The sequence below is a fragment of the Pan troglodytes genome, chromosome 9 (assembly GCF_028858775.2).
Source record: "Pan troglodytes isolate AG18354 chromosome 9, NHGRI_mPanTro3-v2.0_pri, whole genome shotgun sequence".
In the NCBI taxonomy this organism is placed as follows: domain Eukaryota; kingdom Metazoa; phylum Chordata; class Mammalia; order Primates; family Hominidae; genus Pan; species Pan troglodytes.
In genome coordinates this window covers 118494060-118565570 of record NC_072407.2, presented here as the reverse complement: position 1 = coordinate 118565570, position 71511 = coordinate 118494060, and positions in this window count along the sequence as shown.

Below are 71511 nucleotides of genomic sequence, written 5' to 3'. Positions count from 1 at the left end.
TTATGACTTTCATTAATTAGAGTCTGTTTTCTTTTTCTGGTTTCAAGAATGTTCCATCCTCCCCGCAGGAGGATGACACGATCCTGCCTATTTTCCTGTGACTTGCAGCACTTCCCTGTGGGTTGATGATATTTCCTACCTCAGTAATGTCATGCATGGCTTAAGATTGGCTTGGCAGGCAGGGCATGGTGGCTCACGCCTGTAATCCCAGCACTTTGGGAGGCCGAGGCGGGCGGATCACGAGGTCAGGAGATCAAGACCATCCTGGCTAACACGGTGAAACCCAGTCTCTACCAAAAATACAAAAAAATTAGCTGGGCATGGTGGCAGGCGCCTGTAGTCCCAGCTGCCTGGGAGGCTGAGGCAGGAGAACGGCGTGAACCTGGGAGGCGAAGCTTGCAGTGAGCAGAGCGGAGATTGCACCACTGCACTCCAGCTTGGGCCACAGAGCGAGACTCCATCTCAAAAAAAAAAAAAAAAAAAAAAGAAAAAGAAAAAAAAAAGATTGGCTTGGCAAGTGGAATACGAATTAAAAAGATCTGTCCATGACGTCTGAGTAGCCTTAAGTACCATCATGTGGTTCCCACATTGCGCTTGTCCCTCTGCCATCAGACTGAGACGAGGCCTGTTCCTTTAATTGGGTCCTAGAATGAGAAGAAACATGGGACACATGTATCCTGCAGCCAACATCTCAATGAGAAACAGACCTTTGCCATTGCAAGCCACTGAGATGAGGCAGCTTGTTACTGTAGCATGACTTCACAAAAGCTGACTGGTCAAAAGTAATTCATTCTGTTTTTAATTTTTCTGGTGGCTGCCCTATGAAGACCTCTAATTATATTTATTTTTCTTGTTAAGTTCTGAAGTAACTTTCTCCCCCTGAATGAGGCAGGGACCTGTCACCTTCATGATGACTCTCACCTTGTCCCACCATGTTAGATTTGTTTAAAATCTTAGTTCTAGATTGTTGTGGATTCACTTTTGTTTTTGATGCTTACATTTTTCTGGTTTACCTGTATATTTCCCAGCACAATCCTTAATTTATTTATCTTCTTGCCAGAGTACTTCCTTCAAGACTTTTTCAAAGAGAATATTTTGAGATCTCATCTGCCTGATACTATCCATTATTTTTGGTCTTATTTTTAAAATGTAAGCTACTTGGATTAAAAAAATCCTAGGCTTAAAGTTTTTTGCCTTGCAACACTGAAAATGTTACTCTATTTCCTTTTATTTTTGTATTCAGGATCACTGTTGAAAAGTCTGATGTAGATTTGCCTCTCGTTCATATGTAGTTTATTTGCTTTTTTGGGGGCAGGACAGAGTCTCACTGTGTTGCCCAGGCTGATCTTGAACTCCTGGGCTCAAGTGATCCTCCTGCCTTAGCTTTCCAAAGTGCTGGGATTACAGGCATGAGCCACGGTGCCTGGTGAATCTGCTATTTCTTTTGGAAGTTTTAAAAATGTTACTTCTTGCTTTTGATCTTAAGTTATTTTATAATATAGTTTTAAAAAATTCATCCTGTTTGGTACATTTGAACATTTTCAATCTGAGGCCTTTCAACTTTCTTTCAAGGATGTACTGCCCATCACTGAGTCGTTGTCACTCATTGTTCCTTAAAATATTTCCTTCCCTCTGTTTATTTTTCTCTCCTTCTAGGACTCTTACTAAACACAGATTGATATTTTTACTTCTATGCATCATATCTCAACTTTTCTATTTTACAACTCTTTATCCTCTTAAAATACTGTTTAGCATCAACCTCATCTTCCACTTAACCTGTTTGTTCTTTAGCTGTGTCTATTCTGCTATTCAACCCATCTGCAGAATTCTTTATTCTAACAGTGATGTTTTCCATACTGGAATTTCCAATTGCTTCTGCTTTATAACTGCGTGTTCCCACTGTAGGCCACCAATATCCTCCCTTACCTCTGATAATAAGTATTATAAAGTTATTTTAAATTCTTCTTCTGTTTAGTTTTTTACTTCCTCTTTTTTGCTATAGTTTCTTAGGGTGTTTTTTTTTTTTAATAGAATTGCCCTTCTCAAATACTCAAATAGTTCATTAATTCCCCTGTGCATGCATGTTTCCCAGAGTTGTCTGCCACTTTGGCTGTTGTAGATACTAAAGGGCATTAAATGGACCCTGGGACCCTGCTTGTGCCTCTCCAGGTGACTTTAGGGTGTATGGGGTGGGGTGGAGTGGTTAAATACACCTCAGTGTGCAGAACTGTGTAGTGTCTAGTCATTGACCATGAACCACTGTCATCCCCTTCCCCCTGCTAGGTGACCCTAGCCCCCAGGGGCACTGCCTTCAGTTTTAATCCTAGTCTTTATGGGTGTGTGTGTGTGTGTTTTGGGTTGGAGGGGGCACTCAAGTTCTGACTTGTCTGCTGTACCGATTGTCAACTGCTTCCCCCTCTACCTGGGCTCCAGTACCACCTGCCTGTGACTCTACTGACTTGGCCTACCTGGGGCTTGAGCTGTTGTTTTCTGCCCTTTGGTGATGATAGCGTGAGTAGAAGTCTCCTTCCCAAGGTGATGTGGGTTTCTACTGCAGCCGTTTCTACCCGTTCTCATGTCCTTGCTTTCACATTCTTGCCTGCACTTCTTTCTCTTGCTTCTGCAGTGACCACAAGTCTGGGCATGGGGAGGGAGCTCCTGGCCCCTGACGTTCACTCCCTTTCTGCAGATGGGAAGTTGGCCTCTGACTTTGCACTCCATCCCTGCTCAGCTGTGATTTTCAAGGGCTTCTTTGCCTCAAGTGGGATCTCCTTTCACAGGTGTGAGCAAAATCTTGGTGTGGACACACTCTGAATCCAGAGTGCCCCAAGTGGAGGACTGGGGCACTTCCCACTGCAAGTGGAGCAGGAAGGGGGCTGTGTATTGTTGCCAGGCTAGGGCATCTCTGAGGACTAGAACAAACGCTGCGAGCATGAGCCATCTTCTTGTTTAAATGTCCAGTCACTCAGCCCTGAGGGAGCGGGACTCTGGACACCCCCTGCTTTTCTACACTGGTGGGTGAGGCATGGGAGAAAGTGGTTCTGAGGAGGGCGGGGGGCTGAGAAGACAGGTACAGCTTCAAGGCTAGACCCACTTGACCCCCACCCCCACTCCTGCTTTACACTCAGTTTGGACAGGGTCATGGAGGCAGCCTTAGTGATGCCGAGGTGGTAAGAGGGCAGGAAGGAGCCTCCAAGACCCCAAAGGCAGGTGACACACACAACGAGGTGGTTCTGGACATTCAATTCATTTATCTACTCACTGATAGGCTTGTTTGATCAATATTTATTGAGTGCCCACTAGGCAATGTTTTTGATTCAGGGATACTGCTATGAAGAGGTCACTGCAAGACCCTGCCCAGTGGAACCGGCAGTCTGTGAGTGGGGGTGGGGTCCTGCAGTGTTGGGGGACTGAGGAGCAGGATCCTATTCCTCAGGGAGAGGCTGGCAAGAATCCTGATGGGGTGCTGAAGTCCTGGGAAGGGTGATGCCTTGAACTGTTTGATAAGGGCAGGGTGTATGTCTGACCTGTTTGTCTGCACCTCACCGTATGACAGCTGTTCGGACAGGGAACCCTGACTGGCCGACGAAACCCTGAGGCAGAAGTACCTTAGTCTCGACTGAGAGAGCAGGAAGCCGTAGGCTTGGTGGGCACATGGAGGCGCCAGATGTCATCAGCACCTCCCCACCCTGGTCTGCCTCTGCTCAGGAACTAGACAGCACAGAGCCGTCAAAGAAAGGCATCACGGGTTCCAACCTGGAGAGGAGGGGGCCCCAAGAAGGCAGAGCCTGACCCCCAGCCCTACTCCTCATGAGACCAGAGGGTCTGCTTGGGTTGCAGCCCTACCCAGATACTTCTCAGGCAGAGAGCCTCTGTGTGTCCTTGGAAAGTCTTCTAACCTCTTTCACCCTCAGTTTTCTCCTTAAGTCTCAAACTGGATGATCCATGTGTGATGCCCCATCCCTGAGATTCCCAAGTACAGTGAGGGACCCCCATTCTCATTCCGTCTCCCTCCTCTCCCCATGTTGGAGCCCCAGATGAAGCTGTATCACACTTTGTGGTGACAAATGATGGGCAGTGCAGTGTGAAGCCTCAGCTTTCCCATGCATCCTTCCTGCTGTTGATTTGCAGCTTGGAGTCGGTTGGCTGCCAAGTCAAGTAATCAGAAGGTAATAGCCTAGTATCAGATGAATCCCCAGAGCTGGCAGCCAGGGCTGGAAAACCCCATTCCCGTGCCGCCTGCACCATTCACAACCAGCAAAATAATCGTGTAAAGCAGGCTCGGATCAAACCCAGCCTGACATGGTGCAGTGTAAGAATAGCCAGCACTCTAGTCTGACGTGGTTATTAGTGTCTTGCTTGGGGGCAAGGTTGCCCAGAGTGGCCGGCATACTGCGATTCACTTGCCTGTGCAGATCCATCGCCGTTCTTGAACCTGCGGGGACATCTCTATCCTGCTTCCTTGCCCAGCACCCCCTGGTTTCCCTCTGGTTCTACCTCATCGCCTGCTCCGCTGCCTCTTGCCTTCCCTGTCTGTCCATCGTTGCTGAAATTCTCGCAAAGTGCTGATTTTATTGAGTGCGACAAGTGGCAGTTCATTAAAAAGTGGGAGCAGATGGGGAACGGATTGTGGAAGAAGATTAATGATGCACACAGACCACTAAATAGGGCCAGGTTTGGGAGTAAACACAATCACTCCGGCTCCCTCCGAGTGGGTAATCCTGCTCTGTCAGATCCGTTCTCATTAGCTTGCTAACGTCGCACCGCCCAGGAGAGTTAAGGAGGAGCGCGCCAGCCTGCTCTGGTGGAGGGACTGTGCTCTGGGCCAGGACGGGGTAGGGAAGAGGTGCAGAGAAGCTCCGTGAAGTCAAGGAGCAGCGCCCTTTGGGCTGAGGGCCCTGTCTGCGTATCTGTTATGAGAGATGAGGGGGAAAACTGGCCATCTCTTTTAATGGCTCTGTCAGGCCTGTACCTGGGCATAGGTGTACCCCACAAGTCGGGATTTTCTTATGAATCCCCAAGATTTGCCTGACTCCATCTAGAGGTTCAGGGAACAGAGGCCTATCACTACCCTTGCTGTGAAAATCCCTCTTGTCCTCAGTTGTCCGCCAGCTTGGCATGGAAATCTGGCCCAAGGGATCAGAGCCTTGGTTGCAGGAAGGAAACCTCCCAGAGAAGCAAAGGTGAGCTGCCTACCAAGAATCCTGTACTTAGAGTCCAAAAATTCCTTCTAGAGATTATACTGTCTAGACACTTGCCTGTGTGGTTTGGGACAGAACAATATGTCACCATTCTATTCTAGGATGGGGAGAGATAGTTACAGAGAGAGGACAACACTTCCTTCGAATGGCCTCCTGGAGCTTGTGCGTTAATATAATAGACACTTTTTGAGTACATATTGTCTGCTAAACCAGGGATGGCAATTAGCTGATGTCTGTTTCACTGTCCTTCCACGCTTTCCCATGGCAGTCATCGCAAATTGATTATAACGTTCTTTTCCATACAGCCAAGAGGAGTCCTCAGAATCCTTCTCAACTCAGCATTTAATAAGAATGAGAATTGAAGAAGGGTGACCTTCATGACACTCATTAGTACACAAGGTAAACACACTTGCTAGAAGATGTTCAACCCCTGGACCCCTCAACCTTTGCTGGAGGTGAGGGTGGGGAGAGGAGATTGGGAACAGCTACTCAGGCCTTGCCTTCCCTGTCTCCAGCTCTCCCCACAGGGATGGCACTTGTAGTATGGCTAAGACCAGAAGCCGAGCTGGGAAGTCCTGCTTGATGTCCTGGGACAGGAGAATTTGTCCCATCTGCTCTCTTTTCAGCCAGGGAAGCCCCTGCAGTATCCTCCAGGGAAGGCTTCCTGGAGGTAGTGTGGGGATGTCTGACCTCAGCCTCCTATTCTCTGCACCCATCAGTGACTCTGGGCCCAGGGTCCCATTTGCCTGGTCTCTTCCTATTGCCGGGTGTCTCCTGATGTGCAGTGTCAGCCTGTGCCACCCTTCACTCCTCCACGCATGTGACAGGCAGAGCCTGTACTCTTCCCCTCTCAGCCCTGGCTAAGGGGTTCTGGTCTCCAAGTCCTCTTTCCCATTTCCTCATTCCACTCACCCTCCGGAGCTGGGGGTTATCTCCAAAGCTTGACTCCACTACAGCGGGAGGTGGGATTCCCTGGCTGTTGGAGGAGCAGGGTCCCCAGCAGCAGATGTCTGTCTCTAGTTTTAGAACCAGGCTTCATCTTTACCTCCAAACCTCCTCTTTCAATGGACTTCCTGAATTTTGCTCCTGGACTATTTATTGGCTCAGGCCCCTGCACTCAGTCTCAGAATTATCTCTGATTCCCTGTGCTAGAGACTACTAGCTCCTCTCCAATACCCATCCCTCCTTTCTCCTTAGTTACACATCTTGAATGTACTCAGGGCATGGCGGGTGCATCCAAAAGACTACGTTTCCTACCCTCCCTTGCAGCCAGTGCTGGCCATGTGCCTAAATTCTGGTCAGTGAGATGTAAGAGGGAATGTTCTAAGAGAAAGTATGAGGGTTCCTTAAATGGAGCTGACTCAGAGGGAGACTTTTTCCTCCTGCCCCCTTTCTTCTTCCTGCTGCCTAAGATGTAGAAATGATGGCAGGAGCTCCAGCAGCTTTTTTGGTCCATGAAGTGACCTTGGGAATGGAAGCCATACACTGGGGTGGTAGAACAGAAAGTAAAAGAACCAGGGTCCATGTTAAATCTGGACCCATCATATCAGTCCTGGCCTGGCTTCCTCCAGACTTCTTTTAGGCATGAGACACTATCTTGGGTTTCTGTTATGTTCAACCATACCTAAGTCCAGCTGATATGCTCCTCTTTCTGCTTCGTGCACCCCTGTCTAGAGAGTAGTAAAGCCCAGTGGTCTCTTTCTCCAGCACACCTCGTGCACTCTCCTGGCCATTCCCTCAGTTTTGATCATGTCATTACCCAAATCAAATACCTTTCCTAGAGCCCCATTATCTTCTAAATATCAAGTTACTTCCCCTGGCAACCAAGACCTTCCATCACTGGGTCTCAGCTTATCTTTCTAGTCGTATCTCCTACATCCTGTAGCTCAGCCAAGTGGATTTCCACCACCCCAGACACCCCCTGCTTTTCTACCTCTCCTCCTTTGCTCTGTTCCCCAGCTTGGGATGCCGACTTCCTCAGTCTTGCCTGTCAAAATTCTACCCATAGTTCAATGCTTATCTTAAAGTTTCTTTTTCCATGAAGCCTTCCCAGAGCCTCTGGGCCAGGAGTGATTATTCTCCCCTCTGAACTCCCATAGTAAATTATTTCTAGCCCTCAGGATCTACCTGACATTATTGTCTCTGTGGCTATTTTGATGTTTTACCAGACTGGAACCCCTGTAGGGCTGGGTTGAGTCTTGTTCATTTCCATATTACCCAGAGAGCCTGGCCCTGGGCCCACATGTGGTAGATCTTTGGTAAATTTTGGTCAACCGAAGTGATACTTACTTCCTACTCTGGCCTCCGTCATGGGCAACTGTGCAGAAGTCCCCTCCTGAGGTGGTGGGGCTGGCCCAACCCCAGCTGCTGCTCTCCTCTGCTCACCCTTCACTGTCACCAGGTGGCTGTTTGGCACTGGCTGCCAGGAAGGGGGTGGGGGGTAGGACCTGGGCCGGCAGACAGACAGGTACTGCTGCCAGGGAAAACAGAGATGTCAGGTTGACGTGGGGGAGCTGGGCTGCTCATGAGATCTGGTAAGCTTCTGTCACAGGCTTGTTCCCCTGCGGTGACAGGCCTCACCTCTCCCCACCTGGGCCCTATGTGCACATGCCGCCCCCGCCCCATCTCCTGACAGCACTGACTTATCTGGTTGCTTCTTTCACTCACTAACTCAAAGGCCACTGAGCATCAGGGCCATCTCCACGGATTACAAGGCCATTTGTCTTTTAGGAGGGACGGCTCCTCCCTGGTAGGACAGCCTGTGGCTTTTTGTCACTCTGTGGCTGCATTTGCGGTTGGAGGAGCCAGGAGAGAGATTACTGGCTTGTGCCAACCTTGGCCCTGGATTCCAGGGATTTGGACCCCCTCGTGTTTGCAGCAATGAGTTATACCTAAGTGAAGTCTCAATTAAAACAATAAATCATTACCAGGATAAAGTGTAGTGGGGCCACAGAGGGTTAAATCCAAGTTTGAATATGATAGACCTATAAATTACAGCGATGAACAAAGCTGCTCGTCAGGGCTGTGGGGACTAATGAGCATGCACACGGACAGGGGTTTGTGTGGCCACGTTTGGAGGCTGGAACTTTTCTACTCTAAGAGTACAGTAATATGGCAGTTAAAGCACAGCCTTTGAAGTCGAACTGTCAGGGTTCAAATACCTGCTGGGCTAAGCAATAACTGTACTTGGGCTTCCTTAACCTTTCTGGATCTCAGTTTTCTTTTCTTTTCTTTTTTTTTTTTTGAGATGGAGTCTCGCTCTGTTGCCCAGGATGGAGTGCAGTAGTGCTATCTCGGCTTGCTGCAAGCTCCGCCTCCCAGGTTCACGCCATTCTCCTGCCTCCGCCTCCCTAGTATCTGGGACTACAGGCACCCACCACAGCGCCCAGCTAATTTTTTGTATTTTTAGTAGAGATGGGGTTTCACCGTGTTAGCCAAGATGGTCTCGATCTCCTGATCTCGTGATCCGCCCGCCTTGGCCTCCCAAAGTGCTGGGATTACAGGTGTGAGCCACTGCGCCCGGCTGGATCTCAGTTTTCTTATCTGTAAAATGAGCATTCACAGATTTCTCGTGCAGATTGTATAATACAGGTAAAGACCTTAGCAGAGTTTCCAGTGCATGGCAAATGCTTAATAAGCTGTGATTATCCACTGGAATGTAAGTTCCCAGAAGACAGAGATCTCATCCATACTGATCATCTCAACATCCCCAGTACAACAAGCTGGGCCTACCACCTGGGAGAGTCAATTACTAGTTATGAGATGAATAAATGTGCATCTGGAGTGTCAGCTTTGCAAGGAATGGACAATGTTTTTTTCTTGTCTCCTATCTCCCTTAATATCTGCTATAGCACCTGCACACAATGGATGCTTCATAATTAGTGATACATTTAAGTACAAAGTATCCTTGCAATTTTGGAAGGTATCTTATCTATAATAAAGAGTAACAAAAGATATCAACCAAATGCTGCCCCATGAGGATTTCTCAATCTTCCCGAGTTTCTTCTAGGTCTAAGGCTTTCTTCTAGGTCTACGGCTAAGTCACCAGATGGTATCATGGGAAGGGTCCAGGACTGGATATTGGGAGATCCGGATCCTGTTCCCAGATCTTTAATTGTTTTACCATTTGACCCTGGGCAAGCTGCTCCCAACTCTGAGCCTCGGTTTCCACATCTGTAATGGGAGGGGGTTTGTCTGGATACTCTTCCAGGTTTCTTTCAGTTTCAGCCTTATGGGATTCTCATTTTAAGCTCCCAGGCTCCCGTCAGACCTAACCCTGGGCCATGTTTGTTTCTGTTCATGCTTTCTCTGGAACTGTGACCCAGGAGTGTCCTTTTACTCTGTGTCTCTCAGGGATAAACCAACTGTGCAGGTTGGACAGGTACTATGGAGGCGGGGCCTGGCTCCTCCTGAGTGGAATCTGAGGGAGAGAGCTGCCATGGCGGGGCTGAAGGGGCACTGTTGGTGGTGATGGTGGATTGTAGTGAGGGTCTTATGTTTCTGAACCACTTAGACCTGATCCCTGGGGCACCAGGGTAGGAAATCCACAGCCAGACCTGTTGCCCCCTCCTTACTCCCAGTGCTAGGGCACAGAGGGTGCATGTGTGTAGTGGAGGGCAGGGGGAAGAAATCAAGAGCCAGCATTGTCATCATGTTCGCCCCAGCCATCAGGACTGTTTTCTGTGCAGAAGTCTCATTGGAAAGTATCTAGGCTGGGTCCGTTGAAAATCCCTCCTCTGTACCAACACGGCTCAACACACTATTCATGTTGCGTGCTATCCTTTAGCCAGCTCTGACCTTACTCTGTCACTAGAGTCTGCAAACCCAAGGGCACTCTCTTTGTGGAGTCCAGGGTTTTGTGGCCTGTGAATTCTACAGAAAGGATGTCTTATTTTCTCAAGTCTCATGGAATCACCTGTCCAAACTCAGTTATGCATGCCAGAGGATGGGTGTGTGGCTGCCTCTCAACCCTCTCAGTTCCTGGAGATTTTGTGTGCCATGTGATGGAGCAGCTGCGAGCCTGGATGGGGCAGGGAGTGACAGAGAGCACCCTGAATGTCCAGGATCAAGCTGTGGCTCTGCTGTGTGACTTTGGGCAAGTCACCTGCTCCCTAAGCTTCTGTTTTACAATTGATAAAATAGGCATAGTGATAGATGCTTTGTAGTATCCTCTTAAGAGCAGACGAGATAACGAGGATGAAAAGGATGTTGCAAGCTGTAAAGTGCTGGGCATGCATTAGAGGTGGCATGGGGCTGACATAAACTAGGGTCCTGCCTCCTGGGGATGGGCAGCCCCCTTTGGAGCGATCAGCTCATTCCCACAGAGCTTGCTGTCCCCCAGGCAGATCATTCCCCTCCCCTAGAGCTCTCTGTTACATTTTAATCCACCTAATTGAAAGACTGCTGGATCAGGCAAGGAATTTATCAAAGGGAAGGAGAGAAGAGCCTGGTGCCATTTGGCTCCCTGCACGTTTGTCCTTTCAAATCCTTATAGATAATTCCATTTCTGTATTAGGATCAAGACTAGAAATTTGGATGAGAGGGAGAGGGAGGGACAGGAGAAGGAAAAGGGGGAGGAAGGGATGGAGGCCAGAGACTAGCAGAGGCCATCAAGGCTTATGAGTGTGCTGGTTTGGGGCTGTTGGGTAGAGGGGCACTGGCAATGCAGGAAGTAGTGGGGGTGTAAGCAGGAAGCCTGCAGGGCATTGCTCAGCCCACATGGGACCTTACTGAGAAGGCAAGTGGCGGTGACACCAGGCAACTGCAGCTCCTCTGCCTCCCAGAGATGAGGAGGCTCACACTGCCCTGGAGCCAGCTTTCAGACATGCTACTTCCTGCACAGAAGTCAGTGTAACACTAGGCACCTGCTAGGTTCTATGTATGTGCTCCCCTCAAATGTATGTGTCATATGTTGACACTTAAGCTCCAGTGTGATGGTATTAATAGGCAAGGTCTTTGAGAGGTGATTAGGACATGAGGGTCCCACCTTCATGAATGGATTGGTGCATTTATAAAAGAAGCCTGATGGAGCTTGTTCACCGATTTTCCCTTGCCACTTCTGCCACATAAAGACACAACAAGAAGGCACCATTTATGAGGACAGAATCTACTGGTGTCTTGATCTTGGACTTCTCAGCCTCCAGAACTATCAGCAATACATTTCTGTTGTGTATGAATGACCCAGCATAAGGCATTTTATTATAGCAGCAGGAAGGGACTAAGACTCTGCCACATTTGTGGGGGAAGAGAAGGGCATGGTGGCAGAGACCTAACAAGGAAATCCTCTAGAAGGACCCAGCCCAGCCTCACATAGTGAATGCAGAGTGTCTGCCTTCACTGGGAAAGGAGTGATGGGTATGGGCATTGGGAGAGGAACAGGATGGAGGGGAAATGGCAGGGAGGGAAAAGGTGGGGTCATACCACAATATGGTGGAGGCTATTCATAAAGTAGAAAATCCCATCCCCAAGCAACCCCAAGATAATGTTATTATTATATTTTGTGATGGAAGAAACTATGACTTGGAGAAATTTAGTACAAGCAAGTGGGGGTAGGCTGAGCCTTTGAGGGTGGGAGATGAGTGGGCCCAGCACAGACAGACTGGGGCAGCCAGGGGCAGGGTGGGTGGAGTAGGACAGAGAGACAGTGGGGCTGGATGGGAAATTCTTCCCCTAAATTCTGGGAGGCTGGACTCCTGTGTCTATGCATCCCTTATGCATCTGGAGGAACAGGCATGCAGGAAACAGGGCACAGAACTTTGCCTGGGGATCTTGCAGTCCAGGGAGAAAGGCAGATGTGCACTCTGATAAATAGAATGTAGTGTGTGAGTTAGTGCTGGAAGGGGATGCATGAGCACGCACTGGGGGAATCCCGGGGGAAGCTATTGATTAGTTTCCTGATGAGAGGTCAGGGCCAGGAAAGGTTTCACAGAGGAGGTGGCACTGCTTCTATTGAGAATGAAGAGATTGGTTCTTAGGGTGTTGATACAGGTCAGTGATTTTCTAGGAGGAAGGTGTGTCTGCCCTGTGATTCAATATTTTATCACATATGATTCTCACAACAGCCAAGTATTTATCCTTACCTCCACTTCACAGGGAAATATTGGGTTTGAAGTGATGTAATATGGTTTATGTCTTTCCCACCTTAATCCACTGACTGGGAGAGCTCCATGTGAATGGGCCCTCTTGCAGGGGCATTGGTGCCCTCTAGGGGACTGTGGCAAACAAGAAAAGCATCAGCACCTTGGACAGGGCCCAGGGGCTGGGGAAGGTCCAAGTCTCAGGTAAGACGTTGGAATCCAGGGCGATGGTCAGTGAAGCTCCTTTCCAAAACCCAGGGCCCCTGGAGTGGACACCATTATTTGTAAGATGATATAATTTGAGGTGCAAATGAACGTGAGCTGACAGACCACTGGGCTGATCTGTGACTGCTGTATTTGGAGACAGGTCTGTAGCACAGGGGATTAGTTAATGTGCTACTGTGTATGTGTGTGGGCGGTGGGGGGGGAGGGGAGGGTGGGTGGAGGTGCATTTTGTCCCCATGCTCCCAAAGTTGTATTACCTTTGAGGGGCTGGGACAAGCTTAAGAGCCCCTGTAACATGCAAATATGTTAACTGAGAGGAGATGTAGCACAGGTCAGTATGTTTTGATGGAGGGTTGATGAAAGGTCTGGATCAAGGGCCACTGTCCAGGGGAAGTGGGCTAGGGGGTGTACCAGAGTAAGGGGCCCCGTGGTATCCAAGGAACAGCAAGAAGGGGCCAAGAGTGGGTGAGGGTGGAGGATTCACTGAAGACAAACATGATAATGTTGCTTCCATGGTCAATGCTAGAGGTCAGGGTGGGATGGAAATCTTGGTCAATGAATTCTGCATTCCTGAAAAATTTATAAATGAGAAAGGTCACACAAAGACACATACATCTGAGGAGACCCCAGGAGAGAGGAATGAATGCACAGCTACATACATATCACTAACTACACAGGAATGAATGAGAGGCCTGCTTGCACTGTTATCTGCACATGTGCTCTTGACCGGACATCACAGGGTGGCATCCGAAGCTTGAGAATGACGATGATGAGGAGGATGATGAGGATGCTGGTTTTCAGCTTCCTTAGTCTTCTGTACTCTCATTTAATACCTCCAAAAATCATGTTAAGTAGAAAATATTCTTTCCATTTCTTAAGTGAGAAAACAGAAGCACAGTGTAGATTAAATAACTTGCCTCAGGTCATACGGTAAAGCAGGACCAGAGCTCCCACTTGAAGACCCCAGGTCTTCCAATTTCAGGTCAAGAGCTACTTTTACTGGACCTCAGAAAGAGCCAAGAATCTCAACAACTCCTGCTTCTATGGCCCAGAACCACTTATCCAGGGCACATGGAGAGTCTGCAAATGCATTTGGGAGGGTTCCTCTAAGGACACAGACGTTGGAGAAGGCTAAACCTGGGTTTGAATTTTGGTCCCTCCTCTCATCGCTGTGTATCTTGAGTGAACTAGTCAGTTTCTCTGAGCCTATATTTCATTAGCTGCAAAATGGGGGTAGCAAAATTGATACTGCAAATTGTATAGAATAAAAGAGGAGACGACATATGAATGACTGACAGTGCATAGAGTTACAGAGAATTCTATTTACTCTGAATGTCCAGAATCTGCCCCATTCCAGTAGGAAGCGGTTGACCTGGCAGTGGAGTGTCCTTCTTTGGAAGAATGCCACTAGAGGGGAGGTGGCAAGGGGAATCTGGCAGGGCTTTCCTGACCTCGGAGCCCGACCTCTTTCTGACCCAGGGGACCTCAACCCTGGAGATGCAAAGCAGGGCCTCATGGAGGCATCCCATCCGGGCTGAGGCCAACTCCCATGGGCAGCAGCCAGGGCCTTCAGGAGGCAGTCTGATGAGGTTTTGTGCCTAGAACCGCAGGGTGGGGGAACAGCCCCTCCCCGCCCTCCAGGTTCTGCCTGGGGCTCTGCCTGCAGTTCCCGGTTGTCAGCAGGCAAGACACGGGGCAGCCGTGTGGGCACCGGTGCATGCGAGGTGATTGCCCCTTTAATGTTTAATGTGCTGAAAAACCATTAGACCCCGAAATGGACAAGTTCTCGGTTGGTAACATTAATTATTGTTAAGACTCGGTCACGCCTGCTTATTAGCAATTATGCATGGCATCTCCCAGGGTGCTCTGGGCCTTCTTCCCCTTCTTCCTTCACCTGGGGACAGCAGGTTTATGGACCACTGCCTTCAGGAGGCTGGAAAGGCAGTGCCAAGCACACAGGTGGTTGCCATCACTCCCCTCTGTAGCTTGGGCTTACTTAGGGCCAAAGAGGACCATCAGCATCTTCTGAGAGGGGAGGAGAGACAAAGACCTTCCCATGCAAATTGGGAGGGTCAGAGGGATCATTGGATAGCATGATGCCCTTCACAAAGTATTTTGCTTCCATTATGTCATTCCTTCTATCATCCCATTTTTTTTTTTTAAAGACGGTCTTGCTCTGTTGTCCAGGCTGGAGTGCAGTGGTATGAACTCAGCTCACTGCAACCTCTGCCTCCCAGGTTCGAGCGATTTTCCTGCCTCAGCCTCATGAGTAGCTGGGATTACAGGTGCCCGCCACCACGCCTAGCACATTTTTATATTTTTAGTAGAGATAGGTTTTCACTATGTTGGCCAGGCTGGTCTCAAACTCTTGACCTCAAGTGATCCACCCACCTTGGCCTCCCAAAGTGCTGGGATTACAGGCGTGATCCACTGCACCCAGCCAACACCACCCCAATTTTATATATAAGGAAACCGAGCCTTAGACGCTTAAGTCATAGCAGTCACCTCTTAGAGTACCTGCCTTGCCTACCCCTTGTTCTTGGACAACTGGCCACTGAAGCCTTGGGTCTAACTACCATGAAAATCCTACTTGATTTCAAATCCTCGCCTCCCCTCACTCTATTTTCGTAGCTCCCTGGACCAGGGATGGAGCTGGCCAAAGCTGGCCACTCAGAGGCTCTTTCCTGGAAATAGGGAGTTGGGATGCTGTCTTTTGGAGTGTAGACCTGGGAGAGGATGTAGAAAAAGGAACACATCTGAGATCAATGCACAGAGGAAGAAAAAGAGAGGCTAGGGAATGGGGAGGGGTGGAGAGAAAGAGACAGAGAGAATGTGAAAGCCCAGAAGGACACAGAAAGCAGCCTTGGATCCCAACTCTCCACTCCTTTGTAAGCACTGGCTGTACTCCCTACTCTCGGGTTCCAAGAGATATTCCCTTATCCTTCTGATACCCCCCCCCTCCCCTCTTGCTTGAGATACTTTCCTATCCCAAGTCCCGTAGTAGGGCTCAGACCTAACGATGCTGAGGCCAGCCCTGGTGGTTAGCTGGAGATTAGTGGGCTTTGGTGTCCCCTTAGACTTCAGGGACCAGCTGGGTCCCAGGAGAACAGTGGGTGCAGATCTAGGATTGCAGTCTGAAAAAGGGGCAGGATGGAGGCAGCCCCTCACCACACACCACTGGCAATGTCTGCATTCTGCAGAATCTTCCCGAAGGACCACCTCTCTCCTACCACCCCTCGCCCAATCCCTGACACCCTAACACTGGGTTGTGTGCAGGTGAACTGCAGAGAAATGCCATGTGCTGGCAGCCTGTCTCTGGCCCTGATTTTTAAGGAGGGGAGGAGAAAGAAAAGCAGAAAGAAAAAAGTGAACATGAGTAATGGGCCTGGAATGAGGCATGCGAGATAACACTGAATAATAACGCGTCAAAAACTACAAGATGTATTTTTTTTATTTCCCAGTGGAGTTTCCATTGCGCTAATCCATCACTGTAGAGCAGGCAAGATTATGTGTCCCCAAAAAAAACTCTGGGAGATAAATGTGAGTAAATTAGGGTTTATTATATTATTTGGGGTGATATAATTTCCAAGCGAGCCCTTATTAAATTACTTCCTCTGGTGCTGACACCTCCTGCCTCACGGTCTCTGCACCTCCGCTCCACTTTTCCTGTCTGAAGCTGCTTTGTATTTTAATGTCTCTCATCGTTTTTTGGTGGGGGTGAGTTGCCAGGGGAGAGAGCTGGGAGGAAGTGCTGAGTCATTGCTGTCAGGCTGAGTTTCTTCCTTACCAGCTTCTCTATGGTCACAGAGCCACGGGCTCACACATCCATGCTGGTAAAACATGGAGCTACCCAGTCTACACCCTCATAGATGGGGAAACTGAGGCTGAAGGGAGAAATGTGGCTTGGGTCATGCAACCGGGTAGACTCAAAGAGTCGAGACTGGTACCCACGTGCTAACTTCCAGGCCAGTGCTCCATCTCTGTGTGGGATCTTGTTTTGTCTGTCAGCCTTGGCTTCAGAGCCACTTCAAGTCTAACAGCAGAGGCCCATGGAATTTTGGGGTCTTAGTCATCTATGAAATATGCCCAGTGACCCAAAGAGAGAGATGAGAGAAGACCTCATATAGTCTAGGTTTGGCTTGATCAAAAAAGGCTGTACAACTTTACGCAAAGGACTTGACCTCTCTGAGCCTTTATAGTAGGTACACCACATTACAGTAAAAGGTCTTGGAGCAGATGAGCAATTTGCAGACATGTTTTTAGCAGTGGAACCTCTTAAAAATGAAATTTTATGACATGAACTCTAACATATAAAATATTTAAATAAGGAGTTACCCTGATTGAAGAAGGGGACTGTGGGGCGGGGAGGGGGCCCTGATCCATCCCAACCGTCAGGATTCCTGCTTGCTTCTTACCCAGTTTGAAGTTACGGGGCCCAGTTTCAGCATCTGACCCTGATTTCACTGTGCAATGCCCTCCTTGCATCCTCACTGAGACTGTGCAGTTTCTAGAGATGAGCCACCAGCATCTCCTCCAGCCCTGTCTCAGCAAATGCCATGTGAGGCAAATGCCACGTGACACATCCACATAGCCCTGTTCTCTTGATTTCAGGAAGTGCAATCCAATTGAGCTGAACAATGGTTAAGGACATAGTTTTGCCATTTATTAGCCGAGTGACCTTGGGCCAGTTGTTGTTGTTATTATTTTAGATGGAATCTCACCCTGTTGCCCAGGCTGGCGTGCAGTCCCACAATCTTGGCTCACTGCAGCCTCTGTTGGGTTCAAGGGATTCTCCTGCCTCAGCCTCCTAGAAGCTGGGATTACAGGTGCCCGTTATCATGCCCAGCTAATTTTTGTGTTTTTAGTAGAGATGGAGTTTCACCATGTTGGCCAGGCTAATCTTGAACTACTGACCTCAAGTGATCCACCTGCCTCAGTCACTTAAAGTGCTGGGATTATAGGCATGAGCCACCATTCCTGGCCAAGTTATTATTAGTTTTAATCTCCCTGAGTGTCTTAGTTTTAAAATGGGATAATCACAACTTTGACTTCATAAAATAGGTTTAAATGAGAAAATACATATGAACAGGTAGCATGGTACCACACATACTGTAAGTTATAGTTATTATCTTCATGAATTCTACCACATAGGTATTTTTTCGTGAGGTTCGTATGAGATAAAGGCTTTTCAGTACACAATAGATGCTTAACAAATTACTTTTCTATTGCTGCACAACTTACTATAAACCTAGCAGTTTAAAACAATACGTACAAATTCATAGACACAGAAAGTCGAATGGTGGTTGCCAGGGACTGAGGAGAGGGAGACATGAAGAGTCATTTAAAGGGTTTCCATTTGTAAGATGAAAAGTGCTCTGGGGACAGATGGTGAGGGTTGCACAGCAGTGTGAAGACACTGAACACTGTTGAACAGCGTATTTAAAAATGGTAAAGATGGTAAATTTTAGTTAGGTATATTTTACCACAGTTAAAAAATTTTAAGGAGGACAAAGTGAAAACAGCAACAGCATCAACAAAAAGCTGCACACCAATGTATGATGTCCCAGTTCTGTAACTTAGAGGTGTGGTATGGCTGGGAGTGTCCATGAGGCTGAACTCAAGGTGTGGGGCTGAGTTTCCATTTGGAGGCCCTGGAAAATAATCCACTTCTAAGCTCATTTATGGTGTTAGAAGTCGTAGGACTGAAGTCCCCATTTCCTTGCTGACTGTTGGCTGGTTGTCACTTTCAAGTCCTAGAGGCCACTCCAGGTCCTCTCCATGCAACTCCCTCCACCTTCAGGCCAGCAAGGTGTGTTGAATCCTTCTCATGCCTCCCGTCTCTCTGGCTTCCCTTCTGTGGCCAGCAGAATAAGCTCTGCATCCATTGATTCATTGATTTATTGAGACAGTCTCACTCTGTCACCCAGGGTGGAGTGCAGTGGTACAATCTTGGTTCACTGCAACCTCCACCTCCCAGCTTCAAGCAATTCTTGTGCCTCAGCCTCCTGAGTAGCTGAGATTACAGGCACGTGCCACCACACCTGGTGAATTTTTGTATTTTTAGTAGAGACAGGGTTTCACCATATTGGCTAGGCTGGTCTCGAACTCCTGACCTTAAGTGATCCACCCACCTCAGCCTCCCAAAGTGCTGAGATTACAGGCATGAGCCACCGTGCTGGCCAAGCTCTGCTTTTAAGGGTCTCAGTGATTGGTCAGTCCCACCTGGACAATCCCTGTCTCTTAAGGTCAACTGATTTGGGAAGTTTTATCTGCAAAATTCCTTACTGCAGCTCTGAGGTTCGTGTTTGATGATATACCCAGGGGTGAGGAATCTTGGGGGCTGGCCTGGGTGTTTGTGGGGTGGGTGTGCTGTGTGAGCGGGAGCAGAGCTGGTGGACGTGGAAGATGCTGGAGCTCCCCACTGAGGGAGGGGCTGCTGAAGGTGTATAGGGACAGGAGTGGCCTCTTGGGGTAGTTTAGGAAGAGAGAGAATAGGAGCACTTTGGACCAGAATAGTCTGAGAAAAACAGAAATATACTTCTCCTTTTGCCTGGAAAAGAGGAGCATGGTTCCTTTCTCCCTTCACTCCATTACTCTTCATAGTAGACATTGTAGAGTGCCTACAATGAGCCAGGGCTTCACTGGATTCTGAGGACAGAGTGGTGAACAACATGGATGGGACCCGTCTCCTCTTCCTGCTGAGAGTTTTCCTGAGGGGAGAGGTGAAGCAGAGGAGCTTCCTACACAGAGGGGAATGCAGTGATAGGGGAGGCATTGGGTGCTATGGGAGCCCTGGGGAGGGTCCCGACCCCAGATCCTGGTTTCAAGTGGATGAAGCAGGAGCTCCTCATCCCCTTTCAGGTGGCTGGAAGGTGGAGGAGTGACAGAAGTCCTGTGAAGGGCTTCCAGGGGGCTCTCACCCAGGCCCCTTCTCCCTTTCGTGCAGGAGGAAGGCTGGGCTGGTGCTGGGAGGAACTCAAGATGGCCCAAAGATCACAATTCTGGGAGCATGGGAGCAGGGGCGGCAGAAGGAAGTACAAAACTGTGATCCTCAGAGTCTGACCCCTGGTGAAGAGCTAAGTGTCTTTTTGCTGACAGCTGCAGCAAAAGGTACAATCATTAGAAGGTGGCATTTTGCATTAAAATTGTCCCCATCAGCCAGTGACATTTTCTTGTTCCTTCTGGTCAGGAGACCTTTCAGTGCCACAGATTCAAATGACTCAGACGTCAGAATTTCTTCCCTTCTGGGAGAGAAACCCAGTGTAGTCACCCTGGGGTGGATGTACGCATTAGCCAAGGTTAAAAAAGCAGGTGAACTGGTGAGCACAGCAAGGACCACAGGCTGTGTGTGAGAGCGTGCAAGGATGCATCAGTACACATCTGTGTTTTGTGAAACTGAACCATTTGTGCCTATAAGGATGACAAGCCTGGGGTATCAGGCCCAGCAGGCATGTGCCCTGCCAGTGCATTCATTCTGTGGAAAGAAGGACACACACACAGAGGCTCACGTGTGAGTATGTGTGCCAAAGAGAGAAATGAGCAAGTGCGCACAAGAGCGTGCACACATGCGAGTACAAGTGGGCACCCACTAGTGTCTGGGCACATGTAAGCTGCCCAGCTCACAGCAGTTGTTAGGCGGTCCACCTGAAGGGCAGTGGCTGTCTACCCCTGTCCTTCCCTACTTCCATATCCTTCCCTGTCTCAGCAAGGGGCACCACACACACCCAGTTGTCAAGAGAAACCCAGGAATCCTCCTTCCTTTCTTTCATCTAAAGTTCAAATGTCTCCTCTCCAGATAGGCCTTCTCTGCCCACAGCAATGAAAATAGCTCCCCGTCCCCTCTGTATTTCCCATCACTGCACAAGCTTACTTTCCTGGACGCATTATCTCTATGGGGAATTATCTTGCTATGTGGGTGTGTGTGTGTTCATATCCTCCTGCCCCCTCCAGAATGCAACTCCCTGAGAGCAGGGCTGTCTTTCCTGTTCGCTTCTGTACACTCAGTACTAGCCTGACTCGTTGCCTTGTGTTGCCCCAGGGCTGACTTAGGGGGGTGGGCTAAGTATCCTTTGGTGCTACGGATGCCATGACACAGAACAAATTGGCCTATGAGAGAGTGAGCTCCTTGTCACAGAAAGCATTCAAATAGAGACAGAATAAACACCGTTACTTCTCACACCTACAGTGCCATATTGTGGGATACAATGATTGTCAAGACTGGTCCCATTTGGCCTCTCCAGCCTCACTGTTTTCTGATTGTGTCCTGTTCATTCATGCCTCCCTGTCTGCTTGTGCTGTTATTATGCCTGGAAGGCCCTCCCTTTATCCCTTGCTTGGAAACTCATTCTCACCTGTATTTGAAAAGTCATGCTCTATGAGGTCACCTTCTACCCATCAGACAGAACCAAGTCCTGCTTTGTCCTGCTCTTGGGTTTCTTTTGGTGTGCCTGGTTGTAGCTCTAACCACTGTGGATATGTTTCCTTGTGTGTTCCTGGCAATAGGCCCAAATCTTCTATGGCCAAGGCTGTTAGCTCAGTATCCCCAGGCCTGGCACAGGGCTGCCATGGTACCCAAGGGATGCTTGGCAGTTGTTTGCAGCAGACGCATGATGGGAGTTTTGGCAGGCCGGTAAGATATACAGCTCCCCTAGGAGACTCTTCTGCCCCTGGTGCATGCCTCTCAGCTCCTCTGATTTTGCAGTCATCTGTTAGTCCTTTCTGGTGACTCTGGGCTCATCTTGAGAGCCTCTCAACCGTCTCCCCAGAAAAGATGTTGAACATGTTACTGTCCAGATCCCAGATGAGCCCAAGTCCCAGCTCAGGCTATTGACTGAGAGCCAGTGCCTGGTGGGGAGCCCCAAGCCCGAGTGCCCCTTACAGGGCCCAGATGGATTGTTCTGCGGAGACCCCCACAAAGAGATAACATCTTTTGAGAGGCTGGGGCTGGCTAAGGATAAAAAAAGGTGAGCCCTAAAGATCCTCACTCTCAGTCTACACCAGAGATACAGAGGACAGAAGCAGGAGCAAGTCGGGGAGGATTAGGGAGGGGTGTTCTAGGGGTGAGTCAGCCTGGGCTCATCCATGCTGAGTGTTTAGGGGAGCTTGGGCCACCTGAGGCAGAGTGCCAGTGTTGGGGCAGGCTGGGTTCACAGGGTGCATGTCTGCAGTAGAGAACACTGGAGGAACACTATGAAACAGCACCCTGAACCTGCAGTCGGAGCCACGGGTTCCAGTCTGGCTCTGCCACTTCCTAAGCACATAGCCTTGGGCAAGAGTCTCAAATTCATCCCAGCCTCAGTTTTCTCATCTGCGAAAGAGGATCCTAGGAATTTAGCACTGTGTTGTGCACTAATGATTTAATCTTCATGACATCTCTGTGAGGTAAGTAGTAGTATATTTCCCAGATGAGGAAACGGAGGCTTAGGCCACCTAATCTGCACCGAGCCACACAGTTGCCCAGTGCTGGGATTTGAACCTGAACCCTGTCTAGCTGTGAAGCCCAGTTTTCAGCCACTGCTCCACATTGCCTTGCAATGCCTGTGGGGCCTTGCTCCCAGGGTTGCTGTGACCATCTGAAGAGATGATAGCTGATTACGGCTGAGGGGCCCAGCATAGTTCAGGTGCAGGACCCCTACAGTGTGGCCTCAGGCTCAGGACACCCACTTCTCCCTGACACTGCTCCCCTCCTCCTCCCAGCTCATGCTGGGCTGCCCCTGGGGGCAGGTGCAGGCTGGTGCCCTCTCTGTCTGCTTCTGCTGCTGCTAAACTTTACACTGGGCTCTGTCATTAGCCTAACAACAAGCTCCCTGTTTGACTAGCCCTGTCCAAATTTGCTCGGTGCGAGCAGGAGCCCATGGTAAGTAAACGGTTTTCTGTTGATATTTGAGCACTAATGAAGAGGCAGCGAACGGGGCCCATTAATAACTGAGGAGATGATTGTGTTTGCAGAAGGCCCGTATACAGGGTGTCAGCCTGCCAGGCAGGGCCCGCCTCCTTATTGATTTCCCAATAAGCCGAAATGGAGCTCTTGTTCTCATCCCAGGCGGGAGGTATCCTCTGTGCAGCCCCTGGGTTGGATCTCCTTTCCCTGGGTGCTGGAATCCTGGAGAGGCACTCAGCCTGGGTTTCAGGTAAGAGTAGGGTTTTCATTCATTCGTTCGTTCATTCATTCATTCATTCATTCAACATGCATGGATTGAGTATCTTTTATGTTTGGCCACTTTACCAATAGACAAGTCCCTATCCTTACCTAGAAACACAGCCTGCCTTTGACCTCAGTGGGGGGCTTCGTCCTTGATACCTCTGGGCAGACACGTAGGCAAAAACTGAGTCCTTGTCTGTTTGGACTTTGGATCATGCACCAGGTGGTACCTGTCATCATATGCTGCCCATCAGGGTCCCCTGCAATCATTTTGAACTGACCAACTCCTTTGTCTGTGACAGGAGATGGCCCTCTGAATGGCCCTGCAGGATGGCATCTTCTTCTCCATGTTGTCCTTTAACCTTGAGATCCAGCCGGCTCAGCTTGGGAATTTCTGGCTTTAGGTTGGGAGAAGGGCTGCTGGGCAAAGTGGAGGCCCATTTGTCCTCCTCCCCATTGGGAAACTTCCAGGTCCTGAGCTCTCCAGGGAGATGCCACAGCAGGTCCAGGTCCAGGGTTCCATGAGGGCTGCCAGGACCTCCAACCTGAGCCTGGTTGGGTGGGTAATTTCTGGTCTGTCTTGCAGAGGACACTAGGAAGATCAAGGCCAATATCCTAGCTGATGAGCTTGTAGTCTGATAGAGGAGGCTGACCTGTAAGCAAATGATTGGAGAAAAAAATATGTTGAGAGGCATGAATCCAGGGATGTGGGAGCAGAGAGGGTGGAAGAAGGCAGGAAAGACTTCCCAGAGGAGGGACATTTGAGCAGGTCCTTTAAGGCTGGCTGGAGGCTTATAGAAGCCACAGTGACTGATCCCATTGGTGGAGGAGGAACAGGATAGTCTGCCATTGGCTGCAGTCTTGCAGCAAAGAGACCTAGACTTGTGTCTCCTGGCCTGGGTAGGTTTGTTGGGTAGGTTTTTTAACCCTGAGATCCAACAGGCTCAGCTTGGGAATTTCTGGCTTTAGGTTGAGAGAAGGGCTGCTGGGCAGAGCAGAGGCCCACTTGTCCTCCCCATTGGGAAACTTCCAGGTCCTGAGCTCTCCAGGGAGATGCCACAGCAGGTCCAGGTCCAGGGCTCTTTCCTGTCTTCTACCACCCTCTCTGCTCCCACAGCCCTGGATTCATGCCTCTCAACATATGATTTTTTTTCTCCAATCATTTGCTTACAGGTCAGCCTCCTCTATCAGAATATGAGCTCATCAGCTAGGATATCGGCCTTGATCATCCTGGTGTCCTCTGCAAGGAGACTTGTGTCTCCCGGCCAGGGTAGGTTTTTTCCTAAGAAAGTCCTCTCAGAAGGTTCTTGAGTTGGGATTGGGGTCTCGGGGTTGAGGCTGGGATGAGATACTCCCAGAAACAAATCCTCCTGGACTGGGTGTTAGTGTTTACATCTCTTGCCCCATTAGAGTACACATGTGAAAAGATGAAGGAAGGTGTGGGGTAGAAGTCAGTAGACTCAGATGCGCATCCTAGTCCTGCCATTAGCTGGGAGAGTGACTCCCTTCTTGAAGACTCCATTTCCTTGTCTGTAGAATGGAGCTGATAATACCTACCTCAAGGCATTCTGGGGAGAACCGACTGGAGTAATAAGTGATAAAGAAAAGCCGTGCTGCTCTAAGAGGCTGTCAGTGCACTGAGAAACGCAACCCGAGCATCTGTATTTAACTTTGGTCCCTAAACAGAGACACATACATTCCACACACACTGTACCAATCCCCCCTTGCTACAGCCTTGGGCTCAGGGTGCATCGCTAGATAACAGAAGGGACTGTACTACTGGAGCCCAGGGCCAGAATATAATGCTGGGGTCCAAGGAAATGAGTGAGGAGGACTGAGGCAGATGCTGAGCTAGTCCTAAGGAAGCCCGGCTCGCATGGCATCCTCTCTCATGGGACACAGAGGCAAGGCTGCTGGCTGAAGTATCCTCTGCCAGAGGGACCCTAGTGCTTGGGACCAAGGGGGCAATCCAGAGCCTCCTTGGGGACCTGAAAGAATTTTGAGAATAAGTGTCTATACTGGGCCGGCTCCCTCAGCCTTTTCTTCTAGCCCGGAAACTACCTACTATTTTTCTTACCCATTTTCAAGTTCCAGGAAGTCCAGCCAAGGGCTGCGGGGAGGCAGGCCTTCTGCTGGGCTGAAATCTCCAGATCAATGGGTGTCTCTTTGGCCTATTTATTCTAAGGCAGAAGATGGGGTCCTGGCAGTAGAGACCTCCTTTCTACCATCCTCACGGCCACACTGCTTTGCATGCACTACTTACTGTTTGTCACTGAGAGATGAAAAGCACCAACCCCAGTGCCCCCATCAATTCCTATCCCCCAGGCCCAGGAGAGTAAGGAAGTTTGAAATGGAAGGCTGCTCAATTATGCATCTGGGCCCCTTTCCCAGGGTGGGGAACTGTCTCTCTCCTGGGGATCTGGTCTATACCCAGCAGAAGAACATCTTTGGTAAGACAGAAAAAGTGACATTCAGTTATACTTGTGGTTCCCAACCCTGATTGTACTTTAGAATCACCTGGAGATTGCAGGTGATGCCGGGACCCCACTCCAGACCAATTAAATCAGTGTCTGTGGGGTAGAGCCCAGGCATCTTTATCCTAAAAAGTGACCTGCAGCTGGGAATGATGGCTCATGCCTGTAATTCCAGCACTTTGGGAGGCCAAGGTGGGAGGATCACTTGAGCCTAGGAGTTCAGGACCAGCCTGGGCAACATAGTGGAACTCCATTTCTACAAAAAATCAAAAGTCAGTCAGGCGTGGTGGTGCGTGCCTATAATCCCAGCTACCCAGCAGGCTGAGTTGGGAGGATTGCTTGAGTCCGGGAGGTAGAGACTTCAGTGAGTTATGATTGTGCCACTGCGCTTCAGCCTGGGTGACAGTGAGACTCTGTCTCAAAAAAAAAAAAAAAAAAAAAAAAAAAAAAAAAAAAAAAAAATTCTGCCTAAATGGTTTTGATGCATAGTGAGGGCAGAGAACTTCTGACTTGGAGAAGGTTTATCTTCTAGGTATTGTCTCTCCCGTCCTGCACGTAGGACTTACAGTATCTGAAGTCTCCTTTGATTTCCATCAAGGGGAAAAAGGGATGAAACCTACTGCCTGAGTGCCTGAGACAGAGGTCAGGAGGAAGAAGCACCTGGACCCTGGGAGGGAAGAAGAGAGGACCCAAGATCTAAGAGGGGATGAGGGAGCAGAAGGATGAACCCCCAGATATCAGTCGAGGAGACTTGGTAGGGAGGGAGGTAGAGAGCTGCTTTGTACTCTCTTCTGGTCTGTGTGCATGCTTGACTGTCTGATGAGAAGATTTATTTCTGAGAATGGGCTGACCTTCTTGTGCTTCCAGCTGCTAAGAGCACAGTTAGGGGTACATTTGGGGAGTTACCCTTTGGAATTTTGGATCTAACATCCAGGGCCCTGCTGCACTGCAGATGAACACTGTTTGTGCTGAGATTCTGTTTTCACACTGTCTAATTGCTGGACTCAGGGTACAGAGATGGAGGGAGAGTCAGTATGAGCTGTGGAATGCCACCAGAAAGCCCTAGGGATATGGAGACAACCACACTGAGATGGGAATTGTAATTTGAGAAAGAATTTCCAGGTGAAGAGCCAGACTCCTGGGACACTCAGAGCACTGGAAAAAAAAAAAAAGACTAACAAATTCCTGTGTGAAATTTTCAGCTGGAAATTTTTTTTAAAAATGTAGCCTTAATGGACAAATGGACACCTAATTCCTGAAGACGTTCTTTTTTTTTTTTTTTTTTAAGGCTAGAGGAGGTCAGGGCAGAAATGCAGGAACTTATTCCTGGCTTTTGTCCTGCACCATCATCTGAGGCCGGACCCCCTGGGGTTCTGGCTGCTGATGAGGAACTGGATATTGAGGGTCAAGTCAGCTCTGGAATCACTGGTACTAACTGCCAGTTGGTGAGAACCAATAGTTCTTCCATAAACTGGAGGATGGTACTAGGAATATGCTGCTGAGAATGAAAGAAAAAAGGTTTGAGTCATAGTAGAATCTGTGTAGAAATGGCACAGGGTGGCCAAGCTTGTGTGTAGGGAGATGCCGCTGTTCAGGGCACACAAAGAGTAATTAATTTGCCCCCTCACAGGAGCTGTTCGTGGACCCAGGGGCATGCAGACTCACGTGTCTGCACAGTGCTGGCCCCCTGCCCTGGAATGAACACATGGCCATGTGGGAGGAATGGCTTTCTCCTCCCTCAGCATTTTACCTTGGCCTATATAGAGGAACTCCAGCCCTTTTGGAAACAGTGATCAGAGCTGCTTCTGTTTATCCCTCCATGCTCTCAATTGCTCTCTCTCTGTCTCTCCAAGTGGGTAATGTGATAAGAAGTGGGGCCTGCACAGGGGTGGCACAGGCACCCTTCCTTGCTCTGCTGTCAGGGCCGCCCTGCCTTCAGGGAGCCTGCATTCCACCCGTCCTCACTGGAGCAAGGTCTACCCCTGCACAGAAAAGACGTGCAGTTCTGAGTGCAGGTGAAAGTATCAAGAGCCCAGCTGTGGATGCAGACCCAAGCTATGCTTGCCAACCCAGCCTTCTGGGTAACAAAGCCGATGATGGCTCCTGTTCCCATGAAAGGGACAGATATTTCAGCCAAGCAGCAAAGAATTGCTCACTTGGGTTAGGGGAGAGAAAGCGCTGAAGGAAAGGAAGGTGGCATGAGTGAAGTGGTGGAGGTGCCCAGAGAAGGGAACTAGCGAACAAGGCGGAAGGAGAAGGCAGGAGGCTGGCCACCATGGGCCTTGAGTGCCACGCTGAGAAGTTCAAGCTTATTGGACAGACATATGAGAGCTACGGAAGTTTGTTTATGACAAAAATCAGAATCTAAGATTCTGATAACTTGGCCACTGACTAGAAGGAAGGAGTAAGAGAGGTCATGGGGGGGGGGGTGAGGGGTCATGGGGAAGTCTGGGGTTTCGAGTGTGGTGGTGTGAAAGCTGCAGATGACATCTGAGAAGCTAGGGGGTGAGGAGGAGGAGGGTGGGGAAAAGACAATGACCTTGGTGGCAGACATTTTGGGACTGAGCTGGTGTAGGACAGCCAGAGAGGAATGTCCAGCAGAAGCCTTGGGAGGGAGGCTGGAGCCCTCTCAGGGGGTGGGGAGGCCTGGAGTTTAGATAGGAGAGCCATCATTATGTAAGAATGGAGCTGTGGAGGGAGAGAGGGCATGGTGGGAGGGGGCATCTGGAGATACGGCGATGAGAACACACTCACATGGGGCTCAAAGACAGAAAGAGGTGGTGAAAGGGGCAGAAAGTGGTAAAGCAGCCATGGAGTACTGCCCAGATCAAGGCCTGGGAGGGCTCCAGACTCTGAGTTGAACTTAAGAAGAAGAATGCTGTCCAAAGTGAGAAATGCCACTCAGAAGTCTCAGATGGCTCTTAGAGGTGGTCACTGGGGGGTCATTAGTGTCCTCAGCTGTATCAATAGCCAGACTGCAGGGGCTTGAGGGACCAACAGGTGGGGAGGAAGTAGAGGGGCCAGGTCAGACCCCACTTGGAAGTTGGTAAGGGTAGGGGAGAGGGAACCAGAGCTCAGTAGTTCAAGGGAGAGGCAGGTTTATGTGTAGAAGAGTCTGGGAATGGAAGGATGTGTATGTCATGGTTTCCTCATGGACTCCCTCTTGGGAACTGGATGTTTCCCTTCCTCCTGGCAGGGGATGAGACAACAGCCACCTTAACAGGGCTGGATGGCTGGCCAGGCTGCTGATTGCACAGTGAGTGTGGGGACGACGAGATTCACCAGGAAGCGGTTGGGCCTGCTCCAGGCCTGCTTCTCTTTATGCCCATGGCTGGTGGCTTCATTCTGAGCTCCTGGGAGGGGACCAGGTTCATTCCCTCCTATCTACGTACCTCTGTCCTTGCTACCTGGCCCACAGGGAGGCAGCAGTCCCAGCTCCTTACCTGTTGCTGCTGCTGCAGACACCACCTATGGCTCTGAGAGTGCTCAGGAAACCTGGTGGGGCCATGAGTTAGTTTGAGAGGCACATAGCAGTGCTCCTAATTAGAAGTACTCCAACTGACTCCCACACTGTCCTCAAAATCATCCTTCAATAAACGAGACTCCCCTGTTTCTCACTGACTAAGGTTCAAGCTCCTTAGCACAGCCGATGAGGGCCGGCACCATGTTAGCCCTGCGATTTTTTCAGCCAGACTTGGATTTCTTATGTGCCTTGTGTCCCCAACTCTCCAGTCCTGCCAAATGTCTCCTGGTCCTTTGAACATCTTGCTATGCTTTTTCAGATGCTGAGCCCAGTGCCTGGGATCACCTTCTCCCTCTTGTCTCACAGATAACTCCTGCCCATTTTTGAAGACTGATATGGTTTGACTGTGTCCTCAGCCAAATCTCATCTTGGATTGCTCCCATAATTCCCATAGGTTGTGGGAGGGACCCAGTGGGAGATAATTGAATCACGGGGGCAGTTTCCCCCATACTGTTCTCGTGGTAGTGAATAAGTCTCATGAGATCTGATGGTTTTAAAAGGGGAAACCCCTTTCACTTGGCTTGCTTTCTCTCTTGTTTGCCACCATGTAAGACATGCCTTTTGACTTCTACCATGATTGTGAGGCCTCCCCAGCCACATGGAACGGTGAGTCCATTAAACCTTTTTATCTTTATAAATTACCTAGTCTTGGGTATGTCTTTATCAGCAATGTGAGACCAGACTAATACAAAGACCCAGCTCATAGGCCACCTCCTCTGGAGAGCTTTCCTGTTGCCTCCCTTTCCTTTGGAGATCCTATCATGGATATTGTTGATAGTTTACCAAGTTCCAATTTCTTTTTTTTCTTTCTTTTTTTTTTTCTGTAGAGATGGGGTCTCACTATGTTGCCCAAATTGGTCTTGAACTCTATGCTCAAGCAGTCCTCCCACCTTGGCCTCCCAAAGTATTGGGATTACAGACATGAGCCACTGTGCCCAGCCCCCATTTCTACTTCTAAAAATTCACAACAAACCCTGATTTTGTTTGGGTGCTCTCCACTCTCCCACATAGCCAGTGGCTTTAGGGGAACGTAGACTCCCCATGACTCCCGAGCTTCAGGGTTGAGTCTTATTGGTCCAAAATAAACCCAGTCCCCATGCCAGTGACTGGTTCAGGAATTGGGACTGTATCCCATATTTGGGCCAATAAGATGCACAAAATGTAGATTAGGGAGCTTTATGAAAAAAATCTTATTGCTTCTAGAAGAGAGCTATGGGAAGAGAAAAATTAACCTTCTTCTTTTATGCTGCACACCGTTAGGTCTGGAAGGCATGCCTCACCAAACTGAAGTTGAAGCCAAAACCTGGAGGAAGGATAGAGGGAAGACAGAGGCCGGGTGCAGTGGCTCACACCTGTAATCCCAGCACTTTGGGAGGCCATGGTGGGTGGATCACGAGGTCAGGAGTTCAAGGCCAGCCTGGCTGACAGGGTGACCCCCATCTCTACTAAAGATACAAAAAATTAGCCAGACATGGTGGCATGGGCCTGTAATCCCAGCTACTCGGGAGGCTGAGGCAGGAGAATTGCTTGAACCTGGGAGGCGGAAGTTGCAGTGAGCCGAGATCACACTGTTGCACTTCAGCCTGGGTGACAGGGCGAGACTCCATCTCGAAAAAAAAATAAAAATAAAAAAGGACTGGGGTTTCCAGTCTTACTGTCAAGCCCATGAATCAGCCACTCCTGCATCCTGTCTGACCCCTGGACTTCCTACTACGTTAAATAACACATTTTCCTTATTATTTAAGTCAGTTTTGTTTTTTGTTACTTGCAACCAAATGCTTGCTAACGGACACAGTTCCAGTAGTCGTTTTTTTTTTTTTTTTTTTTTTTTTTGAGATGGAGTTTTGCTCTTGTTTCCCAGGCTGGAGTGCAATGGCGTGATCTCAGCTCGCCACAACCTCTGCCTCCCGGGTTCAAGCGATTCTCCTGCCTCAGCCTCCCGAGTAGCTGGGATTACAGGCACCTGCCACCGTGCCTGGCTAATTTTTGTATTTTTAGTAGAGACGAGGTTTCTCCATGTTGGTCAGGCTGGTCTCGAACTCCCAACCTCAGGTGATCTGCCCGCCTGGGCCTCCCAAATTGCTGGGATTACAGGTGTGAGCCACCATGCCCGGACCCCAGTAGTAGTTTTTACATGTTCAGTGAGATCATGTTATATTCCAGACTGGGAGATTCTCACCCGGTCACATTCATGTCTCTGTCCCTGGATCTTGGAATGCAGGTAAAATGTGGATTGAATAAGTGAATGGATGGGCTCAGGCATTAGGTTGTTCTGCCCTGAGTCCGCGGTAGCACCAGTTCCCTCCCTCTTCGAGAAGTTTCAAATCCTTCACCAGCATTCTGTCCTTGCTCCCTTCTTGGTATGGCTGGCCTGAGTTAGAGAAAAACCAGGCTTCAGGGACTTTCTTGATGCCATGCTGTGGGCTGGCATCCGAGCTGGGGCCACAGGTTGGGGTTTTAGGGTCCTGGACTGACACTTAGAATGTGCCAGGAACTGTGCTAAGGAGGTGAAGATAAATGGCATACAGTCCCTGCTTCACAGATTCAGTCTCCAGTCAAACAAGTCAGTAAGGAAACACAGAGGCATGATACAGTTGCAGCTGGTGTGAACCACTGCACAAACCTGCAGCAAAAGCACAATCACATTTTAAAATTTGGTTGCCTGCAAGCCCACCTTCCTGATGAGCAGCTAGCCTGGGATCTCCCTCTTGAGTCTCCCTCCCCCAGGCCTCTTGAACTCTTCATTGACCCTAGTAGCATACTTGGTCCAAATGGGGTTGCCTTCTTCCAAAGCCAAGTGCAGAGACTTCATCAGCCTAATGGCCCAGCATGACTGGAACTTGCTGCAGTGCTCTGCACAGCCCGCGGGCTCCAGTTCTCAGACCCTAAGGCCTCTGCCAGACCACAGTGGGGTGCCAGGGCCTTCAAACCTTCAGCACACATGGATCTCACTCATACCCTCAGCGGTTATTTCCAAAGTACAAACTCCATCCAGTGGTCTCTGGGCGTGGAGGATCTTCTGCACCACACACATGGTTTGCCCAAACCAGTACTCTCCCATGAACTTCTATGGCCCTCTTTCAGGCCCAGATCGCTCACCTGGACATCCTTTTTCCTTAAGATAACTTAGAGTCCTGAATTTTACAGGACTTTAGTTCAGCAGCAAGTCTCCCTGACCTGTTGAGTCGTAGAGAGCTCAGGAAGTTAGGCCATTTATTTCTTTCCTCCCAAAAGTCTCTGGGCTTTTTATGTAAATTGGGCTTCTGCCCCAGCCATAAAAAGGTAAGGTAAATATTGTTAAACCACTTAAAAAAACAAAAAACAAAAACAACAATAGAATACTCAAAGCACAGATTTGGTTACATCTTGATCCTTTGAACAATGAACGCCTTCTAGCCTCATCTTTGTGTATGTAAGAGGGTTCCTCAGTTGACACTTGGCAGGACAAAGAAGATCAGCTTCACAAGGCAAGAGCCCATATAAGTGACCACTTATTATACGGAAGTGAGAGGTGAATTGTTTCCAAGATTGGCATGTAGAGTGAGGGGAAGGCAAAGGAGAAAGGCTTCAGAAAAGTGAGGCTGTAACAAGAACCCCCATCCCCCAACATTTTATTATGAAAATTCTCAAGCATACAGAGAAGTTGAAAGAATTTTTCCGTGAACACTCAACCCACTGCTTAGGTTCTACTATTATCATTGTATGATACTTAATTCATCACATCTATCCCCATCTGTCAATTAGCTTTACTGATTAACGGCTTTACTGCTAATTTTATTCATACCATAAAATTCACCCATTGTAAGTATACAGTTCAATGATTTTTAGTAAGTTTATACCTTTATGCAACTATCACCACAATAGAGTTGTAGAATACTTATTAATACTTCCATCACTCCCAGAGACCCCCTTCATGCCCGTATGCTGTCAATTACTACTCCTACTCCAGGCTCAAGGCAACCACTGACCTGCCTCCAACCTCTATGTGTTTAACTTTTCTGGAAATTTCATGTAAATAGAATATGTAATACAGCGGTCCCCAACCTTTTTGGCACCAGGGTCCAGTTTTGTGGAAGACACTTTTTCCACAGACCAGGGTGGGGATGGTTTCGGGATGATGCAAGCACATTACACTCATTGTGCACTTTATTATTACATTGTAATATATAATAATTCTACAGCTCACCATAATGTAGAATCAGTGGGAGCTCTGAGCTTGTTTTCCTGTAACTAGACAGTCTCATCTGGGGGTGATGGGAGACAGTGACAATGTTAGATCAACAGGGCATTAGATTCTTATAAGGAACATGCAACCTAGATCCCTTGCATGCACAGTTCACAATAGGGTTCACACTCCTATGAGAATCTAATGCCCTACCGACCTAACAAGCAGGCAGAGCTCAGGTGGCAATGTGAGCCATGGGGAGTGGCTGTAAATACGGATGAAGCTTCACTCACCTGCCAGCCCCTCACCTCCTGCTGTGTAGCCAGTTTCCTAACAGGCCACGGACCAGTAGGGGACCCCCGACATAATACATAATCTTGTGTGTCTGTCTTCTTTGACTTAGCATAATGTGTTTGTGGTCCATTCTTGTTGTTGCATGTAACAGTAGTTCGTTTCTTCTGGTTGCTGAGTTCTATTCCATTGTATGGCTGTACCACAGTTTCTTTATCCATTCACCAGGTAAATGGGCATTTGGATTGTTTCCAGTTTGGGACTAGTATGAATCATGGTGCCGTGCACCTTCCTGTAAAAGTTTTTGTGTGGACATATGTTTTCTTTGCAAGGTTTTAAAGGCTAAGTAGGACCAGGTTCGTTAAAACCAGAGGGAAGCATTCCTGGTGGGATGCATGTGCAAAGACTCAGAAAATTAAATCCCTTTTTGTTTGCAGGGGATGGCAGGAGTTCAGTGTCACAGAGGAGTGGGATAAAGAGGTAGCAGGGGCTGGACCACAAAGCCTGGGGCACCGTGCTCAGGGGAGGCAGGTGTGGATTATATCTTAAAGGCTCTAAGGAACCTTGAGGAGTTTTATAGGAACCAACATGGTCAGAAGTGCTCTGTAGAAAGATCATTGTGTTGTGGCTTAGAGAATGGGCCAGTTAGAAAAGTATTGTAATTGTTAGGTGAGAGACACAAGGTTCTAAACCTGGTCCTGGGTTGGGGGCATGGGGGTTGGTGGGTGGATTGGATAGATTGAGACTGTGTGTATGTATGGGTCATCAGGGAGGGGAAGACATGGAGTGTCGCGGGGGCAGCTGAGTGATCCAGCCTTGCTCTGTTCCACGAACACCCCTTCTCCAGCAAGGAGGCAGCCCCAGCTCTCTTCTCACCAACCTGTGTGTGGCTCTCAAGGTTAGCGCCATGGGGGTCAGTGCTGTTTAAATGTTGATTACAGAGACGGTGGGAGCTGCTCAGATTTCTAATTAAGATTAAAGAATGTACCCGGCTTATAAATGGTTCTAGGAATGTATAATTTGATTAGCCTGTTTTCTGCGGGCGCTTTAATTTCTGGATTAGTGAACGTGGCCTCTGACTGCGGTAGGGCTGCTTACCCACCACACGCAAAGTTTGGGGCCTTACAGGGCATTGGGAGTTGGGTGAAGATGGGGAGATGGTAGGGTAAGATGAAAAGAGTCAGCTGTGGGGAAATAGGCCAGGCCAGAGTGGTACTTCTTTTTCTTCTCCTCTTTTTCCCCACTTATAGAGAAGAATGAAGGATGTGCAATTTCAGATCAAAAAGGACCCAAAATATTTACTATAAAATAAATGTGCTCACCTGGACCTCACTTACATTCATTTACTGCTGCCCAAAGGCACATAGGCCAGGTCCTCCCACTCCTGCATCCAGTCCTCTTTCTTCCCCCTTTCTCATTTTGAGCCCAGCCTGCCAACATTCCCTGCAGGACCCAGCCTGTAGGGCAGAGGTCATTTTAGGGATCATTGCTGGCATTCACAGGATGCTCCATTGTCAATCATAATTGCCATGACAACTCTAGGGGCCCATTCAGCAGCTGCCCCTTTCCATTGGACCCTGGGCACTGCCAGTGAGGGGCCTGGTTGACAGCAAGCTCTGGTTGCCATGGGAAGTCATATCTGCCCTGTGGGAAGCCTCCTACGTGTCAGGGCAGTCACCTGCCACCCTCCTCACATCCCTTGTCCTCCTGCCCCAGGCCATTTTATGACTTTTGTGGCCCCTTAGGCACTTTGGCTTTCATGGGTTCCTTTCTCCATTAAAAAAAACTCACTATGACTGTATTAGTAGACAGATGAATAAGTTAATATTGTATATTAAAATACTTTATTCTCTCTGAAAGCTCATTTATTTTCTTCTGATGTAGAAATCAAAACATTTCCATAGGCTCCTAAAAGTGTTGTGAGCCCTCGGCCCTGAGCCTCCTGCAACTAGTGGATAAGGGGGTCTTGTGTACCCCAAAGCTCCTGACAGGCAGCACACCTGTCTGCCCACTGACCCAGTGACAGGTGGCACAACCTCTGGGGCTGGCAAGCCACGTGCGGCCCCTCCCTGCAGAAGTCCTCAGAGGAAGGCTGTCCGAGCTCTGCCCTCGGGCTGTCCCGGCGGAAGAGCAGGGGGCTTGCAGCGCCACACAGAGTGGGCCATCGGCTCCCTAGCCTCTCTTCACCCACACTCTGAGAGCAAGGCACTCCTGTAGAGAGGACCAAACATTCCCCACCCTCCACCAGGCCTGCCAGATGGCCCTGCCTCCCTGGGATCCGCCTGCACTTTTACCTGGCTGACTGCTGAGAGTTTCTGTGCAATGCTCAGCTCTTGGTGGGCAGGGGTTCTCAAGGAGGGTTTGGAGGAATGCCCGTTATCTAGACTGCCTGAGGAGTGTGTGTGTGTGTGTGTGTGTGTGTGTGTGTGTGTGTGTGTGTGTGTGAAGTGTTTAAAGCAGATTCCAGGGGCTCTAACCCAGACTGTTATATCAGAATCTCTGGCTGGGCCATAAATCCGCCCTTTAAGGGACTCCCCCAGTGATTTCTAGCCCTCTTGGGCTCAGGGAAGGTTGAGAAGCCTGGCGTCCCTGGCGTTGGCAAAGGGCATGAACTCAGCCTCCTGGCGTCTGCTTCCTTCTCGGAGGCCTCCACTACTTGCTTCTCCAGTTCACCTCGGCCTGGAGTTCAGCACACACTATTCAACAGCATGTTAGGAATTACAGGGGTGAAAGGGGTTGGTGGGGTCCAACCCCCTGCTTTGTAGAGCTTATGAACTCTTTTCCCAGGAGGTGGGGAGTACCCTCCCCCCAACTCCACTCTGCCTCATTCAAGAGGCTGGTCTTTGCATGCCTCTGAGGACGATGTCTGGGCACACAGCTCTGCCCACCAGCTTCTAGAGACAACAGGAAATGTCCCTGGGTATGCTTGTTGTTGGATAAATGCCCAATTTCAGGAAAGCGGTGGTGAGCAACAGAGTATGGGAGGATTACATGTGTGCAAAGAATTACAGCTTCAGCCTCTCTCAGAGAAGTGGGCTTGGAGACATCACAAGGAGTCTGGGGACAGCAAACCCAGGCTCTAGCCCTAGTCCTGCTAACATCTCTGAGCCTCAGTTGCTCATTAGGACCTAATCGGATGATGCATATAAATGCACTTTGTAGATTGTCAATTCCATATCATTCATGGTTGTTTTTCACTGGGATGTGTTCTAAGTGTTGCTGGAGTTATTCGAAGGGTATGTCCCCCCAGCACTGAAGGAGGAGCTGGATACCAATTGGGTTCTGCTTCCCACTGGCAGTGGTGTGGGGGCCCCTCGGGGTCTGGGCTGTGTATTCATCATCCCTAATAAAGGCGGGAGAAGGGAATACTATCTTGGTTTTACAACTTCTAGGGCAGTCTTACTCTGAGGGCAAGGCCAAGATCTGCCAGAAGTACAGCCTGGCACAGCCAGAACAAACTCTGAGCTCGGGTGTCTGTCTCCAAAGTCCTTCAGCCCTGGCCTGGGCCTTATAAGAGATCTGGATTGGGCAATAGTGTCTTTAGTCGATGGGGGCGAGCTTCTGGAGTCTGCCTGGGGAAAACCCTGAGAGATTTAGGAAGACACGGTGCTTAGGGAAGTCCACGCCCCGGAAGATTCGCCCCAGGTCGCTGCGTGGACTCCGACTCCTTCCCCAACAGTGGGGGCCCTCCTGAGTGAGGCCTTCCCGGGCGTCCCCTCTCTCTTACCCGGAGGGGGACGGATACACCTGCAGTTAGCTGTGTCTCGTGCCCCGCTGCTCTCCCTACCCCTTTCTGCCCTGGTGTCCCAATTTTCGGAGGGCCTGGGAAAGGGATCTGAGCCAGCAGGGGTGGGGGGCGCGGTCTGGCTGCGGTCCCCGCGCTCCACCCGGCCGCCTGTTGGCTAGGGGACACTCCTGGCTCTCTGCACCGCTCGGGAAGCGTGTTGGGACGGGGCTAATGATAATTAACACTTGGGGCGCGTTTTGTCTTCCAAGTGCTTTACAAACACGACCTAATTAGCCTGCGGGGAGGAGCGGCGCCCCTGAAACGCTGTCTTTATTATTCAATTCCGTACCGTCTGGAGCGGGCGGCCGGGCGCGTGAGGGCTGGCGGGGAGGAGGCGCTTGAGGAAGGCTCCGCGGGGTTGAGACTCGCCTTGCAGTTCGGCCCATTCTTACGCATCCCATTAAATCTTTGTCGCACTGGAGAATAGCTTGAACCCGGGAGGCGGAGGTTGCAGTGAGCCGAGATCGCGCCACTGCACTCCAGCCTGGGCGACAGAGCGAGACTCCATCTCAAAAAAAAAAAAAAAGAAAAAAAAAATCTTTGCCGCAATCTAGACAGATGGCTAGGCCCTGGTGCTCAAAGAGATTAAGTGACATGTCCAAGACCACACAGCTGATACGGGTGTGCGGCCACTCCAACCCGGGCCGCGAACCGCAAAGCTCCAGGTCTTGGTCGCTTTCCCCGGGCGCCTCGCGGGCCCTGCGCGGGGAGGCTCGGGGCAAACGCCCGGCTCGTGGCCTCCGGGCGCAGGGACGAAGGCGGGCGGCGGAGCGCGCGCTCCCGGGTGGGCGGAAACTGTTGCGAGCCCAAAGTTCCCCTCTACACCTGAGCGGGGGACAGATGTGCATCAATATTTATTCGGAACTCCCAGGAAACCTGGATGAAGTGTAATTATCTCAGCTCAATCAGCTTGGATTAGCATAACATCAAGTCACCCATCAGACGGAGGGTTTGATTTCGGGGATCAAAGCGACGGCTGTAGCCGCTGATTAATCGGGGAGAAGGGAGCGGCGAGAAGAAAGCGGCGCCGGCTCTGCTAGCCACAGCTGCACCGCTTTGAAGCGCCGGTGGTGCCAAGTTAACTTTCCCGGCCGCCCCCGCCGCTCCTCGGACTCGCTGCGCCCGCCGGGTCCGCGGGTTTTAGCGCCGCTCCCTGGGCTGCGAGTCGCCGGCTCTAAAATAAACCGTGCCCCCTGCCCACCCGGGGCTGTGTTGGGGGACTGTTTTTCCTCGGTCTAGGATCTGCTCCGAGGTGGAGGGGCGCTGCGGGGCTTGCCCGGCCCGGGACCTGGGCTGGAAGTTCACAAGAAAGGACGCTCCTCGGAGGTGTGCACTGAAGGCTGCCTAAGGCTGGAGCGGAGGCGTGAAATGATGGAGCGCAAGGCCTTCCCCAAGCTGGTCTCAGCTGGCGTTTCCTGCCTCACCTGCCCCATCCCCTCACACCACACACAAATTACTTATTTTCTTAACTCATCAGGCTTTATTGGTTCTGTACCTTTGTACAATCCGTTTTCCCCAACTGGGGTGCACTTCTGTCTCCTTCTGTTCCCAAACCACTCTGACATCCGTAATAATCAACCCTGGTAAATTTTACCATTTTACCCAGTGGCATTTTACCCAGGGTCCCTGGAACCCTGGTTGGGCCCTGGAAAAAAGCACTTTCTGGGGGTTGGGGGTGATGAGGAAGGGCAGCTGGTTAAGTTTGCATTGTAATCCGTGTGGCTGTCCCGCTGACTTCCAGCTCTCCCTCCTAATTTGTGCTGGCTGGGCCGAGGGCGGGAACCCCTCTTGCTTATGTTTGAGTCACCTTGGATACAGTCCTCAGCACGAGGTGCATGTGGATTCCAACTCTTGGCCTCTGCTAACTCTGTTCACCAGGCCAAGGCACTGGACCTCCCAGGAACTCAGGCTGATGCTTTGCAAAGGTCTTTGTGGCTGCTCAGTTAAGCTGCTCCCAGGGGAGAGTGCCCCATCGATGTCAGAGATTCCTAGAACCTTAGGGTAAAAGGGAAGCTCACAGACCCCTTCCGCATTCACCTGATAACCCATCTCCATCCTCTGCTTAAGGGGCTGCAGCTGGCCCACTTGAGAGCTTGCCCAGAATGGCAGGCACAGGAGGACTGTGAAGAGTGGCCACATGGCCACTCTCCAAGGCTTTCTCTGGCTGATGGGATGACGGCACCAGAGTCCCCTTGCCAGCCCTTGCCAGCCCTTCCCATCCTCCTGCCTCACTGGGGAAACCAGACAATTGAGTGTCCACGCAGATGTGTAATTGACACAGTAACAGCAATTCACAGTGCCCCTGCCCAAGAACTTGACCTGGCCAAAATATAAACAAAAATAAATTTGAATTTCAAAGCTTCTGCTTTGCAGATGATTTTTTCAATTTCACATCTCGAGTTTTCTGTAAATTGCTATAAAAGTGTCTACCCCTATAACTTCAGTGATCTTTATCACAGCCCCTTGAGGTACTATAAAATGACTACATACATGTGTACGGCGTGGGACTATTACAGAGCCTCTCCCAGCCATTGTCTTGTCTGATCCTCCCAGCAACCTTTGAGAGCTAGAGCAATGTGCCCAAGTCCACAGAGCCAGGTGAAGCCAGGAGAGAATGGGTCTTCTGGTGGCTCAGGCTGGGATTCTTTCCATGATGCTGTGGAGCTGAGTAGTTTTTGTTTTAGAGAAGATTGAACAAGGCCCCAAGAGGTGAAGCGACTCATCCAGGGTCTCAGACAAGTCACTGCCCATTTGGGTGTAGGACGGTGTTCTGCCAGTTCCTTCTCTCCTCCATGCCATGGCATTGCCTTATGGGGCTGGGGGGCAGGACCTCAAAGCTGAGGCATGTGTATCCATTGCTATTTTTCTTTGGAATGTAATCTCCTTGAGGTCAGGGACCATTTCTATTTTGTTCCTTACCCATCCCAGAATCAAAGCTGAATGCCTGGGACACAATAGGTTCTCAATAAATAGATGTAGAATAAATGTAAGAAGGAGGTAATGAAAGATGAAGGAAAGAAGAAATGGAGGGAGGGAGGGAGGGAGACAGTGAGGGAGGAAAGGAAGGAGGGAGGGAGGGAAGATTAAAGGATTGCCAGCCCTGGCAGGGTGCTGTGTCTTGAGAGTGGGTGGGCATGTGCCCAGTATACTGGCAGAAAGATGATTTATCTCCATTCCAAATCTCAGCTCTGCAACATCGTGGGTTTTTCTCTCCCCTTTAATTAAGAACTAAATATAGATCTTAATTAAGACACTGATGAATTTAATTTAGAGTGGCATTAGGGCCCTAACTTGCAGAGCTCAATGCCGTGTTTGTATAATGTTGGATATAAGCTAAATGAGTGCTTGCTTGGTACCACCATAAATAATTCCCTGGCAAATCCCTTTTGAAGCATGGCTGACGTGAACCCGCTCCCATCTAGAGGATGTTCTTGGATTCCCACTGCCTAGCCCCTTTTCATGTGTCCACATCACAAGTGGTCCTGTCTTGCCCCATATGCTCTGACTAATCTAGAACCTCCTTCCCCCATCATAGCTGCTTTGCTCACCTCTGCATCTTTGTTCACACAAGTTCCTCCTTTGGGAAGCCCTTTTTCTGCACTTCTCATTCCAAGCCTGTCAGAACTTTCCCCCTTCCTTTCAGTTTCAGCCCAAGTGCCTGGGTTTGGTGAGACCCTCTCTCCTCTTTCCCTGCCTCCTGATCTCTAAGCATGCAAGGCGTGAGCTCTAAATTGCCCCACTTGTGTGGTTTCCGGCACTCCCTCTGCCACATGCTGATAGTATTTATACCTGTCTTTTCTCCTGGGCGCTAACTGGGGAGTGAGTGCCAAGCATAGGGCCTGAACAGAGTAGGTGATCAGGAAGAGGCTGTCACTTTGGCTTCTATCCATGGAGCTCAAGGAGCCAACCTTCTCATTTCAGTTCACTTCAAAAAATGTGTGTTGAGCACCTGCTGTATGCCAGACACTGTGGTAGAGCCTGGGAGACCCTTACAGTTTATGCAGCAGGTCAGGGGATGAGTGAAAACACATGGCAAGGGCAGGCAGGCTGTCTAATCATGCCGTGTGGAGGGGCAGAGCATGGTGTGGGCCTCTCTCATCCATTTGCCCACTCTCCCATCTGATGCCAAGATAGCAGGCACAGCATGGTGGTTAAGAGCTAGTGCTCTAGATTCTGGCAGTCTGGGGCTAGCCATGGTTACTTGGGAAAGAGGGTTGTTATGAGGCTAAATGAGATTTTGCCCTCAGTGCAGTACCTGACACATAGTAAGTGCTCTATAAACAGTAGTGATGTTGATGATGGCATCTTGTTGACATGCTGACCTATTGGAGGTTGGGCAACTTTCCATCAGATGGAGGAGCAGGCTGTGTCATTCATGCTTTGTACAAAACCGGGGTCCAGAGAGTGGCCTCTCCAGGAGCTCCATGCTTTTGATCCACGTTGTCTCTGGCTCTGGGCCCTTCCTCCACCCTCTGTGCTTCTCACTTGTGAAAAGACAGTGATTTCACCCCTTCCCTTTGTCATCTCAGGTGACTCAGCCCCCTGGCACCTCCTCCTCTCTTTCCTAATCTTGCATTGGTGCAATTTCACCACAAATGTCTCCAGAGTGGGGACTGTTTTTCAAGCACCTCCCCCTGCCCTCTGCAGTGCTGGCACATAGCTCTTTCATGTGGCAAATGGTAACTATCTGTGATTTCTGTCTAGGAGGCTGTAGACCAGAGATTTTCAACCTCAGCACTGTTAACTTCTGGGGCTGGATAATTCTTTGCTGGGGAGCGTTCTGCACACTGTAGGATGCTTAGCAGCTTCCCTGGCCTCTATGCACTAGATCCCAGTAGCACCCACCCCTCCAGTTGTGAAATCTGGGCATTCGCCTCACCTCCTTAGCCTCAGTTTCTTGCTTTCAATATGTTGATGATCATAACTCTTAGGGTTATTTTCAAGTTCTTAACACAGTGCTTGACACTTGGTAAATATTCAATAAGTATTAGCAAATATTCATTTGTACATGCACGTTCAAACTCAACAAACATTTCTGCCTGCTTGCTATGTACCGTTAATAATTATTGAGTACTTACTATGTGCCAGGCACCGTTTCAATGTATTGACTCATTTATTTGACCCTAATAGGAATCCATGTGGTAAATACTATTCTTGTTATCCAGATGAGGAACAGAAGCACAGAGGGTTAACACATTTGCTGGCAACTTGGATTCGAACCCCAGACCATGTGGCTCCAGAGCCCATGCTCATAGCTGCTGTCCAGTGCTGTGACACCAAGCTGTTAGAAGCTTTCATGTTCATTTCATTTACAAGTTGCCAGCCCCCTCTTCAGAGACGCCTTTTTCTAGAACTATGCTGTCCAGTTTGGTAGCTACCAGTTGCATGTGGTTATTTAATTGGAAATTAACTAAAATTAAAAAATTCAGTTCCTTAGTCACACTAGCCACACTTCAGGTTTTCAACAGCCCTGTGTTCTTAGTGGCCAGGTATTGGACAGAGCAGATATAGGACATTCCCCTCATCACAGAGTTCTACTGGACATCTCTGTTCTGCAGGTTGTGGGAAATGAATTTCCTTCTCCTAAGAGTGTTTTGATGTCCCTTTAGATAATTGGTGTCAGCCAGTCAACGTTGTGCCCAGAGTTGTATAGCAAGCCACCAGAGTGTTCTGTTCATTTAACATTTATTAAGTCCCAACTATGTGTCTGGAACAGTATTTGGGACTGAAGAAATAAAGATAGATAAATGCGGTCCCTGCTCATAAATGTAGTTTATAATAGCATTAGGGCATTAACTCGCAGGGCTCCAGCCGCGTTTGTGTCATGTGGCCTAGGGACTAAGTGAATGTGATAGGTGCTAAATTTGTGCGAGAGCACCGATGTCATGGTAGCCAAGGCAGGGGGCAATTAATTCAGAGTTGGGCCAGGGCTTTGCTGAAGGAGGGACCCGGGAGCGCTGCCTTGAAGGATGTGTGGCAATCCTTGGGCCGTCAGAGATTGGGCAACATCTTCGTGGTCCTAGAGATACTCAAACTCTCATTGCCTGGAATTTCTGCTGTAGCAATTGCAGGAAAGAGAGTTGAGATATTAGAGCAGGTCAGTATTATTTAAAGGAGAGCAATTTACGTAAGAAGTTACATGCCAGGTGAACCCAGGGTTGAGCCCAATGAGTGGGGCAGGAAGCCCAGAGACAGGAAATATCAGGGTATCACCTCTGCTGACAACTCTGGAGACTCCAGTATCCTTCTTTCCTAATCCCAAGCTAAGCCCTTCCTCCCCCACTCCCTGAAGCTCTCCAGACCCACTTGTGTCAGCTGACCCTGCCCAATTGCCCATCTTCCTGCTCCAATTCAACACTCCCCTAGCTCAGAAATTGCTTGGCAATATTGGGAACAATGAGGCCTGACTCTGTTAGTTCAGAGCAAAATGGCTTTTTTTTAAAAAAGGGTATTGCATTCCTTGTGATGTATGGACAACTCAGGAGAGCAGAGAAGGGCAAGGGCAGGAGGGGAAGGTGAGGAGTTGGACTCCAGGGTAGCTGGAGCCTTGTCAGGCAGGGAAGGTGGCTGATTCTGCTGACTCTTGGACTCTTGGTCCCGCAGAGCCGGGCCCAGGCTGAACTGGGCTAGAGAAAAAACTCTGGGTGCCTTGTCGGCTGGGAGGGGTAAGTCACCAGCACTGCCAGTGAACCAGGGGCTGTGGAGAGCTTATTCTTTCTAGGGAGGCAAGAAAGTTGTGGAATTTAGCTTCTGTCTTGTCCTATTGGACAAGAGTGAGGCAGTGAGATGGGCTGGAGTGAGAAGATTTCCCTGGGAGCCACATTCAGGCCCAGAAACTGCAAGTGATTTGCCTAGGATCATACAGCACATCAGTGAGTGGCTCTGTTACTAGAACCCAGGAGTGTGTGTGTTTGTGTGAATGGTGTGAATGGTTCACTCATTTTTGTTGCTGAGTAGTAGTCCACGCTATACCTGTAACACAATTTAGTTTAAACATTCACTGGTTGGAGGGCATTTGGGTTGTTTCTAAGTTTGGGCTATAAATATTTGTTTGTTTTAATTAACAGATTTTATTATTATTATTTGAAATGGAGTCTCACTCTCTCGCCCAGACTGGAGTGCAGTGGTGTGATCTTGGCTCACTGCAGCCTCCGCCTCCTGGGTTCAAGCAATTCTCATGCCTCAGCCTCCTGAGTAGCTGGGATTACAGGCATGCACCACCACACCTGGCAAATTTTTGTATTTTTAGTAGAGACGGGGTTTCACCATGTTGGCCAGGCTGGCCTTGAACTCTTGACCTTAAGTGATCCGGCTGCCTCGGCCTCCCAAAGTGCTGGGATTACAGGTGTGAGTCACTGCGCCCCACTGACAGACTTTTTTTTTTTTTTTTAGAGCAGTTTTAGGTTTACAGTACAGCTGAGTGAAAAGGACAGAGTTCCCATATGAATATGACTCCCTCCTGTCCTGCTCACAGGGCACAATCATTTTACTGTGCTGAACGTCCCCTGTGCTCCATCCCTCCCTCCCTCCCTTCAGAACCCCTGACAACCACAGATCTTTTTACTGTCTCTACAGTTTTGCCAGAGCGTTTTTTGTTTGTGTCTCTTTAGAATTTTCTGAGGGTTCCCTCTTGGAACTCTAGGCCCAACCATGCCTTACTACAGAGCCTCCTTGGAACGCAGGCCCCATGGGGAGTTAGTTGCAGGGGTGTGTGAGCAGCTTGCAGATGAACTCGAATTGCTTTCTTTCTAGGACCGACTATTGCTGGAATAGGCTGATTCAGCCCCATTCCACTGGTTGAGCTGTGGCCTCAAGAGGGCTCGGTGCTCCAGGCCCTTTTTGGGGGTGAAGGAGAGCAGAGGAGAGGAAGAGTGGCCCTGTCAACTGAGAGCTCAGCTCTGGGGGCCTTTTCCAACCCCTAGGCCCTGGGAGACCGCAAGCACTCAGCTCCTTTACAACCCAGCTCTGAAGCCAGCTGCCTGGTCTTCTCCCTCCCGGTGCCTCTGGCTCAGCCTGGGGCTGCCTCCTGGCCTGCAGGCTCCCCTCTGAGTCCCACTTTCATTTCTAAGCAGACATGAAAATAAGCAATTGGTTTTTGGATATTACATAAGCCGGCGAGAGAAACTTTAATAAGGAAAAAAGCAGAGGAGGGGTCTGAAGCTCTTAAATGGAAAACTACAAAAAGCCCACCATTTCCAACTCAAACGGAGACAGCTGCAAATCTGCTATGATCAGCAAGATAGTGCAGGTCTTTGGGAGAAGACTGGCCCAGCCAGCCAGGACACTGCCATGTCCCACTGCAGGGCTGAGACCAGGCAGGGTTCTTCTCCTTCCCTCCCACCCCGGCTTCTGCGGACATCCTGTTTGTTCACAGACTTTTCTGCACCTCCACATTCACACTCATGTGATTCTCAAACAACCTTGGAGGCAGGGCAGGCTGGGACTTCAGACTATCAGGGGGCACACAGGATGTAGGGTGGGAGGGACTGCAGAGGGGAAAGTCAACTACCTCCTTTTACAGATAAAGGAACTTGGGGTGAAACTTGCTGTTTATGCAGAACAGGGGCCGCAGCTCAGTTTCGCAGTGCCCAGGGCAGTGCCCCCCACCTTCTGGTCCTCAGGGAGATGATTATGCATAGTGTTTTGCAGGGTGTCCGAGTGAGGAAACTGGGATTTGGAGAAGGGGCTCTCCCTTGTCCAGGCCTTTGGACTCCTGGTTTGGCGTTTTTGACTGTTCCATGTTTTCTTTATGGTTCTAGCCTATTTCAGGTTGAGTAGACTGTCCAGATGAGGCCATTGGTGTGTGTGTGTGTGTGCGTGCGTGCGCGTGGTGTTTTTAGGGTGGGGAAAGACAGGGGTTGTGGGGATGGATGGCAGGGAGGAATAACTGACTTGGCAGGAGGAGGTGGAAGGTTAGGAAGGGCCTCATGGATCCTGCCATATGCTTGATCATGTGCCAGCTGCCCAGGCTTAGAAGATTCTCGTTCAGAACATATGGCCCTGAGCAGCCACATGGGTGCTGGTGTAATTTCTGTCCTGCCCTTTCTTAGCCCCCTTCAGCTCTAGAATCCAAGGAATGCTGGCAGACAGGCCCATGAATCCCCCATCTCCCCACAAACCTGGTATCCTATCAACAGGAACCCCAGAGGGCTGAGAAAGGAAGATGGGTGACCCTATCTCTATGACCAATTGCTGACCTGCTTTGAGGTCCGTGGTGGGGTTGGGACTTGAAGCCAGCAACTGAGAGGTACTCCCCCTCCCACTGACCACAGTGAGGGGACATCTGTCCTACATCTGATGGCACTGTACTTTTCCCAGTGACTAACTCCTGACCCAGTCTCTTGGATTATCTTTAAGAAAATATTGGGAAATGTGAGAAAGCAGGAAAGGCTTGGGGTTATGGACAGAATGTTTGTGTCCCCCAAAATTCATGTGTTGAAGCCCTACCCCTCCACCCCCACACCCCCAAAGTAAAGGTATTTGGAGATGGGGCCTTTCTTTGGGGGGTAATTAGGTTTAGATGGGGTCATGAGGGTGGGGCCCCCATGATGGGATTAGTGTCCTTATAAGAAGAGGAGAGACCAGAGCTCTCTCTTTCTCCACTATTTGAAGATATAGTGAGAAAGCTGCCATCTGTAAGCCAAGAAGAGGGCTCTTACCAAGAACTGAATCTTTTGACACCTGGAGTGTGCAGTTCCCAGTCTCTAGAAATATGAGGAATAAATGTTGGTTGTTGACACCATCCAGTCTATGGTATTTTGTCATAGCATCCCAAGCTGACTAAGACACTTGGTGACCTCCTTTTGCTGGATTGTGGAGATACAGGACAGTCCTTGTCCCAGTTGTTTACACTCATAGAGGGGCACATGCAAGTGCATAGGAAGGCCGTGTGAAAAGAAGCAGGCCACGGTTCAACACCCTAAGGGAGGTACCAGGAGGAGCATGGGTTCAGGGGTGAGAGCAACCTTCTCTTGGCGTGGACCTGAGTGGGGGCAGTTTGTGTCTGAGCCCAATCTCAGACTATGGGTAGGAAATTGATAAATGGCAGTGGCAGGAAAGACTGTTCCAGGTGGCAAGAATGGCATGAGGAAGGCCACCAGACAAGAAATGGTGTTGTATCTGGGAACTGGGTGAGGTATCAGTGTATTTGATGCATGCAGTGTAGGTGGAAGAGGGATGATAGAGAAACGTTGGGCAGAGCTTGCGCCATGTCATGGAGGACCTGGAAGTCCAAGTCTGGGCTTTGCTGAATTATCAGTGAGGAGCTGCGGATGGATTTTGAGCTGGAGATGGCATGATGAGAGTGCTGCTTGAGGACAATTATTGAGCAGAGTTGCACAGGATGGACTGGAGCAGCATAGCGTGATGGTGGTAGTCTGGGCAGAGGTGGGTGGCCGTGTGAAGAGGTGCGGGCTGTATGCTGGGGAATCTTAGGGAAGAGAAAGGCTCCCTACCATCAGCCTGGCCGGAGACATGTGACCAACAACGTATATGAAAAATGGGGAAAAGGTATAAGAAAAGTATGTAATGAACTGCCAGATGGGATACGGTCAACTGCCAAAATACATGTTTTGGGCTGATAGAAAAGGATGAATCAACAGTGGCTGGAGAGAAGAAATGGGCTTCTTGGACCAGGTGGGACTTGAGCTGATTCTCGAACATGGGAGGATTTGAGAGTAAAATGAGTATTGGTAAAGGAGAGAGGGAGCGGCTCTGGCAGGGAACAGTGTGGCGGGGGTAAGCGTACATGATTAGACCCTGAAGGCCAGACTAGGCTGAGCTAATCATATTATTCCTGGATACCGTGTATTATTAAACTCAGGACTCCTGGGGCTTGAAGGTTGGGGTCGTTAGGAAGGCCCAGGTGAGGGTCTCCAGCTCCTGCCCTCTGCAAAGCTCCAGATCTCTATGCCCACCCAGCCAGGACCTCCACAAAGTCTTGAATAGGCTAGCATCATCTCTTCTGGCCTGTCAGAAGCCAGAATTCTCACCTCAAACTCTGTGCCTTTCTGTGGGAAGCACAGAAGAGAGCCAGGGAAGGAACGCGGCCCGGGAGGCAGGTCCTGAGAAAGCAGCCTGGGCTGTAGGAGTCAACAAAAAAGTCACACTTTTGAGATCTTGTCTGATGCCCTCACCTGGTCCTAGGTCTCCTGGGTGCCCTCAGGGGCCCCTAGATTTCTATGAGGAAATCTATATTTTGAGATCCAAAGGTGCAGTTATCCCTGGCACCCTGTCTTCCCTCCACTCTGCCCTTGGTGGCTTCACCAGGAGACTTTCTTTTTTTGGAGACAGAGTCTTGCTCTGTCGCCCAGGCTGGAGTGCAGTGGTGCGAGAGACTTCTTTAACGTTCCCTTTGGTTGTTTCTGAAATGGGTCTTTGTAGAGGGGAGACAAAAACTCAGTTCATGGCTACAGTCCTGGCCTGATTCTGAAGTGCTGGGTGCAGGGGCAGGAGAGATGATGGGGAGCCATCCCTGCTGGGGGCACATCTATCCTGCACCCTCCTCTGTCTGAGGCAGCGGGGAGCCCATGGTAGTTATCATTCCACCTGCCTGGGGGGCAGCCCAGGCTGGCCCCATCTCCTCATCCTGGCCCATCTAACTCTAGACTGCTGGAGATGTATCCAACTCTAGACTGCTGGAGATGTGTATGGATGGCTCCAGTTTTGATCTTGTGGGAGGGTCAAAGCTGTGGGGAAATGATCCAAGACAGGCAAAGGGATAAGCAGTATTTGGGGGTCTGGTAATTTGACCCTGTATCTCTCCTCTCCCTCAACCCTGGCATTTGTTCAGGTGACTGAAGGCTAAGTTTCTGGTTGGTACCTCTTGGCAGGGGCACTTGAGTGACTAAAGAGGAACTTGCAGCCTGGGAGGGAAGAAGTGCAATGTCACGGCTCCATACGCATGTCCCATGATATGTGGCACCATTAGAAGGACCTGTGCCTCCCGACCCCCTGCCACGCAGCCCACAGAATCAGGGCTGCACAAACACTGAGCGGGTTCCCGTGTTGGCTTTAGAGTGGGCATGTATCTTGACATCGTTTCAGGAGGAGTCTTTCTCCCTCTGCCTTTGCAAAGGCTTTGCTGCTGCCTTCAGTCCAAAGCTCATTCTTGGGTGACTCACATGCTATTTACAGAATAGTCAGGTCTGGCCACTCACTGCTTGTAAAGAGCTGGCACTTGGACTTCGACATGCTGGGATGAAATCGCAGCTCCACTGTCACTTAGAAGCAGGGATGGGGCATCGGTGGGTGGAGTGGTGGCTCCCCAGGGTGGGGGTCAGAGCCCCCACCCTGCTCTGGCAGTGATGTACAGGGGGACATGCTCTGGCAGTGGGGTAATTCCAGTGGGCACAGTCTTGTGAGGGTTGGGCCCTGGAGCATACAGCATGAGGGCTCCCACAGACCCAGGACTGAGAGCCTCCTGTTGGCATCTTGGACACCAGCCCAGCCTTTCTGCATTCTTCACACAACCTGGGAGATGAAAGAGCGAACAAACAGCCAACCCTCTGGCTCTAGGGCCTCTGAACTGAGGAAATGGCTGAATAATGAATGAGGCCAGAGAACTTCAGAGAGGTGGCCCTGGGGACTGCGTGGGCAGCAGGAGAGGCATGGACAGGTTGGGGGAGTGGCTGACATGTGCAGAGACGCTGGGAGCCCGAAGAGGTCGTGGCTGTGGCTTCTGCTGCAGGTTAGGGCTATTGACTTGCATGGAGGAACATGGCCCACGGATTGTGTTGCAAACCCTCAGTCTGTTGCACATCTGACCCCCTGGTACTGTTCCTATTGTACTTCATACCTTGAGAGTTTGTGGAGCTGGATTTATGCTGGATGCAGGGAGCCCCTCCTAGGATGAGGGCTGCAGAACAGGAAACTACTCCAGGGCATCTGGGTGGTGGTATGTACATGTGACTTCCAGCAGGTGTTGGACAAGGGCAGCTTGCATGGCAGTACCCAGAGGGAATTGAGGGTCCTTGGGGCATCCCTGCCAGATACTTGCTTGCTTTTGGTGATGAGACACTCTCTCCTCCTGAGGCTGCCCTTTTCATTAAGCAGTTCAATATGAGGGTATTCAAACCTGTGACCTGGGAGTCCCTGCGCCTCTTGTTTTGTCTGTTGTTTTCATGCTTTTGGCATGGCCTAAAAGGGGCAGCATCTCCTACAACTCAGCCAGCAGAAATAACGGAACACACCTGTGTTGTGTGCTTGCTATGTGTCCAGTAGTTTTCTTGTTGAATTTGTATGATAGTTTGCATAAGTCCTGGTATCACCCCTTTTGAAGAGGAGTAGACTGAAGTATAGAGAGGCTGTGTAACTTGACCGGAATCACACAGCTAACAATGGGTGAGCTGGATCCAGATTTATGTGGCTGAGCTAAGATTTGAATCCTGGTCCCTTTTCCTGCCAATCTGCAGCTTGGGGAGGTTCTCAGCCTTCTTTTTTTTTTTTTTTTTTTTCCTGAGATGGAGTCTTGCTCTGTTGCCCAGGCTGGAGTGCAGTGGTGCAATCTCGGCTCACTGCAAGCTCCGCCTCCTGGGTTCACACCATTCTCCTGCCTCAGCCTCCCGAGTAGCTGGGACTACAGGCACCCGCCACCACGCCCGGCTAATTTTTTTTTGTATTTTTAGTAGAGACGGGGTTTCACCGTGTTAGCCAGGATGATCTAGATCTTCTGACCTCGTGATCCACCTGCCTTGGCCTCCCAAAGTGCTGAGATTACAGGCATGAGCCACCGTGCCCGGCCAGTTCTCAGCCTTCTATTGGGCATTTTGAGGGCCTTTAAGTCAGGTTCACTGTTGGGGCAGCTTCTCAGGGCTTACCACTCCAGTCCCCCAGCTCTCTCAAGCCCTTCAGGGCATAAAGCAGGTACTACAGCATGTGCTGGGCCAGGGAGACAGCCTGGTCCTGGATCCCCTTCACAGGAATTCCTTCTCCCCTTTCTTTGCAAAGGCTGGTTGGTGCATGGGGAGGTTCTGTATTTGCCAACTTGTTCCCAACCACCTTATAGCCCTTGTGTCTGGTCCTACGCAGGGGCACTTTCCTGGGCTTTCTCTCTCTGCCAACATCAAGCATGCCACCGTAGCAAGCAGGAGATCCTTTCCACCTCCTCTCAGCTCAAAGCATTGAAGACAATGTCCCTAGGCTCTGATTGGCCCAGGGCCCTCCTGTACACATTCTTCTAGGTGGCAATCAACCCTGCCACATAAACAGAGTTCTCCCAGGCCTGTCTTGGCTGGTTGTAATAAATACTGGCCAGATCAAAGCCCAGCCAAAGCCCCTTTGCATAGGGTCCATTGCCCCACCTGCTCTGCCAGGCACCTGCATCCCTAACTTGAAGAGCTGGAGTCAAGAGTGCCAACTCTGGCCCTGGAAAGATGGTTTGGAGAAAAGGTTTGCAGCTTTAGTGTGAGCTAGCCTGGATCAACAGGGGGCTGGGAAAGTCCTGGGAAATACTTCCGTGCACACACTGCATAGGAACCTGGAGGTAGAGGGAGGATGGGGCAGGCAGGGGGTAGACCCCTCCTCAAGGGAGCTTTGCTGAAAGTTTGAGGCCACCCTGGCACCGCTCAGGGGCCTTCCCAGAAGTGTAGTTCTCCCCTGTTGCCCAGCCAGGCCCCTCTTCAGAGCTCCTTCTCCAGGCTGGTCCCTTGGGCTCCTTGCCTCCATCAGTTCTGACATCCTGCCTCCCTCAGGCCGGGCTGGGCTCCAAGCTGGACGGCACAGAGCAGAGACACCTCTGGGCAAGACCACGTTAGAACAACGCTCTAAGCCTGGAGATTCCCTTAAACCCAAATGCACATGTCATTGCATCTCACAACAAATTTCACTGTCGTTCATGTTTTATTAACATAAGTGCCTTAAAAGCAGATCAGAAATTCAACTAATTTGCTCATTAGTAAAAGGAAATTAGCCATTTGAGATCTGTTCTAATAAAATTAGCTTGGTGACAAATGCTTTGTTGCTGTGTTTATTAGATTACCATACTCCCTGCATTTTAAAGGCCAGAGCAGTCGTCAGCAACTCTTTAGGGTATTCTCCTAGTTTCTCTCTTCCTCTTTTTGTTCTTCCTTTCAGGCCTGTGGAGATTGTTTTTCCCTTTCAAGGCTAATTGGGAAGGCCTGACCCAAATCTGTGCCCTATTCACACAATCCCAGGAGCCCCAGGAGTGCCCGCTCCCTCCCCTCCCCCTCTGCACCCCCTTCCCAGCCTCTCCCTGCCTCAGCCCCAGCCCCATCCTTTTAGGCTTTCCATGTTGCTGGTCCTTTAAATGAAGCCAGCACCTCTTGCCATCCGTCATCTCCCAGGCCAGTGACAGACCCTCAGCAGCAGCCCTCCCCACTCCTCTGGGTCTCCTTTCCCCATGGAACCTTCTGGATTATCTTCCAGGTGAAAAGCACTCTCTGAATTCATGCTTTGGCTTCACCCAGTTGCTTGTTTCCATCCCCTGGAAGTGGCCCGCTGTCAGTGCGGTCAGATTCTGCATTTGCCTCCACCTGGCACGTGTGTGCTGGCGTCTGGACCTTGACTGGCATGGCCAGGAAGCTCATGAGGCATCCATCATGCAGCGAGCTGCCTGGGGTCCCGCCTGTGTCTGAGGCTGGGCAAGGAATGTGTGATCACGGGAAGCTCCTAGTGAACCCAGGAGTATAAGATTAGCAGCATGTGCTATCTATATCACTATGGAGATGATGGCTGGCACCTCTTTGTGGAAGCATTTCATCCCACCTGATGTATCCTCTTCATACCTACCATGGGTATTTACTTTGTGCCAGGCACTGAGGGTGGCCACACTTTATTTACCCTCCTTCGTGGAATCTTCTGGATGATAATAGAAACATGTTGTTCTCATTTTTTTTTTTTTTTGAGACGGAGTCTTGCTCTCGCCCAGGCTGGAGTGCAGTGGCGTGATCTCGGCTCACTGCAAGCTCCGTCTCCCAGGTTCACACCATTCTCCTGCCTCAGCCTCCCAAGTAGCTGGGAATACAGGCTCCCGCTACAATGGCCAGCTAATTTTTTTGTATTTTTTAGTAGAGACGGGGTTTCACCATGTTAGCCAGGATGGTCTCGATCTCCTGACCTCGTGATCCTCCCGCCTCGGCCTCCCAAAGTGCTGGGATTACAGGTGTGAGCCACTGTGCCTGGCGTTCTCATTTTAAAGAGACAGGACTGACATTTGCAAAGTTCCCCAAGGTTACCCTGCTTATAAGCTGCAGAGTAAGTTTTTTTTGGGGGGGGCGGCGGGGGAGGGACGGAGTCTTGCTCTCGCACAGGCTGGAGTGCAGTGGCGTGATCTCCACTCACTGCAGCCTCTGCCTCCTGGGTTCAAGGGATTCTCCCACTTCAGCCTCCTGAGTAGCTGGGATTATGGGTGCACGCCACCATGCCCAGCTAATTTTTGTATTTTTATTTTTATAGAGACAGGGGCTTTGCCATACTGGCCAGGCTGGACTTGAGCTCCTGACCTCAGGTGATCCACCCTCCTCGGCCTCCCAAAGTGCTGGGATTAAAGGCGTGAGCCACTGCACCCAGCCTGCAGAGTAAGAATTTGAACCCAGGCTGTGTGTCTTCAAAGCCCCTGACTTTCACCACTAGGCTACATGCTGTGCCTGGATGAATGTCTGCTGCCTGCCCTCACTGGCGTGTGACATGGGAGCTTCCTGAATGTGGGTCTCTGCCTCATCATCTCTGTATTCCTCACAGTGCCTAGCACCGATGTGGCATGTGGTGAGTGCTCAGAAACATCTACTGAGTGAAGGTAGCTTGGGGAGAGATGATCAGACAGCCCAAACTAATCTGGGGTTGGAGGCTTGTTGCAGGGCATCCAGGATGATCCAGTAGAACCTGGGCGCTCTTCCTTCTCTCCCTTAGCTGTCAGCAGCCCCCCGCCTTAGCCCCAGTCCCTCTTTGCCCCTTCTAGATTCCTTCTATCCTGATACAAATTGCTGGCTCAGACAACAGCGATGTGTTTATCCCACAGGATGTGACTCTGAATATTAGAATGTCAGAAGTGGCTGCCTTCACAATAAGTTGCTGTCAGAGAGGAAATAAAGGGGGAGTTGCAGTTATTTAATTTGGAGCATGCTGGTGGCAGGCTGGGCCTGAGGATGCACTGCTATTTCCCCGGCAGCTGGGGCACCTGCCCTGACTCTCATCCTCCCTCGGGCCTGGGTGGGGACTGGTCACACCTCCCTCCAGCCCCTGGGTCCTAAGTAGGTTCCTGGCAAGATCTCCCCTCCCTCCAGGGCTCTGCCCCCTCCTCCACCTCTGTAACCCTAATTTGCCTTGGTGGCTTCAAGTCTTTCTCAGCCCTTCCAGTCCTCAGTGTGCCCTGTGTTGTCACCCCTGCTCTTTGTCCTCCACCCCCCTGCCCAACCTCCTGTCTCCTGGCTCCCTTAACGATATTTCCTCACTCATTTATCCCTACCACTCCTGTGAGCTTCTTAAAGAACAAGGAAGCAAGGGCTCAGAAAGGCTGGGCATCCGGGTCTTCTGATTCCATAGGACGAGATGCTAAAGGAGGCCAGGAAGAAGGGTTCAACTGTCCCTGAGTGCCTCCTGTGGGCTAAACTTTGGGCTAGCAAGATGAGTGAGATGTATGGTTCATGCCCTGAGTTGGGGTGGGGTGGGGAGTGTGCTCTTGCTCACAGGGGTGGGGTGGGATTGGGACGGCCAAAGAAGGGATGGGCACTGGCCAGAGGAGGCTGTAGATGGGGTCTTTCTGAGTGGTAAATACTTGGGATCTGAATCTCCTTTCCTCTAAAGGCAGGTGAGTCTCCTTTCTTTGGTTTCGGCCTCAGGGTGCTCTGGGGCGCAGCATAGGCAGAGGGCACTGGAGTGAGAAAGGATAGTCAGGCTGAGACTCGGAAGCTGCTTTTCTTGTTGGAGACAGCATCCCTCTTTACAGTGCTGGACCTTGGGGTATGAACCATGTATGCTGCTGGTCCCAGCCCTCCCAGGAGAGGAGTCTGGGTGACTATTCAGACCAAGTTGCCCCAGAGAGATAGAGAGAAATAGACTTTGGAGTCCATCACATTAGGACACAAATCTAGGCTCCTCAGGTGCATGGCCTCAGGCTAGTTGCACAGCCTGCCCAGGCCTCAGATTCCTCATCTGGTGTCCACGTGTCAGGAGAGTTGTGAGGGTGAATGGAAACCGGGAGTGATGTATCCGAGGAGTGGCCCTGTAGCTGGGAGGCAAGGCCCAGATGGACTTTCAGCCAGGCATAGGCAGGAGGTTGCTGGAGCTGGAGCCTGCAGGGTCCATTTAGCTGAAGCTCTTGGGCATCCTGAGTCAGCCCAGAATCAGCTTCTGTTCAACCCCAGCCCCTGCCTGGTGAATCAGCCCTCTGGAGAAAGGGCATGTCTCCCTTTCTGTCTCCCTGGGAGTGGGGCAGCCCATGCTGGTGAGAGGCCTTAGCTCTCTGTGGAAAGAGGAGAGGCACCTGCAGGCTGCTAGATCTGTGTTCACCCTGTTTCCTGCTCTGCTCCTTCCTGAGCCCCAGACTCCCACTCAGCACTGCTCTCTGCCCAGAGTTACACCTCCAGGTGTCCTTACCTGATCCAGGGCTCCGAGGAGACCTCCACTGCTGGGTCTCCCATGGCATAAGAGTGTGAGCTGCTGAGAGGCATCAGAGTGTTGGGGGAAAGGCATGAAGAAGAGGGACCTTGGTTCTAGTCCCAGATGGGCCGCTTGCCAGCTTTGTGAGCTGGGCAGTTGCTTTACCTCTTAGAGCCTGCATCTTGGGAAGGTGGCTATAGAACAGCTCATAGACTACTGTGGGGGCCAATAGGCTGATTTAAGTATTGGCATGGTGCCCAGCACACATAGGTGCAGTTTCTCCTCCTTGAGCACAGAGTTGAAGCTTGCAGGGGCTCTCACCACAAATGCAGCAGCCCCTGACCTTCCTCACCCTACTCTCCCAAATCCAAAGTGTAGAGGTGAAGGGGACTTCAAGTAGGAAGGTGTCTTGATTCTTCTAACATTTTTTCTGCCCCTTTCTCTTCCTTCTCTCCTCTGGGTCTCCCATTGTAGGTATATTGGCACGATTGACATCATCCCACCAGTCTCTGAGACTGTTCATTTTCCTTCAGTAATTTTTTCTTTTTGTTCATCAAATTGGATAATTTCTACTGACTTATCTTGTTATCGTGCATTCCTTTAGCTCTTTAAGTGTGGCTTTCTTTAATCTTTAAATGTATTTCTAGCAGTTGCTTTTGAAGATTTTGTCTGCTAACTCTAATATATGGGTCTGCTTAGAGTTGGTTTATATTAATTTGTTTTTTTCTGAATATGGGTTATCTTCCTGTTTTTTTTACATGTTGTAACATTTTTGTTGAAAACTGGACATTTTAGATAATATGTTGTACAAACTTTGGAGTCTGATATTTCCCCCCTTGAGAGTTGTTGTTGTTGGTTTTTTGTTTTGTTTTGTTTTATAGCAACATATTTGAACTTAATCTGGGGAATCTCTCTCCCTAGTGTTGCATAGCTGCTAATGTCTTTACTCAGTTTTTTAAAAATCTTTTTATTTTTATCCTGACTTAAAATTTGTCTCTATGTCCGATTAACTTGGTGGTCATCCAGCAATTGGTCAGAGATGTGTGCAAATATATTGAGCCATAAATGTCCCATCCTCTGACTGGGGGAGCACCTTAAAAGTTTGGGCAGTTTTCGAGTCTTCCTTCCTTTTACTTCCCACCAGGCCATTTCAGGTCTTCCCTGTGTGTCAACCTTCCAGCTTGTCAGGAAGAGATACTTCTTCAGCTGCTCTGTGGCTCTCTCTTCCAGGAGCTACCTGCTAAATTTCTGGTTGTTGTTGTTGTTTTCTCTGCTGTTTGTCCCAGTTAGGACTGTAACCTCAGTCCAGCAGAGCTATGGGCCCTGCCCATTTGCTTTCCTGCTGAGCCAGAAGATTTTACTGTCTACCCCTGGACACCTACAAGCTTAAGGCCTTCTGCTCCAAATCAAGTCAGACTTCCTGCTGTCAAGATGCCCCCTGCCCTTTTTTTTTTTCTTTTTTTTCCCCCAGTGGTTAGCCCCACCCAAGAAGAGCCACAAAAAGACGGGGGTGGGGATGGGAAGAGCAACAGGCTAGAACTTTGTGGACTCCTACTTTTCTTATCCAAAGTTCAATTTTTTATGAACAAAATGAACAAATGCTTCTTGACGTGTTGCTTTGCCTTTGATTGATTTCTGGATCCTCAAATTTTTTATGTTTTTTATTCTTTTCTATTCTGTCCAGTTTTGTTTTGTTTTAAACGGAGTCTTGCTCTGTCACCTAGGCTAGAGTGCAGTGGCGTGATCTCGGCTCACTGCAACCCCCGCCTCCTGGATTCAAGTGATTCTTCTGCCTCAGCCTGCCGAGTAGCTGAGATCACAGGTGTGTACCACCACATCCAGCTAATTTTTGTATTTTTAGTAGAGACAGGGTTTCACCATGTTGGCCAGGCTGGTCTTGAATGCATGACCTCAGGTAATCCACCTGCCTCGGCCTCCTAAAGGGCTGGGATTACAGGGGTGAGCCACCGCACCCGGCCTATTCTGTCCAGTTTTATAGTTGATTTTGAGAAGAAGATTTGCTGACCTTTTCATTCCACTATTGCTGGAAATCCTGCTTTGATTCTTGAGACCTGGGTTTATAAACATGTAACTTGAGTTTTATTTGCAAGTGATGAAGAACCCTCTCTACCTGTTCAGGGCCTCACAGGCTTCTTGAAGCTTTTGATGACCTGACCTTTCCTCAAGGCAAAACTAATGGAGAGTTGCATGTTGTCTTGAGTGCTGACTGCTTCACCCAAGGACCTCTCCACCTCTGCCCCTTCCAGAGGGGAAACCAGGCCCTGCACCCCATTCTAAGACCTAGAAACCCTCACCATTAAGTCTGTCTGTTTACCCATCAGTCCTACTTGGTCCATGCCACTGACTGAAATGGAGGGGAGTGGTTTCTATCCAGGACCCCTGAAAATGTGACCTTATGCAGCTTATCTCATGAGCTTTTCCTTTGGAAGAAGGATGTCAGTCCAACCCCTCCCTAGTGGAGGGGATGCTGCTTTCTGAGGAATCTCTTGTCCTCACTGCCGCCAGGACTCTGTAGTCTTTGGTGCAGCAGGCTTAGTTCTCCCTATCCTTCTTTCTAACATGGATTTAACTTCTCACTTTCTTGCTTATCATCCCTCTTTGCTCAGCTCTTGCTATTGGATAGCATCTAAACCTTCTAGCTTGGCGTTCAAAAGCCTCATGATCTGGCCCAGTTTACTTTCTAGCTGCAGCTCCCTTCACTACTCACATTGCTTCAGCCCAGCGGAATTGCTTGCTGTTCTTTGGACTCACCATGCTTTCATACCTCTGCACTTTTGCATATGCTGTTCCCTCTTCCTGGAATGCCTTTGTCTCCTCCCCATCTGGTAAACTCCTCCCTTCATGGACCACCCTAGTTTTCGCCTCATCTGCTAAGCTCCCTTTGATTCCCCGGAACAGAGATGCTATTCCCTCCTTCGTCCTTCTATTGTACTTTGCTTTGGTCTGGGCGATCGCATTGCAAAGCCATCCCCTGTTTACATGTCTGCTTCTCCCTCTTGTCTGCGAGGAATTTGGGGATGTGGCTGCCAATGTCTGACCTAGTGCTTGACACATAGTAGGCTCCTCCTAAATGTGTGCTGAATGCCAGAATGACTGTCTATAACCTTTCCTAGCAGAAATAAGTTCTCTCGATGGCTCTCTGTAGGCTTTGAAGTCTTTGGAGTATGATTTATAATCTGATTATATTCAAATGTAGGATCTACATGACAACATTCAATTAAATTCAACTTTTAAAAACCATTTTGAGTGGCTTTTGACTTATGTATTATTCATTGTCAGTAGCATTGGAAGCCCCCCGCAGGCCCCCCTACCTGACTGTATATTCAGGCTCTAGAATTGCTTAATTTAGTTTTGTCCTCCTGTTGTGAATAGCTGTCTTTGGCACCTAAAGAAACAACCTCTCTACCTTGACCCCCACCTGCACCCTTTGAGGCAGGGGTCCTGGTGCTCATTGCTGCCACCATGAGTTTTCTAGGGCAGCTGACAGGCGTGTGCATGTGCATGCACGTGTGTGTAAGAATGTTTGTGTTTGGGAGGGGAGAACCTCATCAAATGGTATGGGATCAGTTTGTTATTTTATTATTTCTTCTTTTTAATAAGCAAATTACTGATGCTGGCAAGTATTAAAGATTAATCCTGTAAATTCCTCCCTGAGCTGTAGAGATCCCTTAAACAGGCCCATTCCTTGATGGAATACATTCCAGGAAAGAGGCTCCAGAATGGTTTCTGCCCTGGCTAGGGACACCTGTGACTTTGAACTCTTAAGCTGACACCTGCCCTGTCTGGTAGCTGAAGGGTGACACCCTGGGAGGGAGTGGTGGGATATTGGTTGGGACCCTGTTCCCCTCCCCCTCCTCAAAGCCACTGACCTCCAAGAGAAATGATGAAGCTGCTGCTGACCAAAGCTATGATCTGAAGGTAAGACAGCCACGGGGCTGCTCACTGAGTTGGGTGGGGGACTCCTGGGATTATAGCTCCATGAGGGCTCAGATACGTCATCCAGGCCACCCCCAACTTCCAGACAGGTCTAAATCCAGAGTTCCTAACTGAGAAAATTTATCTCTAGTTGTATGAATGGCTTAAATAGAAGACATCTTACCTGGTTCCCAGTTCTCAGAGAGAGCCGGATGGTACCATGGTGCCCTGCGATAACCCATGCCATGACACCTCCAGTGCTATATCTGGTTCCTACTTGATTGTGAGCTCCTTAGGGCCAGAACTGCATCTTATTTATTTTTATATTTTAGAACCTAGCACTGTGCCTGGAATGTAGAGTAGGTTCACTGGAGATTTACTGAATGGAAGAAAGAATGTGTGGGTTGGGGGAGACAGTTCTGGTTGGAGGTAGGGACCAGACAAGAAGACTTTGACTCTATAACACAAGTGGGTTATGTGCATGGTGACCCTTTCGCTTATGAGGGCATCAGGTATGCACCCTAAAGCCCCTCAAACACTGTTGCTCAGCAGGGTCCCATCATCTTCACAGCAGGTTAGAGCTGAGAACAGGGTCCCTGACTGGTCTAGAACAAGAAACAGGCCCAGTCAGGGTCCCAGCAGGAAGCAGATGGCCCACTCCAAAGACTAATTAAAGGGTTCTGATGGCGATTATTCACAGAGGTGTAGGCAGGGCTAAGGAAAACCAGAGAGGATGGTAAAGCACCCCAGGGCATAGCAGTGGGGTACAGGCAGTAGGGAATATTATCCCCCAGGCCTGAAAGGCACAGGGAGAGAGCAGTGACCTCCAGGTGATGGCTGCAGCTATAGGGGTTATGGCCTTAGGGGAAGGTCTGGGGGAGAGAAGGGGAAGGATAGCCCTGCCTCTCTCTCTTTCCTCCCTCCAGTCTCTTACTGTGTCTCCCCTGGTGAACTCACATGAATGCCTGGGAGCAAGGGATCTGGGGTGCTGCCATCCATTGAGGTGGGCACCTGGGACACACAGCAGGGTGAAGAGGGTGCAGGTGGGATGGGAAGGGAACTGATAATATCTAGCCCACAAAACATGGTACCAGTTGAGAGCATCCAGCTCAGACAGTGTGTGTGAATCCACAGGCCTCATCTCACCTAGTGGCTGAGCTAGGGTGAAGGTGGGCAGGTGTGACCCTTGAATCTGTCTCAGAAATGCAGAACAACAAATGCAACTCATCCACCACCCAGCTCACCCCTGACCAGCCTTCCTGGTCTCTGATCCCACAACCCACTAGACATTTTCCCTTCCTTTTCTGTCTTATTAAAGACCATCTACCCCAAGCAAGAGAGCCAGCTGGCTGCCGGTGAAACACCAATAGCCTCCTACTCTCCTAATCAATATTGGAGTGGAGAGGAAAACAATTAGTGGCTTTTTATCTTCCAAGAAGTGGGCTGTCTTTAGTGCAGGGCAGAGGTAGAGAGCATCCGGCGAGGGACACCAAAGTGCTTCATAAATCAAAAGCTAGTGATTTCTGGGTCTTGTGGGATTCCAGGCCAGGGGTATTGATGGACATTTGCATGGCTATCTGGGTTTGATTGGAGTTAAGGAGTGGGACAGGAGATGATCTGAGGTCCTTGTTCTAAGGGATTGAGTTGAGAGAGGGAGAGAGGCGTTGGGTTCCCGGGACTGGCCTCACAGTTCCTGAGGGTGGCTTTTCTTGGCCCACCCTAGGCTTGGCCACAGGCTCCCAAATCTTAGAGTGTAGGCTCTTGGGCTTGAAGAATCTTAGAGATCTTATGGCCAAACTACCTCATTTTACAGTGGGAAACACTGGGGCTTCATGAATGCAATGACTTTCCCAAGGTCACATAGGGTGTCCATCACAACATCACACACTCTCTAATGAAATCCTTTTCGTAAGCCTGTGAGGTGGGCTCTATCCATCCTTTTCTATGGCTGAGGAGGTAGAGACTCAGAGAAGCCAAGTAACTGGCTCAGGGCCACACAGCCCCAATTCATGGAGAAGCCCAGGTCTGCCTGGCTCTACAGTCCATGCCCTTCTACCAGACATGCTGAGATAGTCCTGTAGGGCCAACCTGGGGCCATCCTCTCATCTCACACCCTCTGAGCAGAGCATGGATGCTTTGTTTTGACAACATCCAAATCCCATAGCACTAATTGCTATTGTCTGCCTGCCTGAAGTGGCATAGGTATGTGTTTGGGTTGATGCATGAGGGTCAGCCTAGGGATAATTAATGGGATCCATTCTCCTTTCTGCTGCTCAGTTGAACTCAATTGGGGTAATTTTCATTAGTCCAGCTGGAGGCCTTATCCCATGGAGGGGTGGGAGGCTAATAGGGTAGTTGTATGGCGGGGTCACCTGGATCTCCAACAGCAGGGCAAGTGGGCTCATGTAGGTCATCCTTATGAGGGGCTGGCAAAGGCCGAAGTCCCCTGCTCTCCAAGGAGCAGAAGGAGCACCCTGATGGCTCCTGCTCTGTGCACACACATGAGTGTGCAGCAGCTGTGCCTATCCCCTCTGGTCCTCTCTGGAGGCCTAGAATCTTGGAAGTTCTGAGATGAAAGAGATCAACTTGCTTTCTATTATTGAACCTTTTCTGCAGCTGTCTTTCTCCCCCAAACCCTAACCCAGTCTTTACTTGCACACCTCCAGGGACAGGACGCTCACAACTCCTACCCCAGAGTGTCTCTGGTATGCTCCCAGGTGCAGTTCATGATTTCTTCCCAGCCTTAGAACTGCCATGTCAGGGGGTCAATGTCCCATTGCTGGTAACCTATGGCTGTGGGCAGCTTCCTCTGTTCTCTTTCCCCAGTGGGCTGCACAGATTGGATCAACTTCTGTGTGAGCCATGATGTGAAAATTATCAGGGAGCACTGCTGTATATCTTTCAGCCCCATCTTCTACGTCCTCACACAAGGCCCAAATCATTTTTTTTCCTACAGTTTCCAACAATCTGAATGGCAGCCTTTAAGGGCAAAATGGTAAAGTCCATCCCACAGCAGCTCTTTAAATATTGAATTGTTGGTTCTTGTAAGTTTTCTACAGGCTAGATAAGCCCAATTCTTTCTTTCTTTCTTTCTTTCTTTCTTTCTTTCTTTCTTTCTTTCTTTCTTTCTTTCTTTCTTTCTTTCTTTCTTTCTTTCTTTCTTTCTTTCTTTCTTTTTGAGATGAAGTCTTGCTCTGTCGCCCAGGCTAGAGTGCAGTGGCGCGATCTCGGCTCACTGCAAGCTCCGCCTCCCGGGTTCATGCCATTCTCCTGTCTCAGCCTTCCGAGTAGCTGGGACTACAGGTGCCCACCACCAGACCAACTAATTTTTTGTATTTTTAGTACAGACGGGGTTTCACCGTATTAGCCAGGATGGTCTCGATCTCCTGACCTCATGATCTGCCCGTCTCGGCCTCCCAAAGTGCTGGGATTACAGGCATGAGCCACCGTGCCCGGCCGATAAGCCCAATTCTTTAACACTTCTCCTAAGACATGATTTGAAGTCCATCCCAACCTGCTCACTCACCTCTGTCAAAATTTCTCTAAAGCCAACACTCAACACTAAACCCCATTCCTGGGAGGGAGGGAGGAAGGAAAAAAGAGAAAAAAATAAACTCCATTCCCACAGAGTCAGACAGGACTGTCACCATCTTCATTTTGGACCTTCTATCTCCATGAAAGCAGCCCACGCTCTGTTAGCTTGGCTGGCAACCTCTTCACAATGGTAATTTAGTGCTGTCTGGAGCCCCTAAGTCCTTTTCTCAAGGACCAGATGAGACCTTAGCCCAGGACCATAACCCGTGGCCTTGGAGATACCTGTCAGAGGCTGTTACCACCCTCCATTCTGTGCTCTTAGTTCAGAAAAGCCAACTGGCAAAACTTTTCTGAGTGGTCCTCAGCCTTTTGCATCTGCTCCCAAGAAGAGAGAGGTGCCACAAGGGCACTGTGGTCATGTCATATCCTGCAAGGACATAGCTGTCTCCCCTGGCTCCTGGTCTCTTGGTCTGTCCTTCCTTCCCCTTGCTCTTGCTGGGGTCCTGTCCTCTGCCTCTGCAGGTTCATGCTCACTCTCCTTCCTGCTTCACTCCTGCTGGATGGATTCGTGCTTAGCCTTGGTGATGCAGGGTTGAAGAGTTGGGGTGGGGGTGGGGAGGATGCTAAGGTCTACCTACCCAGTGCTTGTCCTCTATCCTCGAGGCAGGTCAAGTTGTCCAGCCTCCCACCTCCAGGTGGGGTGAATTGGTTCCTCCCAAGCTGGTAGTCAGATGCTAGGGAGATCGAGCCATCCTTACCAGCCTTCAGTGGATGCTCATGGCCCTGGTCAGGTGCTCTGCTGGAGCTGATGGCTGTATGCCAGGTGCTCCCCATCAGCTCATTATAATTGTAATACCAGGGGCTGGAGTCAGACAGACCTGGGGTGTAACCCAGGCTCCGTGCTTGTTAGCTGTGTGTCCTTGGCAAAGCTACTTAACATGCCCGAGCCTGAGTGTTAAAATCTGTAATTTGGGATGTAATTTTCATCCGCCAGAGTTGATGTTAAACTTTAAAGAACTTGTCATGTGGTCCAGTGCTCACACAGGGCCATGCATGCTGTAAAGGCTCAATTATTTTTGTATTGAAATTTTTCTACTAATAGTGAAATTAGCACTTTCCAGAGTAAAGAGTTTGAGCAAAGGCGGGACGACTTGGGAGGTGGGATGGTTGAAGCATGGTGTCCCCAGGGCTGTCTCTCTCTGAGAGCCAGCTCCCTTCCAGGGCCAGGCTTCCAGAGCTGCTGCTGCTACTGCTGCCACTGCCACTGCCACTGCTGCCAGAGCTTCAGGTCCTGCAGGAGCTGTCGACTCTGGCCCTGGCTCTAGTGACACTGCAAGTAAACAGCAGTTGTCAGAGTCGATTTAACGTTGATATTTTTATCACATATCAGGGCCTGGTGCCATGGCAAGGAATGACAGAAGCAGAATGCTAAATAATTTTGCTAAATAATGTACATTCCCCGGGCTGCCTGAATGGAGCAGCTGAGGGAGAGTGGAGACTCTGGTTTGGCGTGCAGAATTTGTGCAATGGACACATTTAGTCCCTCATCCCTGGTGTCCCGTGCTGACAGCCTCCTGTGGGCTGGGTCCTGGGTGAGTGGAGCTTACCACAAAGCAGCAGATGAGACAAAGCCAGGGGTGTGCAGTGAAGGAGAGAGACAGAAATAGATAGATAGATAGAGAGGCTCAGGCTCAATAAGTACTTGTTGATTTGATTTGAAAGGAGGGAGGAGGGAAGCAAGGGAAGACAAAGAAGCAGAGGAAGCAGCTGAATTAGAGACAGAGGCAGGAGGGAGAAAAGAGGGAGGCACAGGTGGAGGGAGGTGAAAGGAGCAGGGAAACCAGGGGAAAGAGAACGAGAGAGAGGGGAAATGGAGAAGACAGAGACCGACAGGGGGAACCATGGGACAGTAGTGAAAGGGGCTTGGCCAGGGACCCAGGGAGAGAGGGAGGGGGTGGGCAGAGATGAAGCAGAAGGGCAGGTTGGGGACCCCAGAGGGCTACAGCAGCAGTGTCAGGCCAGGCCAGGCCAGGGCCCACAGGGTGAAAACCTTGTTATTTTCAAACCTCTACTTTGCTCCCCATCTCTGCTGATCTGTAGCCTCCTTCTGGGTACAGAGTTATTCCTCTGGGCTTTGGGAGAGAGGGAGGTCAAGGCTGTGCAGGTTCAAAGCCCTCCCAGCTAGACTGGTCTCAGTCCACCTGGGAGCCAGGGAACAGAAGTCCCACCTCTTCTCACCCTTACCCTGCCTGGGAGGGACCAGAGAAGGGGACAGTGCCCCAAGGTAGGGCCCCACTGACTGCTGAGAACTCCAGACCAACACAGGCCCGAGCCTGAGAGCACTAGCAGCATGACTTCTAAGGACATTGCATGTCACCAAGATACTTTCAGTCCTCAGTCTTCCTCTGGAGAGTTGCATCAGTCTCTGGACAGGGAGAGTGTCTTAGTCGTCTCTGATTTCAGCACCTAGTGAGGTCCCTGGATTGCAGTAGGTGGTCAATGCGTGTTCATGGAATGAGTGGAGGTGTAAATGAACCGTCTTTGGGTGAAAGAAAGGAGACATCAGAGACATAGAGAGGTTGAATGGCCTAGTCCCACAGCACATTGGTGACAGGCACAGGACTCATAATCCCTCAGACCGGGGAGAAGGTCTTCCAACGTCTCCATAACTACCTCTGGAGGCTGGAGGAGACTTGGACCCCATCTCCTGTTATAAATGAGGTATATGAAGTTGGGGCCCTGATCAATCCGAGGTGTGGCTGAGCCCTTCTAGAAAGGTCTGAGTCTTTCTACCTTCCCACTTTTTCTTTCTTCTCTCAACCATTTTCCCACATCTTCCTCTGCCAACCCAATCTACCAAGGAAATATTGTGACTGATTCTCACGGAAATCTTCGGCCAGGTCATTGCCATCACAGTGCTCCTTCATGCCATCCTTGGCCACCACACAGGCCAGGCTATGCTGCAGTGACAAGCAACCCTCAAATCCCAGTGGCTTAGCACAGCCAAGGGGGGATTTCTTGTTGCATCACATTCTGCTGCAGGCTGGGGTGGCTCTTCTTGGATAAACTTCTTCAAAGGATGAATGATGCAGGGATCCTCGCCCCTTCTGTTTTCTGATGCTGCCACATTAACATGTGCTCTCTAAAGGAGCCTTTGAAGGGGAAGAGAGAGTAAAAACAAGCATATGTGGGGACTTATGCCAAGCTAGGAAGTGGCCTACCACTTCTGTTCACATGCCATTAGCCAGGACTCTGTCAGATATCCCTTGTGTAGGTACAAGGAAGGCTCGGAAATGTAGCTTTCCTGAGTGCCCAGAAACAGGCAGATGACGTGGAATCTGGGGAACCCATTGTACAGCTGACCCTTGAATAATGCAGGGGTTGGAAGCCTCAATCACCCCTGCATAGTCGAAAGTCTGTGTATAACTTTTGACTCCCCCAAAACTTAACTACCAGTAGCCTACTCTTGATTGAAAGCTTTACTGATAACACAGTTAACAGATATTTTGTATGCATATGTATTATATACTGTATTCTTTCAAGAAAGTAAGCTAAAGGAAATAAAATGTTATTAAAGCCTGTAATCCCAGCACTTTCGGAGGACGAGGAGGGCGGATTGCTTGAGACCAGCCTGGGCAACATAGTGAAACCCCGTCTCTACAAAAAATAACAAACAGACAAACAAAATTAGCTGGGTGTGGTGGCATGCACCTGTAGTCCCACCTACTTGGGAGGCTAGGGTGGGAGGATTGATCGAGCCCAGGGGGTCAAGGCTGCAGTGAGCTGTTATAGTGCCACTGCGCTCCAGCCTGGGTGAAAGAGCAAGACCCTGTCTCAAAAATTCAATTCAATCAATTCAATTTAATTTAAAAAATGTATTAAGAAAAATCACAAGGAAGAGAAAACATATTTCCTATTCATTAAGTGGAAGTGGATCCTCATAAGGGTCTTCTCCTTGTCGTCTTCACGTAGAGTAGGCTGAGGAAGAGGTGGATTGGGTATTGCTGCCTCAGGAATGGTGGCTCATCTGCAAGTTTTTTTCAAATGGTCACAAATCTCCAAGGTTTTTTTTTTTTGTTTTTTTTTTGAGATGGCATCTTGGTTTGTTGCCCAGGCTGGAGTGCAGTGGCACGATCAACCTCCACCTCCCGGGTTAAGCGATTTTCCTGCCTCAGCCTCCCGAGTAGCTGGGACTACAGGCGCGTGCCACCATGACCTGCTAATTTTTGTATTTTTAGTAGAGATGGGGTTTCACTATGTTGGCCAGGCTGGTCTCGAACTTCTGACCTTGTGATCCTCCTGCCTTGGCCTCCTGAAGTGCTGGGATTACAGGTGTGAACCACTGCACCTAGCCCAGAGTTTTAAAATATAGTTATTGAAAAAAATCTGTACAAGTGGACCCACACAGTTCAAATCCATGTCTTTCAAAGATCAACGGTATTGTCTCTGCCATCCTACCTGAGACATCATCTCTGCCGCCATCTTTCCTCTCCCCTACCTGACCTATACGTCTCTGTGGGACCTCTCCCTGAACTCCTCCCTCTTCTCCCCTGCCTCCCTAACCATTCCCACTGTCCTCTGGTATCCCACTCCATGGTCCATAAATCCTCCTGCCTCCTTGACATTTCCTCTGAAAGTTCCCTCCACCTCCTGGTCCTAACTGGTAACTGGCTCTTCCGAGGACACTGTGTTTCATATTCATATGCCTCGGGGTTGAGAAGTGGTGTTGGTGTCCCCCTCACATGCCAAAGCCACATCTGGGCCTTTACTCTCTCATAAGAAACTCGGCTCCAGAAGGCTGGTGTCATCTCTTCTGGCTTTCTCTTTCCCTCTTACTGTGGTTGCCCACTGGCCTCTCGGTCACTCCCTCGCTCACAGAACACGTGGCATCTGCTCAGTCTTCTCCACGTGCCAAGGCCTTCCTAGGTCCCAGGATTTCAATGCCCACATAGAGAATTCACCCAAATCCTGGCGAATTCGTCCTCATCTCTTCACAGATACGTTGGTCTCTCCCTTTTCTCTACTTCAGGCAGCCACTTCCACAGTGACATCTGGATTGTATGGTCCAGAACTGCTTCCCGCTCTGAGATCCTACATTGGAACATCCTGCGCTTTGGCCACAATTTCCTATCAACCAAGTTCTCTTGCTCAGTTTCTTCACCTAAGTGTGTTTCTCACTATCATGGAACATGCCTTGATTTCTTTACCTTCCCTGTCTTTACTACTTTTCCCATCCAGTTTAAGTTCTCTGGCCCATCATTTAGCCACTGTATTAGAGTTCTCCAGAACCAAACTAATATATATAAATGTGTGTGAGTGTGTGTGTGTGTGTGTGTGTGTGTAATATACATATTCCTTATATATATCGTAAGGAATGGGCTCACACAATTATAGAGGCTGAGAAGTCCCCAGATCTGTAGCTGGCAAGCTGGAGACCCAAGGGAGCTGATGGGGTAGTTCCAGACTGAAAGCTGGCAGCCTCAGCTCCCCAAAAGAGTCAGTGTTTCAATTTGAGTCCAAAAGCGAGAAAGAACCGATGTCTCAGTTTGAAGGCCATCCATCAGGCAAGAATTTTCCTCTACTCATGGGAAGATTGCTTTTTTTGTTCTTTTCAGGCTTTCAATTGATTGGGGCCTACCGGCATTAGAGAGGACAATGTGCCTTACTCAGCCTGCCCACTCATATGTTAATCTCATTCAGAAATGCCCTCACAGACATACCCAGGATAGTGTTTGACCAAGTATCTTGGCACCCAATAGCCCACTCAAGTTGAGACATAAAATTAACCATCACTGCCACCTTCTTGCAATATCCTCAGATACTTTGCTCCATTGCTTCTCTCTTATGACCTGGAAAAACTCTAAACTCTGGATCAATTTAACGGTCTACTTTTTCTGCTTCTCAGTTTGGACTGTTGAGTGCTGCTAGAGATACACATGTGCACATTGGTGTGTGTGCATGCATGTGCATGTGCACATGGGTGTGTGTGCACACACGTGTGCACACACACACACACACCCCCCACACTGTTGAGTAGACTGGCTTCCTCAAATTCATGGCCTCTGGCTTCTCCTGAGCCTTTGATGCTCTAGTAGTTTTTCTTTGATTCCCTAGGTAGCCATTTCTGCAAGAAGTGATCTTAAACTTTCTTTATTCTCCTTGAACTTTCTCAACACTCCATCCCCTTCCCCATCTCACCCCATCACTGGGATCTTTGAGACAATAGCAGCCCTTAGACAAAAATGCCTTAAACATACTTCCCCCTACACCAGTTTCCCTGCATCTGCACCAGGACTTCTCCTGCTTCTTTCCTGTCCCAGTGGTCTCCTGCCTGAGACTGAGTTTTCTGATCCTTGCTCAGGGACTTTACCTCACACGTCAATGAACTCATTCCTCTGCTGAAACTTCAAGCACTCCCTCCTCTTTCTGAATCCATCCACACATTGTTTAAACATGATGTGTATGCCTGTACATCTCCCATGCCACAGCCAAATGCACACCGTTCTCTGACTTTACAGCCCCGCCCCCGGTTATTGCCTCATCTCTCTTTGCTCCTTTACAGCCAGACATGTTGAAACGTTGTCATAATTTTCTACTTTTCTTTGCATTGAAATAATCTCCTTTCACACACTACTCTGTTGAGGTCACTGTGACCTGCACATGTCACCTGCCTGTTGCATTTAGTGATGGGTACGGGTCACAGGTGACCTCAATAGTGTGGTGTGTGAAAGAAGATGATTGCAATGCTCTTGTCCTGCTTGACTTCTCTAGATCTGGTCAACCACCCCTTCTGGAAATGTTCTCTTTTCCTTGGTTTTCATGATGCAGTTTTCTTCATTTTTTTCTTCCTACCTCTCCCGGACTGCTTCTTCATGGTGTCTATTGTAGGCCCCTTCTCCTCTCCCTTTCCTTACCTTTTTGATGTTTCTTAGTGTTTAGTTCTCTGCCTCCTTCACATTTACTCTGTGTTAGAATCTAATCCTGTGGATTTGATGATGATCTGTCAGCTGATGGTGCTGGCATCTTTCCTCTCCCCAGACCTCCTGCGTGTCCTACTGTTTGCTGCATATCTCCAAAACTTATCGTTCCCCTACCTCTCAATAAAGCTGTCCCTCCTGTGTTCCTTCCCTTGGTGAATTCATTCATTTGACACATACATACTGCATGCCTGCTGCATGCCAGGTGGTGAGCTAGGCTGTGGAACCCTCTACTTGGCTGCCAAGCCAGAAACTCTGAAGTCAGCTTGGACTCCTCTTTCTTTTTTCTTTTCTTCTCTTTTTTTGAGAAGGAGTCTTGCTCTATCACTCAGGCTGGAGTGCAATGGCACGATCTTGGCTCACTGCAACCTCCACTCCGGTGCTCAAGCAATTCTCCTACCTCAGCCTGCTGAGTAGCTGGGACTACAGGTGTGCACCACCATGCCTGGCTAATTTTTTGTACATTTATTAGAGACAAGGTTTCGTCATGTTGGCCAGGCTGGTCTCAAACTCCTGACCTCAAGTGATCTGCTCACCTCAGTCTCCCAAAGTGCTGAGATTACAGGCATGAGCCACTGTGCCCAGCTGGACTCCTCTTTCACTCTCCATCTTCTAAAAACACCAAATCCTGCCAGAGTTACCTCTGCAGCATCTGTTAAGTTCTTCCCTGTCTCTCCACTTTTACTGCCTTCTGGACTACTATCTTAATTCCCAAATTTGTCTCCCTGTTTCCAGTTTAATCCTCTCCTGTCTCTTATCTCTACTAAGTCCAGATGACCTCATCATTTTCCTGTCTATAATCTTTAGTAAATCTCCATTGCTCTGGGCTCCCAGGTACCTACATACTCACCTGCCTTTGTAGGACTTCACCTCTGCTATTTCTCCAGCCTCATCTCTCGTGGTTTGTCCCTATCATGGTCTATTCAACATCCGGGATGAGATATTTGGAGTCTTAGGCATGCCATGCTGTCCCCTCTGCCTGGAATTCCCTACCTTCCCCTCTTTGCCTGGCAAAACTTTTATAGCTCAGATAACATCTTAGAGGTCTCTTTCCTCAAGAAACCTTTCATCTTTTAAGACCGGCCCAGGTGTTCTGACCTAAGTCCTCTGAAGCAACCTATGCTTGCTTTGTCATGGAAACCACCACAATGTAATTTCACATCTGCTTTACTCTCAGTTTCCCACCCCCACCATGAAGTTCCTTCTAGAAAGGCACTGTGTGTTGTTCACCATTTGCATTCCCAGCACTTCATATAGTGCCTGGTACCTAGCAGGTGTTCAATATATGTATGTTAAGTGAAAGAGTGAGCGAGACCATAAGAGAGGCAATGCATTAATTGACCCAGAGCCCAGGCAGGACCATAATAGACAAGGGCATCTATGGATGAGGAAGGACTCTGAGAGCATGGCATGCATCACCACAATAGATGACCACCTGGTGCTTGTTGAGCATTACTGATGGTAGTGGAAGTCGTGCTGAGCTCCAGGTCGGAGAACCTGGTGTTAATGTTTCTGCCATTTCTTAGCTACTAATGACTCATGGCAATTCCGTTAATGTTTCCAAGCCCTTGATTTTCTCATTCATTAAATGGAGACATTAATGCCAACTTAATAATATTATTGTCA